The sequence below is a fragment of the Triticum aestivum genome, chromosome 3B (genome assembly GCF_018294505.1).
Source record: "Triticum aestivum cultivar Chinese Spring chromosome 3B, IWGSC CS RefSeq v2.1, whole genome shotgun sequence".
In the NCBI taxonomy this organism is placed as follows: Eukaryota; Viridiplantae; Streptophyta; class Magnoliopsida; order Poales; family Poaceae; genus Triticum; species Triticum aestivum.
The window spans coordinates 693,656,039-693,728,127 of NC_057801.1; the positions used below are offsets into that span (position 1 = coordinate 693,656,039).

The 72,089-nt window shown below is 44.9% G+C and overlaps 1 protein-coding gene and 1 pseudogene across 1 annotated transcript; both read right to left on the minus strand.

Annotated features, from left to right (window-relative positions):
- Positions 1–34,531: 34,531 nt before the first annotated feature.
- Positions 34,532–37,041, minus strand: LOC123067708 (cleavage and polyadenylation specificity factor subunit 3-I-like; annotated as a pseudogene).
- Positions 37,042–46,805: 9,764 nt separating this feature from the next.
- On the minus strand, positions 46,806–51,407 carry LOC123067710 (uncharacterized). The gene is made up of 8 exons (XM_044490390.1): positions 50,952–51,407; positions 49,722–49,841; positions 49,572–49,630; positions 48,939–49,051; positions 48,764–48,819; positions 48,598–48,650; positions 48,228–48,243; positions 46,806–47,152 (listed from the first exon to the last, which is right to left on the minus strand). The coding sequence occupies exons 2-8, from the start codon at positions 49,765–49,767 to the stop codon at positions 47,004–47,006; spliced, it is 492 nt and encodes a 163-aa protein (XP_044346325.1). The 5' UTR covers positions 49,768–49,841; positions 50,952–51,407; the 3' UTR covers positions 46,806–47,003.
- Between the last annotated feature and the right edge of the window lie 20,682 nt (positions 51,408–72,089).

Sequence of the window (72,089 nt, forward strand, 5' to 3'; positions counted from 1 at the left end):
AGTCTCTCCGTCATTCGACTACGGCGAATGGATTTCGCAAACCGGTGGGGGCACGCTGAGTGCACCCACTGGGTGTAGTCCCCAAGACTGTGGTCGACTGCTTGCAGTCGATTACAGTCTTAAAGAATACATCTTGTTGTTTTTTTTGAGGTCGACTGGTCGATTCTGTCTTCAACAGGATTAGTGGGGGCACGCTGAGTGCACCCACTGGGTGTAGTCCCCGAGACTACGGTCGAATGCTTGTATTCGGCTGTAGTCTTAGAAACGCATGATTTTTCCTGTTCCACTCGGAAGTGAATTATCTTTGACATTTAGTCGATTGATTCTTCCCAGAGATCCTGTGACCTTGCGGCTCGCTACACTGAGCTGGAAAACAAGCACATTCAGCTCGAGCTGGATTTGAAGCTGGCTCAGGAGAATCTGACGAAGGCAAAGGAGGAGACCAAAGGTATGTTTGGTGAGACCTCGACGACTGCTTTTTCCCTTTATTTGTTTCAAAATCTGATCTTGCTGTAACTTGCAGGTAAGGTGAAGGAGGCCCAACAGAAAAAAGACCTTGAACTAGCTGAGAGGATCAAGCTTGCCGACGAGAAGTTAGCTTCAGTCACCAAGCTTGAACAAGAAAATACCAATCTGAAAGCTGCTCTTGAGAAGAAAAATGATCTGGAGGCCTTCCTGAATGGTCTTGCCAAGAAGCTGTTCCTTATGCTTGAAGGTAAACCTTTATGCTCAACAATCATTTTCAACTGTGATTTTTCCATTCGACCGTTGCCTTGACTCGGTGATCGCCCTTGCAGAATTTTGTCAAGACTTTGAAGAAGAGACTAGCCGGCTGGAACCAAACCTTGACCCCGTCAATTCTCCGGTGGACGACGAAGTTGCCATGAATGTTTTCCGACTGGAGTCCCGTGTCGCAGCTGTCGTGGACTATCTCGCAAGGCTGAAGGTCGCCACATCTCGCATCGACTCAACGCTCTGGCCCGGGGAGACACTCCAGCACGACCTCGAGTCGCTGATGGCTCGCTTGAACACAGTCCCTGGTCGAGTGCAGGAGTGGAAAAAGTCCTCGGCTCGGTGCGGTGCAGATGTTGCTCTGTGTCTGGCCCGAGTCCACTGCAAAGATGCGCGAGAAGACAAGCTGGCGGCCCTCCGGGTGGCCAACACCAAGAAACACGACTTCCAGGTCCTTTATGGAAACTTTCATTGCTGCTGCCACTCGGATCGCAGATGGAATTGATCTTGATGAGTTTGTTGCACCTTCCAGCCCTCCACAGGAGGGGTAAAAAACTTCTTTTAAGCTCGACGCTTTAAATTTGCCTCGGTATGCCGAGTGGAGTTGTAACCGATAAACCTTAATAGGCTTAGCGCCTGAGCACTTTCGGTTCCTTTAGGTATCGTTCCAAACTTGAATTCGATGTTTGAATATGATTGCTTTTGGCTTGAAATGTCTTTTGTAGGTTCAAAGCAAGACGCTCACTGCAGTCGACTTATTCCATAATCCACTTAGGCGAGCACTGGGCTGCAGCTAAGCCCCCGAGTGAGAGGTTTGCTCTTCACTCGGTAGGATTTTTATATCTTAGGCGAGCACTGGGCTGCAGCTAAGCCCCGAGTGAGAGGTTTGCTCTCCACTCGGTAGGATTTTTATATCTTAGGCGAGCACTGGGCTGCAGCTAAGCCCCCGAGTGAGAGGTTTGCTCTTCACTCGGTAGGATTTTTATATCTTAGGCGAGCACTAGGCTGCAGCTAAGCCCCCGAGTGAGAGGTTTGCTCTTCACTCGGTAGGATTTTTATATCTTAGGCGAGCACTTGGACTGCAGCTAAGCCCCCGAGTGAGAGGTTTGCTCTTCACTCGGTAGGATTTTTATATCTTAGGCGAGCACTTGGACTGCAGCTAAGCCCCCGAGTGAGAGGTTTGCTCTCCACTCGGTAGGATTTTTATATCTTAGGCGAGCACTGGGCTGCAGCTAAGCCCCCGAGTGAGAGGTTTGCTCTTCACTCGGTAGGATTTTTATATCTTAGGCGAGCACTGGGATGCTGCTAAGCCCCCGAGTGAGAGGTTTGCTCTTCACTCGGTAGGATTTTTATATCTTAGGCGAGCACTGGGCTGCAGCTAAGCCTCCGAGTGAGAGGTTTGCTCATCACTCGGTAGGATTTTGATAACTCAGGCGAGTACTTAGACTGCAGCTAAGCCTCCGAGTGGAAGTCTGGCTTACCACTCGGTAGGATTTTTATAACTTAGGCGAGTACTTGGACTGCGGCTAAGCCTCTGAGTGGAAGTCTGGCTTACCACTCGGTAGGATTTTGATAACTTAGGCGAGTACTTGGACTGCAGCTAAGCCTCCGAGTGGAAGTCTGGCTTACCACTCGGTAGGATTTTGATAACTTAGGCGAGTACTTGGACTGCAGCTAAGCCTCCGAGTGGAAGTCTAGCTTACCACTCGGTAGGATTTTTATAACTTAGGCGAGCACTGGGCTGCAGCTAAGCCCCCGAGTGAGAGGTTTGCTCTTCACTCGGTAGGATTTTTATAACTTAGGCGAGTACTTGGACTGCAGCTAAGCCTCCGAGTGGAAGTCTGGCTTACCACTCGGTAGGATTTTTATAACTTAGGCGAGCACTGGGCTGCAGCTAAGCCCCCGAGTGAGAGGTTTGCTCTTCACTCGGTAGGATTTTTATATCTTAGGCGAAACGGATTCGCAGCTAAGCCTCCGAGTGGGAGTCTGGCTCACCACTCGGTAAGGATTTTTACAAACTTAGGCGAAACGGATTCGCGGCTAAGTCACCCACTGAGGGGAAAATTTTATTGGACAAAAATAAAAAGTGACAAAAATTATGGAGGAACTATGACACTATTATTTTGAAATCCATGAACTACAGGAGTACTTTATTGCAACTCATCCGAGTGATAAACTTAAGTGTAAAATGGGCGGAGTAGTTCCGCGTTCCAAGCTCGGGGCTCGTCGATATTATGTTCGACGTTGTAAAGACGGTACGCCCCGTTGTGGAGAACTTTGGTGACGATGAAGGGTCCTTCCCAAGAAGGAGCAAGCTTGTGTGGTTTCTTCTGATCCACTCGGAGGACTAAATCTCCTTCTTGGAAGGCTCGACCCCTCACATTTCTGGCGTGGAAACGACGCAAATCTTGTTGGTAGATGGTCGATCGGATCAGAGCCATCTCCCTTTCTTCCTCTAAAAGGTCGACTGCGTCCTGCCGCGCTTGTTCAGCTTCTGCTTCGTTGTAGATCTCAACTCGAGGAGCATTGTGGAGAAGATCACTCGGCAAGACTGCTTCAGCTCCGTAGACCAAGAAGAATGGAGTTCTTCCGGTCGATCGATTAGGTGTGGTCCGCAGTCCCCAAAGCACCGAGGGAAGTTCGTCGACCCACGCTCCAGCTGCATGCTTGAGATCACGCATCAGTCGGGGTTTCAATCCCTTGAGAATCAGGCCATTGGCTCGCTCTGCTTGTCCATTCGTCTGCGGATGGGCGACTGAAGCGTAGTCGACTCGTGTGCCTTGAGAGTTGCAGAAATCCCTGAATTCCTCCGAGTCAAAGTTCGACCCATTATCCGTAATGATGCTGTGCGGGACTCCATATCTGAATATCAGTTCCCTGATGAAGCTAACAACAGTACCGGCGTCAAGGTTCTTGATTGGTTTAGCCTCAATCCACTTGGTGAACTTGTCGACTGCCACCAGTACATGCGTGAAGCCACTTCGACCTGTTCTCAAAGGACCAACCATGTCCAACCCCCATACTGCGAAAGGCCAGACGAGTGGAATGGTCTTCAGAGCTGATGCAGGCTTGTGCGACATATTCGAGTAGAACTGACATCCCTCGCACTTATCCACTATTTCCTTTGCCATCTCATTCGCCTTTGGCCAGTAAAATCCGGCTCGGTATGCTTTGGCCACGATGGTCCGAGAGGACGCATGATGACCACAGGTCCCCGAGTGGATATCATTAAGGATGATTCGACCTTCTTCTGGTGTTATGCACTTCTGACCAACTCCAGTCGCGCTTTCTCTATATAACTGTCCTTTGATTACGGTGAAGGCTTTAGATCGACGGACGATCTGTCGAGCCTCTTCCTCATCTTCCGGAAGCTCTTTTCTCAGGATATACGCGATATACGGAACTGTCCAGTCGGGAATGACCACCAAGACCTCCATGACCAAGTCGACCACTGCTGGGACTTCAACCTCAGTCGGATCTGTGGCACTCTTGGGCTGTGGAGCTTCTTCGGTGAAAGGATCTTCTTTGACTGACGGAGTGTGTATATGCTCCAAGAACACACCACTCGGAATGGCTCCTCTCTTGGAACCTATCTTTGCTAGATCATCAGCTGCTTGGTTTTTCAGTCGGGGTATATGATGGAGCTCCAACCCCTCGAACTTCTTTTCCAGCTTCCTCACTGCACTGCAGTATCCAGTCATGGCTGGGCTTCTCACGTCCCACTCCTTCATCACTTGGTTGACCACTAAATCTGAATCGCCATAGACCATCAGGCGACGGACGCCGAGTGAAATGGCCATGCGCAATCCGTATAAGAGGGCCTCATACTCTGCCTCATTGTTGGAGGAATCAAAGTGAATCTGGAGCACATATCTGAGCTTATCTCCTCTGGGGGAAACCAGGACAACCCCAGCACCGGAACCATTCAACATCTTAGAGCCATCAAAAAACATGGTCCAATGCTCCGAGTGAACCTCAGTCGGCTGCTGCTGTTCAATCCACTCGGCGAGGAAATCTGCTATTGCCTGGGACTTAATGGCTTTCTTTGCCTCAAACCTGATATCAAGGGGAAGAAGTTCAATCGCCCATTTCGCCACTCGACCAGTTGCATCTCTGTTGTGCAAAATCTCTGATAGTGGAGCGTCGCTGACGACTGTGATGGAATGATCAGAGAAATAATGAGCAACCTTCTTTGTGGTCATGTATATTCCATACACAAGCTTCTGATAATGAGGATATCTCTGCTTGGATGGAGTCAAGACTTCAGACAAATAATACACTGGGCGCTGAACTTTGAAAGCTTTTCCTTCCTCTTCCCGCTCGACCGTAAGCACTGTACTGACGACTTGTCCTGTGGCTGCGATATAAAGCAACAGAGGCTCTTTGCTGATTGGAGCAGCAAGCACCGGCTGGGTGGAGAGCAGAGCTTTTAGCTCGGCAAACGCTGCATCAGCTTCTGGAGTCCACTCGAACTTGTCTGCCTTCTTCATCAGTCGGTAAAGAGGCAATGCCTTTTCACCGAGTCGTGAGATGAATCGACTTAATGCGGCCAAGCATCCAGTAAGCTTCTGGACATCGTGCACTCGCACAGGGCGTTTCATTCGGAGAATAGTGCCGATCTTTTCTGGATTAGCGTCGATCCCTCGCTCGGAAACGAGAAAACCGAGTAACTTGCCACCAGGAACTCCGAATGTGCACTTTGATGGATTGAGCTTGATATCATACCTTCTGAGGTTGGCAAATGTTTCGGCGAGGTCGGCGAGCAGGTCGGAACCTTTTCGTGACTTGACGACGATATCATCCATATACGCTTCCACATTCCGACTGATTTGAGTGAGTAGACACTTCTGAATCATTCGCATAAATGTGGCTCCGGCATTCTTGAGGCCGAATGGCATGGTGATATAGCAGAAGCACCCGAATGGAGTGATGAAAGCTGTTTTTACCTCGTCGGGTCCGTACAGACGGATCTGGTGGTACCCGGAGTAGGCGTCTAGAAAAGACAATCTCTCGCATCCCGCGGTCGAGTCAACAATTTGATCTATGCGAGGGAGAGGAAAATGATCTTTCGGGCAGGCCCGGTTGATGTGCTTGAAATCAATGCACATTCGGAGCGATTTGTCCTTCTTAGGAACCATGACGACATTAGCGAGCCACTCGGAGTGGTATATCTCTCGGATAAATCCTGCCGCCAACAGTCGAGCCACTTCCTCACCAATGGCTTTTCTCTTCTGGACGGCGGACCGCCGAAGATGCTCTTTGACTGGTTTTGCTGATGAGTCGACTCTTAGGCGATGCTCAGCCAGTCCCCTGGGAACACCTGGCATGTCAGCGGGCTTCCATGCAAAAATGTCCCAGTTCTCACGGAGGAACTGGATGAGCGCTTCTTCCTATTTCGGGTCGAGTGTTGTGGAGATGTGGGTCGGAGCTGCATCGGGGTCGGTCGGGTGAATGTGAACAGGCTTCGTCTCACCGGACGACTGAAATGCAGATTCTGTGGCGGGTTTCTTGGATCGCAGCAAATCACTCGGATCTGCGTTTTGCTTGTATTCTTCAAACTCGACCGCTGTCACCTGGGAATCAGCAATCTTTGAGCCCTTCTGAAAGCACTCTTCTGCCTTTTTCCGATCACCGGTGACAGTGATCACTCCTTTGGGGCCGGGCATCTTCAATTTGAGGTACACGTAACATGGTCGAGCCATGAACCGTGCATAAGCTGGTCTCCCCAAAATGGCGTGATATGCACTCTGAAAATCCACGACCTCAAACGTCAACTTCTCTTTGCGAAAATGTTTCGAATCACCAAACACCACGTCCAGAGCTATTTGGCCGAGTGACTCGGCTTTCTTCCCTGGTATAACTCCATGAAAGCTCATGTTACTGGCGCTCAGTCGGGACATCGGAATGCCCATTCCTTTCAGTGTGTCTGCATACAGCAAATTCAGCCCGCTACCACCGTCCATCAGCACTTTTGTCAGTCGAGTGCCTTCGACAACTGGATCGACCACCAAAGCTTGCCTCCCAGGGGTGGCAATATGAGTCGGGTGATCAGATTGGTCGAATGTGATGGGTGTTTGGGACCATTTCAGATAATTTGCTTTTGCTGGGGTAACCATGTTCACCTCGCGGTTAATGACTTTCAATCGACTCTTGCTTTCCACATCTGCAAAGATCATCAGAGTGGAGTTGACATGCGGATATCCTTCCTCACTGTCCTCCTTGTCTTCGGCCTTGTCCGACTCCTTTTCCTTGTCTTTAGACTGTTTTCCTTGAAACTGCTGGATCAGGAGTCGACATTGGCGAGTGGTATGCTTTGGGTAAATGATATTCCCCTCTTCGTCTTTCTTCGTGTGGATGTGACACGGCATATCCATCACGTCGTTCCCTTCTTTATCCTTTACCTTCTTAGGGTTCCAGGATCCTTTTGGTTTCCCCTTAAACTTTCCATGAGCCACGGCCAGAGCCTCTCCAGGAGCTGCCGGTTCAGCCTTCCGCTTCTGTTTCCGACTGGTGTTTCCCTTCTCCGACTGGCTCGGCTTGTGCTTGCCGCTTCGGAGTCGGTCTTCTTCTTCACCGTTGGCGTACTTGGTAGCAATTTCCATCATCCGACTCAAGGTCATGTCACCGGTTCGACCAAATTTCAAACTCAATTCTCTGTTCTTGACACCATCCTTGAAGGCGCAGACTGCCTGATGATCAGACACATTCTCCACAGTATGGTGCAAAGTGATCCATCTCTGAATATACTCCCTGAGAGTCTCATTGGTCTTCTGCACGCAGACTTGCAGCTCCGTCAATCCAGCCGGTCGCTTACAAGTTCCTTCAAACGTTCTGACGAACACTCGGGACAGATCTTCCCAAGTGTAAATGCTGCTAGGAGGTAACTGATTCAACCACGCTCTGGCAGAACCTTCCAACATGAGGGGCAAATGCTTCATGGCCACCTCGTCATTCCCACCACCAATCTGAACTGCCACTCGGTAGTCCTCAAGCCAAGTTTCAGGCTTAGACTCACCGGTGAACTTGCTGACTCCTGTTGCCAACCTGAAATTGGGAGGAATCACTGCGGCTCTGATAGCTCTGCTGAAACATTCCGGACCAGAAACGTGCACTCGACTGCTCGTAGGCGCATCTCTGTCGAGTCCACCTCGATGGGCTCTGTTCCGGTCGACCAAGCCTTGCACGATAATGGATCGCGCGTCGAAGCCTGGTTCTCTGGGGTCGACTGGAACTCTTCGCCCCGCACTGAGCTGACGTCTGTCATCTTGCTGCCGAGGAGCGTAAGACCCACCCCTCGGAGGGGAATTGGGCACTCGACGCCTATCATCTCGGTCGTGTCGGTCTCCATATTGGTCTCGCCGATTCTCGCGCCCTTCACGCCGCGGAGGCGATCTGGGGCTGTGAGCCGACTGAACCGTATTCGCAGCGACGGATCGACTGTGAATTCTGTTGCGCGACTGCGACACGGCTGAATTCTGATCTCCTGCTGCCCGGAGCAGATCCCTGATCTGCATCAAGCCTCTGCCAGCTTCCGACTGAGAGGGCTGAATGGACTCTGCTATACGGGTCGCAGCTGCTAAATTCTGGATTGGGGTTCGATATACCTGAGTCGGCGGGAAGAGTTGACGTCGATTGGCGTCGGGAACTCGTTGCCGCGCGCGCTCGTCGAGTGCTCGCTGAAGATTCTCCAGGCGAGCGCGTTCGGCCAAATTGGCCAAACGTGCCTCCTCCAAGGCGCGAGCCTCGGGGGTTTCTCCTGCGATGGGAGTATGCAGGGCATCCATGTTCCTGCGGCGAAGTTCTTCTCTTTGCAGAGAGTCGAGTGGCTCGGGCTGGTACTCTTCGTGGTCTCGTGCAGGGTCGCCTCCGTCGCCTGCCCCACCATCACGGGCGAAGCCAGGGGGGCTGCGAGGCCCGTCGACCATCAGGATTTCCGCCGCTGGATCACTGCTATCGCATTCGGATGCAGTCTCTACGGAGCCAGTCGACAGATCGAACAGGCCGTAGAGAGATTCGTCGGGCTCGATTGCCGCAACTTGGGTGGTGGCCGTCTGGCGAGCCACCGCGTGTCTCACCCACCGCTGAAGCCTCGACCGACCCGAGCGCTTGCGCTGGCGGGAGACCGGGAGGGCGGTCGATAGGGGAGTCGACCGATATGGGGTCGACGGCTGCCGCAGCAGAACGCCGCGGACACATGCGCGAAAATGCGTCGCACCGCGGACGGGGAGCGCATCGACGTCGAGTGGAGCCTCCTGGAGCCAGGCGGAGTCGTCGGCGACGAAGGTGAGAGCACCGAGACGAATCTCTCGACCCTCGACCAAAACTCCAGCAGCTACCATGATGAAAGTACTCGGAAGAACCGCAACTTCTCCACAAAATCGCTAAAACACCTGCCCCACGGTGGGCGCCAACTGTCGTGGATCTAAGTCTGACAGTAGAGTGGGGGGTAGGTATGGAGAGGCAAGGTTCTAGCTATGCAGAGGTTGTAAACACAAGAGATGTACGAGTTCAGGCCCTTCTCGGAGGAAGTAAAAGCCCTACGTCTCGGAGCCCGGAGGCGGTCGAGTGGATTATGTGTATATGGATTACAGGGTGCCGAACCCTTCTGCCTGTGGAGGGGGTGGCTTATATAGAGTGCGCCAGGACCCCAGCCAGCCAACGTAATGAAGGGTTTAAGGTACATTAAGTCCGGGGCGTTACTGGTAACGCCCCACATAAAGTGTCTTTACTATCATAAAGTCTACTTAATTACAGACCGTTGCAGTGCAGAGTGCCTCTTGTCCTTCTGGTGGTCGAGTGAGTCTTCGTGGTCGAGTCCTTCAAGTCAGTCGAGTGAGTCCCTCGTAGGTCGACTAGAAGGTGATTTCTTCTAAGGGTGTCCTTGGGCAGGGTACTTAGATCAGGTCTGTGACCCTACCCTAGGTACATGACTCCATCAGCGGGTGGAGCATTTTCAAATAGGTCGTATCGTGTCTGCCAATCCTCCTGAGGGGGAGCGATACTACCTTCGTGTGTTGTTGAACCATGTTACGGGGAAAACATCATTTGAAGACTTGCTCACCGTCAACGGCGTGGTATGTGGGAGCTTTAGAGAGGCCGGTGAAAGGTTGGGACTCATCGAGGCAGACAACACGCTCGACGACTGTCTTACTAAGGCGGAGCAGTGGGCTATGCCATGTTCTCTTAGGAGGCTCTTTGCAACAATATTGGTGCACTGCGAGCCAGGCGACGTGCGCTTTATGGGATAGACACCTCGAGCCTATGTCCGATGACTACCGTCGGACACGCACGTCCCCGAACGAGGTGGAGCAGATGGTGTTTCTTGACATTAGGGGTATGTTGCAGTCTATGGGTAAAGACATTATTGATTTCGCTCTTCCAACGACCGATGATGCGTTTGACCCAACCGAGGGCGAGGCCAGAGAGATCATCGAGGAATCAACTATTGAGTTTGACGAAAGTGACACTAAATTGTCATCTTCACTGAATTTTGAGCAAAGGGCTGCATACGACGAAATACTAGCGTCTGTTGAACGTGGTGATGGGGGTATATTCTTTGTTGATGGTCTTGGAGGTACGGGGAAGACCTTCCTCTACAGGGCGATGCTCGCCAAGGTGAAGCACGAGGGCAAGATTGCTACCGCTACCGCGACGTCGGGTGTCGCTGCTTCTATCATGCCTGGCGGCAGGACTGCCCACTCAAGGTTCAAAATCCCATTGAGTTGCGATGATGGAGCATCGTGCAACTTCACCAAGGCAGAGTGGGGCCGCCAAGCTGCTAAGGGTGGCCTCATTGATACTATGGGACGAGGCCAGCATGACTAAGCAACAAGCGGTTGAGGCATTAGACAATAGCATGCGCGACATCATGGGAATACGCGGCCGACCCTTTGGAGGAAAGACTGTTGTTTTTGGCGGGGACTTTAGGCAGGTGCTTCCGGTCGTCAGAAGGGGGTCACGGGGCTAGATAATTGATGCAAGCCTCCGAAGTTCTCATCTATGGAAGAGTATGCGGCAGCTTCGGCTCATCACCAACATGAGGGCTGGTAATGACACTTGGTTTGCAGATTACTTGCTCAGGGTCGGTAATGGCACTGAGGAAGCCGACGACCAAGGCAACATAATACTCCCTGATGATATTTGTCTGCCATCAACAGGTGAGGTTGACGACCTGGAGAAGCTGATTGACCACGTGTTTCCAAGTCTAGATGACAACATGGCAGATTCGAGTTACATGACATCTCGCGCAATCCTTTCCACGGCAAATGACAACGTCGACAAGATAAACATCCGCTTGATAGAACGTTTCCAAGGAGATGAAGTAATCTACCATAGCTTTGATAGTGCGGAGGACGACCCATATGGCTACTACGCTCCTGAGTTTCTAAATGGATTGACTCCCAATGGTCTTCCTCCACATGCACTCAAACTAAAGCTGTACTGCCCTGTGATACCTCTAAGGAACATTGATCCAGCTAATGGTCTGTGTAACGAGACTAGGCTTGTTGTTAGAGGTTTTGAGAGGAACACCATTGATGCAGAAATCATGATTGGACAACACGCTGGTAGGAGGGTCTTCCTTCCTCGAATACCTCTATGCCCATCTGACAATGACATGTTTCCTTTCAAGTTTAAGAGGAAGCAATTTCCTATAAGTCTTAGCTTTGCTATGACGATTAACAAGGCTCAAGGGCAGACCATCCCCATTGTTGGTGTGTATCTACCTAATCCAGTGTTCTCTCATGGTCAACTCTATGTTGCTTTGTCTCGAGCCACCGTGAAGAGAAACATTAAAATACTTATTCAGAAGGAGAAGCCAAAGGATAAGGCCAACAAGCAACATAACAACCCGAAGAAGCGTAAAAGACCGACCGTTTCCTTGCTGACTTCAATGAAGAACATCGTCTACAAGGAAGTACTTATAGGATGAAGTTAGGTCTTATAAGACCTGGTGGATTTTAATATGCAATTTACTCTTTCGATGGTCAAGAATTGATGTAATTCGGTTGTATGACATATTTATTCATTTGGTATCTCGGTTGTTAGAGTTATACACCAATAAGTTCAAGTAATAAATCCATTTCAATAAATTTATATTATGTTATGTGTAATCTGATTTTGTACATGTCACACAGCGTACTGTGTTATGTGTAAGACTAGAATCAGAAATAATGATTGGCTTCATGAAGATCTGCATCATGTTTAATTAATATTTAACCTTTATCACTGTTATTTGCTTTCCACTATCGCAATTTTTCTGGCAATGTATATGTCGCACAGCGTACCGTGCTATTTGTAATTTGAAATTCCGAAAGAATGTTTGGCTTCATATAGAGCCGCTACCTGTTACATTTACTTTGTACAGTTTGATTAAAACCTGTAGCATGCATGTGATGTCATCATTTAGCATGCAGATTATATTTGATACATTGAATTTCAGTTTGTGTCATAAATTTATTTACATACTCATTAAATGGCTAAAATCTTACATGTTGGCCTACTGCCTTTAGCTTTATGACTGTGTATGACTGTGTAATATATCCTTTATTCAACCCAGTTTTATTTGGTGTACATTTTTCATGTACAGCTATAGCTATGAAGGTCTCTTTTTATTTAGTTCCCTAATTCTTGTTTATTTTTTGATGTTCTCATCCCTCTTTGAACAAGGAAATGTAAGTAAATATTGCAGCTGGCCCAAACTTGAATGAAGTGTTAATGCATTCAACGTAGACTTGTAAATGTTACAGCTGGCACAAACATGATTCAACGTAGTTCTAATAAAATCCCGTGTATAAGGAAATTTTAAAAGTGTTTATGAAAAATGTACAATATGTGCATGTTAACTATTTTAATTGCTTCGTTTTAAAAACATTCCTAATCGGTTTATCACACATTAAATGTACGATGCGTCGCTTTGTTAAGGGTAATACACCAAAGCCAAAAATATTTAGGATGCATAATCACGTCGAGCCTATTAACCTGCCTATTAGTAGTACATATCTCGTTACGAAAGACGATTGGAAAGAATGTTTGGGGGATGGTTGGGGTTCTAGAAACGATCTAATTTTGCAGGCAACCAAGGAAACATGTCGCTGATTAAAACTCTCATAAAGAAGATCAATCAGTTGGAACATAGGCTTGTGAAGCACATGTAAGCATGCGACAAGAAGACGGAAATGCCTTGAAAGGAGCATTCATGAGTAGTTATACAATATTCTTTATAGCTTTTTATGTTTTATGTTTCAACGCTACTTAAGAGCAGTTTGCTTTGTAATCGATTTGGAGTCAAACTATGATAGTGTGAATAAAGAACAGATATTGTTTAATGCTTCCCTTTGAGCTTTGTCGCCTAACATGCTATAATTTTTTTTCTTATATGAATACATGGTACAAATGCTGCAGTCCGTACTTTCCTCAAAATTTTCTTTTTATTACAAATGGCATTGACTGCGTTTGTGCTATATTAACTAACTTACGTCATAAAATGCACAGGCTTCTCAATTAAGCATGTGTTGGGGAACGTTGCAGAAAATTAAAATTTTTCCTACGGTTTCACCAAGATCCATCTATGAGTTCATCTAAGCAATGAGTCGAGGGAGTGAGTTTGCATCTACATACCACTTGTAGATCGCGTGCGGAATCTTGCAAGGTGATGATGGAGTCGTACTTGACCTGATTCGAATCACCGATGACCAAGTGCTGAACGGACAGCACCTCCGCGTTCAACACACGTACGGGACGGGAGACGCCTCCTCCTTCTTGATCCAGCAAGGGGGAAGGAGAGGTTGAGGAAGACAGCTCCACCGGCAGCACGACGGCGTGGTGATGGTGGAGAAGCAGTACTCCGACAGGGCTTCGCCAAGCACACAACGAAGGAGGAGAGGTGTTGGGGAGGGGAGGGTTGCGCCTTGGAGGGTGGTACGGCTGCCCTCCCCTCACCCCTCTATTTATAGGGGGAAGGGAGAAGGGGGCCGGCCCCTCTAGAACCCATCTAGGGGGGGGCGGCGGCCAAGGGGAGAGGGGGAGAGGGTGGCTTGCCCCCCAAGCCAAGGGGGCGCCCCCTCTAGGGTTCCCCCCTCAACCCTAGGCGCAAGGGCCCAAGGGAGGGGGTGCGCCCAGCCCACCAGGGGCTGGCTCCCTGCCCCACGCAGCCCATGTGGTCCCCCGGGAGGGGTGGCCCCTCCCGGTGGACCCCCGGAACCCTTCCGATGGCCCCGGTACAATACCGGTATGACCCCGAAACTTCCCGGTGTCCGTTTGACAACTTCCCATATATAAATCTTTACCTCCGGACCCTTCCGGAGCTCCTCGTGACGTCCGGGATCCCATCCGGGACTCCGAACAACATTCGGTAGTCACATACTAGTCTTCCTAATAACCCTAGCGTCACCGAACCTTAAGTGTGTAGACCCTACGGGTTCGGGAGACATGCAGACATGACCGAGACGCTCTCAGGTCAATAACCAACAGCGGGATCTGGATACCCATGATGGCTCCCACATGCTCCTCGATGTTGTCATCGGATGAACCACGATGTCGAGGATTCGATCAAACCCTGTATGCAATTCCCTTTGTCAATCGGTACGTTACTTGCCCGAGACTCGATCGTCGGTATCCCAATACCTTGTTCAGTCTCGTTACCGGCAAGTCACTTTACTCGTACCGTAATGCATGATCCCGTGTCCAACACCTTGGTCACATTGAGCTCATTATGATGATGCATTACCGAGTGGGCCCAGAGATACCTCTCCGTCATACGGAGTGACAAATCCCAGTCTCGATCCGTGTCAACCCAACAGATACTTTCGGAGATACCTGTAATGCACCTTTATAGTCACCCAGTTACGTTGTGACGTTTGATACACCCAAGGCACTCTTACGGTATCCGGGAGTTACACGATCTCATGGTCGAAGGAAGAGATACTTGACATTGGCAAAGCTCTAGCAAAACGAACTACACGATCTTTTATGCTATGCTTAGGATTGGGTCTTGTCCATCACATCATTCTCCTAATGATGTGATCCCGTTATCAACGACATCCAATGTCCATAGTCAGGAAACCATGACTATCTGTTGATCACAACGAGCTAGTCAACTAGAGGCTCACCAGGGACATATTGTGGTCTAAGTATTCACACGTGTATTACGATTTCCGGATAATACAGTTATAGCATGAATAAAAGACATTTATCATGAACATTGAAATATAATAATACTTTTATTATTGCCTCTAGGGCATATTTCCAACAGTCTCCCACTTGCACTAGAGTCACCAATCTAGTTACATTGTGATGAATCGAACACCCATAGAGTTCTGGTGTTGATCATGTTTTGCACGCGAGAGAGGTTTAGTCAGCGGATCTGCGACATTCAGATCCGTGTGCACTTTGCAAATCTCTATGTCTCCATCTTGAACATTTTCACGGATGGAGTTGAAACGACGCTTGATGTGCCTGGTCTTCTTGTGAAACCTGGGCTCCTTGGCGAGGGCAATAGCTCCAGTGTTGTCACAGAAGAGTTTGATCGGCCCCGACGCATTGGGTATGACTCCTAGGTCGGTGATGAACTCCTTCACCCAAATCGCTTCATGCGCTGCCTCCGAGGCTGCCATGTACTCCGCTTCACACGTAGATCCCGCCACGACGCTCTGCTTGCAGCTGCACCAGCTTACTGCTCCACCATTCAACATATACACGTATCCGGTTTGTGACTTAGAGTCATCCAGATCTGAGTCGAAGCTAGCGTCGACGTAACCCTTTACGACGAGCTCTTCGTCTCCTCCATAAACGAGAAACATGTCCTTCGTCCTTTTCAGGTACTTCAGGATATTCTTGACCGCTGTCCAGTGTTCCTTGCCGGGATTACTTTGGTATCTTGCTACCAAACTTACGGCAAGGTTTACATCGGGTCTGGTACACAGCATGGCATACATAATAGATCCTATGGCTGAAGCATAGGGGATGACACTCATCTCTTCTTTATCTTTTGCCGTGGTCGGTGACTGAGCCGAGCTCAGTCTCACACCTTGTAACATAGGCAAGAACCCCTTCTTGGACTGATCCATTTTGAACCTCTTCAAAATCTTATCAAGGTATGTGCTTTGTGAAAGACCTATGAGGCGTCTCGATCTATCTCTATAGATCTTGATGCCTAATATGTAAGCAGCTTCTCCAAGGTCCTTCATTGAAAAACACTTATTCAAGTAGGCCTTAATGCTGTCCAGAAATTCTATATTATTTCCCATCAAGAGTATGTCATCTACATATAATATGAGAAATGCTACAGAGCTCCCACTCACTTTCTTGTAAACGCAGGCTTCTCCATAAGTCTGCATAAACCCAAACGCTTTGATCATCTCATCAAAGCGAATGTTCCAACTCCGAGATGCTTGCACCAGTCCATAAATGGATCGCTGGAGCTTGCATACTTTGTTAGCGTTCCGAGGATCGACAAAACCTTCCGGCTGCATCATATACAGCTCTTCCTTAAGATGTCCGTTAAGGAATGCCGTTTTGACGTCCATCTGCCATATCTCATAATCATAGTATGCGGCAATTGCTAACATGATTCGGACGGACTTCAGCTTCGCTACGGGAGAGAAAGTCTCGTCGTAGTCAATCCCTTGAACTTGTCGATAACCCTTAGCGACAAGTCGAGCCTTATAGATGGTAACATTACCATCCGCGTCCGTCTTCTTCTTAAAAATCCATTTGTTTTCTATCGCTCGCCGATCATCGGGCAAGTCTGTCAAAGTCCATACTTTGTTTTCATACATGGATTCTATCTCGGATTTCATGGCTTCAAGCCATTTGTTGGAATCCGGGCCCGCCATCGCTTCTTCATAGTTCGAAGGTTCATTGTTGTCTAACAACATGATTTCCAGGACAGGGTTGCCGTACCACTCTGGTGCGGAACGTGTCCTTGTGGACCTACGAAGTTCAGTAGTAACTTGATCCGAAGTACCTTGATCATCATCATTGTTTTCCTCTTCAGTTGGTGTGGGCATCACAGGAACATTTTCCTGAGCTGCACCACTTTCCCGTTCGAGAGGTAGTACTTCATCGAGTTCTACTTTCCTCCCACTTACTTCTTTCGAGAGAAACTCTTTTTCCAGAAAGCATCCGTTCTTGGCAACAAAGATCTTGCCTTCGGATCTTAAGTAGAAGGTATACCCGACAGTTTCCTTAGGGTATCCTATGAATACGCATTTTTCCGACTTGGGTTCGAGCTTTTCAGGTTGAAGTTTCTTGACATAAGCATCGCATCCCCAAACTTTTAGAAACGACAGCTTAGGTTTCTTTCCAAACCATAATTCATACGGTGTCGTCTCAACGGATTTAGACGGTGCCCTATTTAAAGTGAATGTAGCTGTCTCTAGAGCGTATCCCCAAAATGATAGCGGTAAATCGGTAAGAGACATCATAGACCGCACCATATCCAATAGAGTGCGATTACGACGTTCGGACACACCGTTTCGCTGAGGTGTTCCAGGCGGCGTGAGTTGTGAAACGATTCCACATTTCCTTAAGTGTGTACCAAATTCGTGACTTAAGTATTCTCCTCCACGATCTGATCGTAAGAATTTTATCTTTCGGTCACGTTGATTCTCTACCTCATTCTGAAATTCCTTGAACTTTTCAAAGGTCTCAGACTTGTGTTTCATTAAGTAGACATACCCATATCTACTCAAGTCATCAGTGAGAGTGAGAACATAACGATATCCTCCGCGAGCCTCAACGCTCATTGGACCGCACACATCGGTATGTATGATTTCCAACAAGTTGGTTGCTCGCTCCATTGTTCCGGAGAACGGAGTCTTGGTCATTTTGCCCAAGAGGCATGGTTCGCACGTGTCAAACGATTCATAATCAAGAGACTCTAAAAGTCCATCGGCATGGAGCTTCTTCATGCGCTTGACACCAATGTGACCAAGGCGGCAGTGCCACAAGTATGTGGGACTATCGTTATCAACTTTACATCTTTTGGCATCTACACTATGAACATGTGTAATATTACGCTCGAGATTCATTAAGAATAAACCATTGACCATCGGAGCATGACCATAAAACATATCTCTCATATAAATCGAACAACCATTATTCTCAGACTTAAATGAGTAGCCATCTCGTATTAAACGAGATCCAGATACAATGTTCATGCTCAAACTTGGCACTAAATAACAATTATTAAGGTTCAAAACTAATCCCGTAGGTAAATGTAGAGGCAGCGTGCCGACGGCGATCACATCGACTCTGGAACCATTCCCGACGCGCATCGTCACCTCGTCCTTCGCCAGTCTCCGTTTATTCCGCAGCTCCTGCTGTGAGTTACAAATATGAGCAACGGCACCGGTATCAAATACCCAGGAGTTACTACGAGTACTGGTAAGGTACACATCAATTACATGTATATCAAATATACCTTTGGTGTTGCCGGCCTTCTTATCCGCTAAGTATTTGGGGCAGTTCCGCTTCCAGTGACCCTTCCCCTTGCAATAAAAGCACTCAGTCTCAGGCTTGGGTCCATTCTTTGACTTCTTCCCGGTAACTGGCTTACCAGGCGCGGCAACCTCCTTGCCGTCCTTCTTGAAGTTCTTCTTACCCTTGCCCTTCTTGAACTTAGTGGTCTTATTGACCATCAACACTTGATGTTCTTTCTTGATTTCAGCCTCTGCTGACTTCAGCATCGAGAACACTTCAGGAATGGTCTTTTCCATCCCCTGCATGTTGTAGTTCATCACAAAGCTCTTGTAGCTTGGTGGGAGCGACTGGAGGATTCTGTCAATGACCGCCTCATCTGGGAGGTTAATGTTCAGCTGGGTCATACGGTTGTGCAACCCAGACATCTTCAGGATGTGCTCACTGACAGAACTGTTTTCCTCCATCTTACAACTGTAGAACTTGTCGGAGACATCATATCTCTCGACCCGGGCATGAGCTTGGAAAACTAGTTTCAGCTCTTCGAACATCTCATATGCTCCGTGATGCTCAAAACGCTTTTGGAGCCCCGGTTCTAAGCTGTAAAGCATGCCGCACTGAACGAGGGAGTAATCATCAGCGCGAGTTTGCCAAGCATTCATAATGTCTTGGTTCTCTGGGACGGGAGCGTCACCTAGCGGTCCTTCTAGGACATATTGTTTCCTGGCAGCTATGAGGATGATCCTCAGGTTCCGGACCCAGTCCGTATAGTTGCTGCCATCATCTTTCAGCTTGGTTTTCTCTAGGAACGCGTTGAAGTTCATGTTGACATTAGCGTTGGCCATTGATCTACAAGACATATTTGCAAAGGTTTTAGACTAAGTTCATGATAATAAAGTTCTAATCAAATTATGAACTCCCACTCAGATTAGACATCCCTTTAGTCATCTAAGTGTTACACGATCCGAGTCGACTAGGCCGTGTCCGATCATCACGTGAGACGGACTAGTCATCGTCGGTGAACATTCTCATGTTGATCGTATCTTCCATACGACTCGTGTTCGACCTTTCGGTCTCCGTGTTCCGAGGCCATGTCTGCACATGCTAGGCTCGTCAAGTTAACCCTAAGTGTTTTCGCTGTGTAAAACTGTCTTACACCCGTTGTATGTGAACGTAAGAATCCATCACACCCGATCATCACGTGGTGCTTAGAAGCGACGAACTGTAGCAACGGTGCACAGTTAGGGGAGAACACTTCTTGAAATTTTTGTAAGGGATCATCTTATTTACTACCGTCGTCCTAAGTAAACAAGATGCATAAACATAATAAACATCACATGCAATTATATAGTTGTGACATGATATGGCCAATATCATATAGCTCCATTGATCTTCATCTTCGGGGCTCCATGATCATCTTGTCACCGGCTTGACACCATGATCTCCATCATCATGATCTCCATCATCGTGTCTTCATGAAGTTGTCACGCCAACGACTACTTCTACTTCTATGGCTAACGCGTTTAGCAATAAAGTAAAGTGAGTTACATGGCGTTCTTCAATGACACGCAGGTCATACAAAAAATAAAGACAACTCCTATGGCTCCTGCCGGTTGTCATACTCATCGACATGCAAGTCGTGAATCCTATTACAAAGAACATGATCTCATACATCACAATTCATCATTCATCACAACTTCTGGCCATATCACATCACATGATCAATCGCTGCAAAAACAAGTTAGACGTCCTCTAATTGTTGTTGCATCTTTTACGTGGCTGCAATTGGGTTCTAGCAAGAACGTTTTCTTACCTACGAATAACCACAACGTGATTTTGTCAACTTCTATTTACCCTTCATAAGGGCCCTTTTCATCGAATCCGCTCCAACTAAAGTGGGAGAGACAGACACCCGCCAGCCACCTTATGCAACTAGTGCATGTCAGTCGGTGGAACCGGTCTCACGTAAGCGTACGTGTAAGGTTGGTCCGGGCCGCTTCATCCCACAATACCGCCGAAGCAAGAAAAGACTAGTAGAGGCAAGTAAGATGACAAAATCCACGCCCACAACAAAATTGTGTTCTACTCGTGCAAAGAGAACTACGCATAGACCTAGCTCATGATGCCACTGTTGGGGAACGTTGCAGAAAATTAAAATTTTTCCTACGGTTTCACCAAGATCCATCTATGAGTTCATCTAAGCAACGAGTCGAGGGAGTGAGTTTGCATCTACATACCACTTGTAGATCGCGTGCGGAAGCTTGCAAGGTGATGATGGAGTCGTACTCGACGTGATTCGAATCACCGATGACCAAGTGCTGAACGGACAGCACCTCCGCGTTCAACACACGTACGGGACGGGAGACGTCTCCTCCTTCTTGATCCAGCAAGGGGGAAGGAGAGGTTGAGGAAGACAGCTCCACCGGCAGCACGACGGCGTGGTGATGGTGGAGAAGCAGTACTCCGACAGGGCTTCGCCAAGCACACAACGGAGGAGGAGAGGTGTTGGGGAGGGGAGGGCTGCGCCTTGGAGGGTGGTGCGGCTGCCCTCCCCTCACCCCTCTATTTATAGGGGGAAGGGAGAAGGGGGCCGGCCCCTCTAGAACCCATCTAGGGGGGGGGCGGCGGCCAAGGGGAGAGGGGGAGAGGGTGGCTTGCCCCCAAGCCAAGGGGGCGCCCCCTCTAGGGTTCCCCCCTCAACCCTAGGCGCAAGGGCCCAAGGGAGGGGGTGCGCCCAGCCCACCAGGGGCTGGCTCCCTGCCCCACGCAGCCCATGTGGTCCCCCGGGAGGGGTGGCCCCTCCCGGTGGACCCCCGGAACCCTTCCGGTGGCCCCGGTACAATACCGGTATGACCCCGAAACTTCCCGGTGTCCGTTTGACAACTTCCCATATATAAATCTTTACCTCCGGACCCTTCCGGAGCTCCTCGTGACGTCCGGGATCCCATCCGGGACTCCGAACAACATTCGGTAGTCACATACTAGTCTTCCTAATAACCCTAGCGTCACCGAACCTTAAGTGTGTAGACCCTACGGGTTCGGGAGACATGCAGACATGACCGAGACGCTCTCAGGTCAATAACCAACAGCGGGATCTGGATACCCATGATGGCTCCCACATGCTCCTCGATGTTGTCATCGGATGAACCACGATGTCGAGGATTCGATCAAACCCTGTATGCAATTCCCTTTGTCAATCGGTACGTTACTTGCCCGAGACTCGATCGTCGGTATCCCAATACCTTGTTCAGTCTCGTTACCGGCAAGTCACTTTACTCGTACCGTAATGCATGATCCCGTGTCCAACACCTTGGTCACATTGAGCTCATTATGATGATGCATTACCGAGTGGGCCCAGAGATACCTCTCCGTCATACGGAGTGACAAATCCCAATCTCGATCCGTGTCAACCCAACAGATACTTTCGGAGATACCTGTAATGCACCTTTATAGTCACCCAGTTACGTTGTGACGTTTGATACACCCAAGGCACTCTTACGGTATCCGGGAGTTACACGATCTCATGGTCGAAGGAAGAGATACTTGACATTGGCAAAGCTCTAGCAAAACGAACTACACGATCTTTTATGCTATGCTTAGGATTGGGTCTTGTCCATCACATCATTCTCCTAATGATGTGATCCCGTTATCAACGACATCCAATGTCCATAGTCAGGAAACCATGACTATCTGTTGATCACAACGAGCTAGTCAACTAGAGGCTCACCAGGGACATATTGTGGTCTAAGTATTCACACGTGTATTACGATTTTCGGATAATACAGTTATAGCATGAATAAAAGACATTTATCATGAACATTGAAATATAATAATACTTTTATTATTGCCTCTAGGGCATATTTCCAACAGCATGCTGGTTTTGAAAGTGCGGCTGTTACAGTGTGCATATAGAATCAAATTAAAAAAGACACGCCAATTAAAAAACAGAACGAAGCAAGCCATCAAAGACCGACTAAACTAATTATTACTATTCCTACTAACTTCGATTTAATTTTTTGTTACTATTTAAAATGCTCGTAACATAGTCGTTGCAAAGTAACAAAACGACGTCTCATCACATGTAATAAAATCAAATAAGTTGTGATTTTATAAAATAACATATATAGTATAATAAAATCTGAGTAATTAAATGATTTTTAAAATTGCAGCATGTTGGTAATTAACGGTAAAATATTTATTCGACGATATATTGGCGAATCCATGGTAATATATTAATTGCATGACTACACTTACCTTAACGCACTATCACCTTAATTATGTTGATATATCCTATTATTGCGTTCCTAAATAAAAATCTGAAGTCATCGTTATATTCCCGCAGTTTGTTATATTGAATATAGCGTATTCAGAGGCGAAAAGGAAACACTGATACTGGTGAGATAATTGACATGATTTCGATCAGATTAAGAATCTAAAATTTCTATAAATAAATAATTGATTCAAAATGTTTTAGCAATAAATTATTTCTTGCCAAAGAACTCTTAGAACATACTATTTATAATAGTTTCTATAGTAGAGGTTTTTTGACATAACCGGCCACATTCAAATGTTGAAAGAATTTTGATTATCCCGCCTGTTGGCCCCTTGGACTATATATATAAATGCCAGCACCTGTTCCCGTGCGCCCCTCTATCTTTCTTTAACACTTCATCCAATATCTCCCTGACCATGGTGATATCTTACTGCTCGAGGCCCTCGAGGAGGGTGATGGCGAATCCACCGGATACCATCATGCCTTTGCCTACCATCCCTCCGATGAACAGGCAAGTGCACAGATCTTCATGCTCGCTTATCTGACATCACCGTTTGTTGATCCCATCATTTTGGGTTATTTTATGTAGGTTCCTGAATTTTCAAAGTGTACAGATGGAACATATCTATCAAAGATGTTGGATCATCCGAGCACGGGTGATTTGGAAGTCCCATATCAGGGTGCATGCAATGGGAAACCCATACTTTTGTTGCATACTTCTGGACCAGGAAATTAGTGATCACTAAATATAGCAACCTTTTCTAATGTATATACACAGTCTTGTTATCTGATTTTTTAAAAATTTCCAGGGAACAAAGATTGAAGCAATTGCCTTCAGCAACCAAGCTTATCGATTGAACACCATTCTGCAGACCGGGCTAACTTATGACTTTAGTAGCGTCGGGATAAACCCCACGGAAATGCTAGATGGTCACTTCTGGTATCTATGCAAGGAGTTTGTCGTTGAACTAAATGATATAACCATGGTTAGGACATCGGTGCACAGTATTGCATCGACAATTTGTCCACCTTTTTTCCCACAACTTGGTGCCATATCCTTGCTACGGGACAAACAAATTACCGGTACAACATATTTTATTTTGTTTTTGCATATTTATCGATTTAACATTTTGTCTCACCCGGACTTAATTTTTTCCAGATGTTCTTGGTATTCTTGTCTATGCTGGTAGGATACAACATAGGTGGGATTCAGTATATAGACGGGAGGTCCATTTTGTTGAGATAGGCATCATGAATTTTCGGTAAACTCCAATCAGTACTTGAGGTTTTATATGATTATTAATATTTGATAGTTGCCTACCATCAACATATCTTTATCATTGCAGACGGGAGATACTTTTTATATGCCTAAGCCAAGAGCATGCTGGTCGTCACTTGTACCACTGGCAGCACCCTGATAATTTTTTCGAGAAAATTGCAGTTACGTACATACAGGTTAACCGGAGGGATAAGTGCATGGAGACTATGAGGGAGAGCACATTCTTGTTCTCCCCCGACATTAATGATGATGTTCATCATCTTCAAGGTGAGTTCTATAAACTATTTCGATTTTTATGGCTTTTTTGTTCTTTTCTGTATTACGATGTTATCAGTTCTAACAAATTGTTTTTTCGTAGATATCCACGAAGCCTGCTTAATGACACTTGACGAAACAGTATCATATGTCAATGCTGCAGTTGTAGCCTAGAAAAATGGACAGTAGATGAATTCGGTCCTTTTATCTACATTTGTAATAATAATGTATTCACACAGAACAATCATTTTTTTAAAGTGTGTTTTCTTTTTGCTTGACAACTCTAAGTGTAGCCATTATGGCAGTATGTATTTTTTGTACGCGTACTTACTTCGGGATATCTGGTTTTATAAAAAGGTTGTTTTTTCTGATTCGTTGAGATTGAACTGGAAGAAAATATTCAACTATAAAAAAAAGGAGAAAGATCTGATACACCCCCGTCATGTTTTTTATAATTAGAAAGAATCATCTACGTCTTAAGTATGACTGGACATATTTGGCAGGCAATAAAAGGCATTACTAATATATTCTTTTATATATATGCTGCTTCGACATCCTAATTGGCAGCGCGCAAGATATGATCCATCCAAAAGCTGAAATTATTTTATACTAGGAAATGAATAATATAGACATGCACGGATGGAATGATATGGGCACTTTCCATCGGCCTTATGTAACATCCGATGCTGAAAATCAGGCGTAACTAAAACTTTGCTTATTATTTGGCTTTCAACAATGGAAGTTTCCGTATTATTTGGACATCCTATAAGTCTATATGATGCAGCTGCCAAACAGGAACTGATCCCTTCATATAACCTCCGATGAGCTCCTGTTTGAACACCCACCCCAGTCTTCACCAATTTTCGATCACTCACGACTCTCATCAATGGAGGCTGTGCACGAGCCAGTTGATGTTCAGCTCGCACCACTAGAGGCTTTTCCCGCACCTCAGGAGGCTGCGGGCAACGTTAATGTCGTAGAAGATGCCGTTGAATACATATTTTAATTTATCATTGTTGTCCAGGACGATGAGGCACTAAAGTAAGTTGTATTGCTCTTCATATTACTCTCGTACACATCACGCTAGATATCAGTTGGGCAACACAGCAGGCTAGACATAATTAACCATAATAAATAACTATATTATGTTTGGTTGTCTAGGTGTTATTTATTTTAGTGTATATATTTTTTGCACTGTTACACCGCTTTTAAATATTTTATGTGTGACTCTGTATCCCATGTTATTTTTATTCATCTATAACATTAATAAAGACAAAATAGCTAACAGGCAAAAGAGCTAGCGTGTTTTAAATTAAGTAATTTTTTTCACTGCTTTATATTATACAAAATAGTTAGTCTAAATGTGATACAGTGAAGGATAAATGTTATTTGGTAAAGATTGGTCTGCATTTTTTGGGCAGCACAATCTGGATTAGAAGCGAACGACCATATCATATTGAAATCAGCCTATGGATGCTCCAGGAAACAATTAGCCTTTTTGGAATAATTCATCCTGAATGCTTCAATCTAGCAGTTCGTAAGCTTGCTAGCGCTGAAGTGGAGAGCACTGCAGGTACAAGAATGCTTGGAAACAAACATTTTTTTGACTTGCGGTTTCATTCTCTGGCACGGGCCCTCAGACACTCTTCGATGGAGCAAGAAACACGCACCACGGTGCTGATTGACAATGCCATTGTTCGGCCGTTTCCTAAATATGATGTGTTCAACTCTAACATTGTAAGATACTTATTCTTTAAATTGTTTTTGCTTATTCTATTTTGTACTAACATGTGTCTATTGACGACAGTATCTACTACCATTTGTTTCCGTGGATTCTCCGTACGGACTACTTGTAGTCGACATGGAAACTAGGAGGGTTCTCCCAATCGATCCATCAATCAACGTCTATGGTGGACCATACAACTTTCATAACACTGAGACGAGGAAGGAAATCACAATGTTGAAAGAAGAGTTCAACAATGTGTTGCAGATGAGGATCCCTGGTTGGAATTCCAATCTCGATGACTGGTCAACACACGACATCGCTTCAAACGGCAGGCGGTAATATAGTAAATCGATCACACGCGTTATAAGCAGACCGTTATAGTTATAATATAGATATTTTTTTGTAACAGCAAAGACTCCGCTTTACTTGTCCTACAGGAGATGGCTCACCAGAATGGTACTACTGATTCTGGTAGGAAGACCACTCGCGTAAGTACACAATAACGAGGTTTGTCGTGCGATTTATTTTCGAGCAATTTATAAATTACTATTTTTCCATCTTCTCTAGGATTCAATACAGCTCAGAAAGAACCTGCTGGTCCATATGCTGACGATAAAAAACAATGAAGCAGCTGGAAACATACCAGATGAAATTAAAGCGGCATTGAGGGTTTTATACGACTGAATATGGTCCATTGCATTTTTGTATGTCGCAAATAAATGGCTACTACATCTTTGTTAGGGATCGTACTGAGAATTATCTATTTGGCAATACTTTTTTTGTTTTGGATATTAAACATTTGTTTTGCGACACACCCTATAACTCCTGTGGGTTAACGTCAATTATAACAGTAAAGTCATGAACTACATAATTGGCAATACAAACTATATATAACTAACATGTCAATGCCTAATTATCAACATCAGCACTAAAAGAAAATCACTTGTCGTAAATCACGACGCTTAAAGGCGATAAATGTCAACTGTCCCCACACAGAAACCTTGAATGATTTGACACACCAGCCGATGCAGCTAAGGCCAAAACCTCTTGCAGAAGGGAATAAAATACCCATCAGGGCCAAGAGGCTGCCTTCGGGGTGGCAGAGTTAATGACCTTCCAGATCTTCATCAGACAAAGGAATCATTAAGGCCTCATTCTCGGTGTTTGAGATCATGTTACAATTGTCCCATAGAAACGGAGAGATAGAGAGACGACCCTACTGCTTAGCCCCCAAAAGAGAAGAGAAGAATTCCATAATGTGGGATATGATGAGGGATTGATCCGAAGCCCTAACTCCATTGATGATGAGGCTATCTAAAGCAACTTATTCCGGCGAGGTGTCTAGCTTCTCAAGCTAGCTTCACATTCCGGTTCCCGATCAGTGTTGCAATCGAAATAGGATGAGGGAGAGAGGCGCCATGATGCATCAAGGATAGAGGACGAGGGGGAGAGGTGGCATCAGTAGACTATGCACATACCGATCTTTAGTAGGGGAACCACAATATGTCCCTGTGTTTAAGTGGGCCAGGGCAGACCATCTGGGCTATTTCCTCACACTAAAGAAATAAAGCCTAACGCTTGTGACGTAGATATCTAAATATATGGTGGCCAAATGCATGATTAGCGCGTAGCGCTTTCCTGATAATTTTTCCCGAGGCGGCTGGGTTATGACAGGAGTGCAAGCTCAGTCAGATTGACTCAACTAGGTCGGGCTGTTAACACCAGTGACCTTGACCTCACTGCCAATGGAGTGCTGTTCAAATAAATAATATTCTTTGCTAGATTAAACTTTACCCAAGTGGTATTTTCGTTTTGCCCCAGGATCTATAATAAAGTAATGGATGCGTTAGCCCCAGTAATGTGGCAGGATCAAGCACCTGAGTTTGTGGACGCTCTTGTAGCTAGCGACTCTGCTGAGCTGTCTGGTTAATGGTAAGCTTGATTCCCGCCACAAAAAAATGCTGGGAAAATATTTATTAGAGGAAAGGCACCGGTCCCCGCAGTTGAAATCAGGGGGGTGCAGATTTGATAGGGAAATAAATCAGGGCCCCACCATTCAAATCATGGGGTCGGAGATTTATTTAGAGGGGGACAAACACTGGGCCCCATAAAACACGCAACCATCAACGCTTTCCGGGTGGGGATAGAGTGTTGCACTCCCTCACGACAGGGTAAGTCCGGTTTCTTTTATTTTTTTCATTTGGGAAAGTTATGGGGTAAGGGAGACATAATTTAGGCAACATTTAATCTGTTACTGGTTTTATGCATAGTGTAATCAAAACAAATATCTTGCCGATTTTGTTGATAGTATTATTTTATGGAAACATGCAAATAAGGAAGGACAGGGTGCACCTTCCTAACTGTTGTCGCACAATTCCTCACGGTCTCATATCTACTCAATAAAATCCTACGGGCTCCTTCCTCTCTCGCTTTACCAGTTGTACGACCGACTTTTTGCCCCGTCAATGGAAGCAATGGTGAATTTTGGGGGAGTGCGACACGCAGTCGACTACGTGTACGATTTCATAGCACTTTCCTCAGACGAAGAACTACTAGAGTAAGTTCTCACGGCCCGATAGATCTAATATTTTTTGCTCTTCATCGTCTAAGTCCACTGCCATGTACATGTATACTTTGCATTTAGAAGTTATACCCCCATAAAAAAATCTTCCTGCCCTGTACATATATACTTTACGTTTAGATTAGAAGATATACCCTGGTCAGGATCACGTGGTCTTTGTCTAAGTTCAGATTTCTGTTACAAAGGCTGAATGTGTAGTTATTTTTCTTATACAAGTATATAAATACATATTCAATGGTTGTTACCAGATATTATATTTGTATTGGTAAATTGTGTCTAAAACCAGTGTTTTGCGGCGTCTAACATAAATAGCTGATAAGTATGAAACAAAATACGTATGAAACTGTTGTCCAAAACTATGGGGTCTAACACCTTTTACAACAATGTTGAACAACCTATAAACTACATGTTGAATTTTTCATCCAAAATCTACAACAATTTTTATGCAGGTCCATGTACTACTACGAAAACAGTTCAATCTGTTAGTTTATTGCCCGTACATAATATTAAAAATACTTAACTTGGTAGAGATTACAATATCTTTTAGGTCATTTAATGTGATATATACTACTGTTTAATTATTCATATCTTATAGACAGCAACACAGTTTTATCGTTTGAGTTTAGGATTACTTGAAGTCATATAATTGGTATGAACCTTGATCTTCATTTTTTACAGCACAATCTGGATTAGGAGCCCGCGCCCATTCCCTATCGAGATTAGCCTACGGATCATCCGAGACACCATCCTAGGAGATGGACTTGTCCATCCGTTATGTTTCAATTTAGCTGTGCGTAAGATTACTACCGATGCAGCAGAGAGGAGCGCAGGCACCAGCTCTGTTGGAAAGACACATTTTTTCAATTTGGGATTCCATGTGCAAGCACGGGCGCTAAGGCAGACTTGGTTAAGCCAAGAACAGTGCACCAATGCATTGATTAACAATGTCGTGCTTGAGCCTTTTCCAAGATAATGTGTGTTTCACACCCCTACAATTGTAAGTGTTCTCTTTCTTACAAATTAGTTGGTTACTTTGTTTGACATTTACCTTTTTCTACCAAATGCAGTATCTTCTACCACTGTCACTCGTGGATTCGTCCTACGGTCTTTTAGCAGTGAACATGGAAATGGAGAGGACTATCGTTATTGATTATTCGAACCAGGATGTGTTTCATTTTGAGGAGGACCCCCATGGCACTGAACTTCAGAGGGAAGCCCTTTTAGTGAAGCAAGAACTTAGCTCTGTATTGCAACAGGAGGCCCCTGATAGGAACAGCCAACTTGTGGAATGGCCCGAACAAGATAACATTCATGTTTCACCTCGGCGGTACTATTCTAAATTTGGCTTGCATATTAGTGTGTGCTCTAATATAGCTAATACAATATGTTTTGTTTGGTGACAGTATGGACTCCGGATTCAAAGTTCTACAGGAGATGGCCCATCTGTATGAAACCATCGGTAATGACATGGTTCATAACATGCCTAGGACTGACGTAAGTGATTTTGTAATGAGGTTACATATTGCATATATTTGCTAAATATATCTTCTGACTTTGTTTATGCATAATTTGTAGGATCCACAAAGTCTCAGGAAGCGACTAATGGTCCAGCTGTTGATGGTTAGGGATAACCAAGCAAAGGATAACATTCCAGAGCAAGTTAGAGCAGCGTTGAGATTTATTGGTGGCTAAGGATGACTTCTCCATCGATAAATACCTTATAATAAAATGATGTTTAGTTGCTTTCTAGGAAATATCTGTTTCAATGCCCGTGCTGATGATCAGTTGACATTTTCTCTTATATTTATGTTGGTTGGTATCCACTAGCTATAGATTGATGTTGGCATCCCCTAGCTTTGTTGGTTATATATCTATCCTTCCATCCATCTAAATATTACGAGAAGAAGGCCATATTAGTTTGGACCAGGTTTGGTGCTCCAGGTGCACCGGCAGGTGATGTTTTCAGATATTCAGTGCCTCGCAACATATACTACTACTACCTCGTATAGTATAACTCCATCCATACATGCACTGCTATACTATTCGAGGTTTTCTTCGTAGTAAAAAACACATTCCAGCTAGCGAGTAGTAAATAAAAATATGATTGTCATACGGCACGTACCTTGCATATATTATATAAGTTTCAAGTTCTCCTTTATCTGCCTCTCTCGCTGATTCCTTCAATTCCATGCTTGCAAATAAACACTGATTATCTTTTATGTGTTCCTGAATAGAAAACAAAAATTAGAGAGAGCAATGGGTTTTCTTATTGATCAGTACATATAGATAAAACCTAAAACTAAAATGGTAGGTATGTTAGAGCCATATATATATATATATATATATATATATATATATATATATATATATATATATATATATATATATATATATATATATATATGTATATCGCATCTTTGACTAAGTATATTGGACGAAAATGAATCCTATTTGTGAGCTAGATGTCTATTTATCATGTTGCTATTTACCTCTTCAAGTGTTTGCCTTATTTTTTATTGTACTGTATGGCACTCTTATGGCCCCCGCAGAAGGTTTCTTTGTATGCTTTACCCAAATTCATGTTTTTTTCCCGCCGAAGAAAAAACTACTCAACTTAGTTTTAAAATTTTGTCATGCCTATTATAAAATTGTATATATGTGTTTTAAACAAAGTAATGTTCAAAATTACTCTTACACTTGTACAAACACGTTCTTTATGTTTTTACATATTTATAGGGTGATGGAACCTATGTACCTCAGGTTCAAGTGTTACTGAATTCCAACGATCATTTCCTACATTATTTGCCTGCAGATTATAGTTTAACTTGACCCTATTAGAATGATGTAATGGACTCACTTATGAAAATTGAGTTGAGCATACTCTTACATTAGAAGGCTTCAAGGCTCCCCATGATTTTACATTCACCCAGTTTAATTGATCAAGGGACACATTTGCACTGAAAACAGACATTTGTACAGGGAAATCAAATAGCCACCACGACACCAAAGTATAAGAATTTTGATTAAAAAAAGAGACTGATATTCAACAGCGAGATACATTTGAAATTATAAATTTGATTGACGCCATTGTTATTTTTAAAAAATGTGATTATGCCATAATTGAGCTTAGCAATTGTAATATTTCAAATGAGGAAATCATCAAGCAATTTAGGTTTTAGTTCTCATTTAATTAAATTCATAGTGTTTGTTATAAATTATTTGGAAAACAATGAACTCTATGGCTCTTATTACTAAACAGACTATCCTGCTAATGTTTTATATATGGGATTTGGGTTGGCTAATTGGATCCTAGCAAACCAAGACAATGATGCATCTTGCTTTGCACGTCAATGAGATTTTAACAAAGCAAACAATCTATTTGTCTTACACAATTTGTGCATTTATCATCAAGCTTAACATGTACAAGACCACTAACAATATCGAGACCCACACATATATTATCCCAGGCCTGCATATCCGGTTCAGTGATTGTTCGACAAAAACAATACCACTCACAATACTACTACTAAGCTACTGTACTAAGTTGATACCGTTTAGTCATGTAGAGGATGTACCTGGCTGGTCAAATTTGCTGGAGTCAGCTCTGTCTCACCACAGTCTTCACCACCGTGGCCTTGTCTTGGCCGTCGGGGATACCTCTTCGCCCAGGCCCTGCCTTTGAGGCCCGGTCACGGCACCTCGATACATCATCGAGGAGGATATCAGGTCTTGGAAGCAAAAAAAGGAATAATTTTCTTCAAGTTGATACCATATAGTCGTGTAGAGGATGTACCGACCTGGGCAAAGTCGCTGGATTATGCTCTGTCACAAATGGTCTGCAACAGTTCCACGCCCCCTTGTGACCTACGGCCGCTCGTACCCAGACGATGTTTACGTTGTAACAGGTCGATGATGCATTAGATGCATCTGTGTTTTGATTGTGCATACAACAAAAAAAGAAGGTTGTTAATTGCCATCTATCAGAAACTAAACATTTTAGATTATTTTAATGTTTATTTAACTTGATTTAAACGTATGAAAAGTCGTGTTTACCTATTCAAACTGAACAATAATAAAAATAGAATCAATATTTAAATAGACAAATAAGATATTTTGTTTTTATATGGCATGCAATCAGTAAATTATCTACCATGATAAGTTCTTTATTTAATTAATACAACAATTTAATTTTTTAGTAAGTTCTGATTTCTGACATCTTTTCTAATTTATTATGAGGTGTGTTTGATGAAAAAAGGAAAGATATCTACAACATACGTAAGTATATATGGTAAAACTAGAAATATATCAGCTACTCAGCCTTCCCCTGCATGGCCTACCTATATATGTTAACCTCCTCTACCATCCCTCACCCCCCCCCCCTCCTTACTCTCCCTTCGCCCATCACAGATAGCAACAGATCATAATACCCATACTTGGAGCACCAATTCCCTAGGAGTACCTTATGTAAGCAAGGAGCACCAAGAAGGTGAGGTCCTCTAGGTATGTGAAAATTTCTGGATATTTGTATTATGTAAAAGGGCAACAGTTACTAGATTAGGATCATGCTTTGGTCAGGCATACCATCAAAATCCAAAAAAAGAACACCATTGGAGATAGTGCGAGGTTAGAAAAATATCATAGCCAATACAATTGATTTTAGATCTAATCAAGCAGTCATATTAGATGGGATGCAACTGAATACAAACAGTTATTTCAGATATTATAGGCTAACAGTCTATTCTGGACATTGCAAGTGTGGCATACACCTAACTGTTTAAGTTATGACCATGGTTTGAGCCAGAAAAACAAACAATTAACTTCTTAAGTGTTTCAACATGCCAGAAAACAAACAAATTTAATCATCTTCTGAAGATAAATATCATCAGAGTCATAATATTAAATCATTACATGTAATAGAATTTGCATGAGACATAATGGTTCGATGGAATAGTCTAAAAGTATTCATAAAGCCAAATTTATTAATGGCAGTGCTTCCTAATTTTACCCTAACAAAAACATCTTGGCTGGCAGAATTAAGAAGGATTTCTCTCTCCTTACCTATAGGGTCAATGAAAAACACAAACATCTTATCCCTCTCATACTTGCCTCCATAGCTTAGTTCTCTCTCCACCCCCCAAAGCGGCGGGTAGATACATGTAAAGATATCATGTAAATTGTACAAAGTTTTTCTAATATAAGTTTAAAACAGTAGGAGGTTCTCCTACTGTTCAAGGTTCAAAAAAATAACACTAATGTCTAATATTATAAATAGCACAGAGTGGGTTGTAACACGATGGTATTTTACTTAGCATAGAACATTTAATATATTTAATATATCCAGAGAAAAGGTAAAGCACCGCTACAGTTTTATACCAACAAAATAAACAAACATGCAGATTCAAATTATAGCCATTGCATATGAAGGCAAGACCGCATTATAAAGAACATGTATTCTGCTCCTACAAATAGCATGTAAAGAAAACCTCACTATCGTCCTGGCGCTGGCCTGAGCGCTCCAGACAACGAGGATGCCGCTCCCGGTGCCGGCATCAACAACCACCTGACAGACCCACCGAATCAATCAAGCCGGAGCCAGCAAGATATATACATTGATCAATAATCAAATGTTCATTAATATACTGCGCTGACTTCCAGCACCATCTTATTGAGAGCATATTGCCAGTTCTTCTCTACTTTATTTCAACACTGTTGTCTGCTCACATATATTATAATAGACCAGAAAAAGTAATCTACATAATTTATTATGTCCACTACCACCAAGTTGGGAGTCAAAAATGTTACATACTGTGCGGCATCTTGAAAAAGTACTAGCTGAAAGAATAAGCACCTCGTTTGAGGCCATTGTAACCTACTTTTGATGTTGTTTGCACATGACTCGACCTCTCCCTCTCTCTTCTCCTAAAGCTAATAGTAGCAGTACACGCTCACAATAGCTAGCACATACATTTGTATATCTCCCTCTACCTCTCCCTCTCTCTTCTCCTAATACTAATAGTAGCAGTACACGCTGACATAGCTAGCCACAAATTACAGCAAAACACGGACCGTAGTCCATTCGCGGGTACTGGGCAGGGGGGAGGGGCCATTTGTCTCACCTTGACGCGGAAGTGGTGGGGGTTGCCGAAGACGGCGGAGTGGTAGACGATGAAGACCACAGGCTGCACCACCGTGACTCGACCTCGTGGTGGTTCTTCTTGCCGGCGATGTGGACCACATGCTGCACCACCGTGGCCTTGTCTTCGCCCTGGCCCTCCATGTGTGGCCGTGCCACGGCGCCTCGATAGAACAGCGAGGATGAGATCAGGTTAGGGAAGCAACAAATGGAAGAAGTAGAGGAGGAACCACCATGGATCGGCGTACCGGGGCTTCTGGCGTTGCAGATCGGCGTACCTTTTCTAATATGGAATCTTATGGAGCTCTGGGTGTGTAGACCAATACTCATCCAGGATAAGCAACAATTCCTGTGCTCTACCAAGAGCATATGCCGGGATAAGAACACGCCCCCCTTGAGAAACAGTGTTGTGGATGGCATCAGTGAAGCGCTTTTCTCTGACATGGCGGGGTTGGTGTTGCTGCACGCCATAAGTTGACTCAATAATGCAAATATCAGGGGAGAACTGGGGGATCTCAGCAGCTTTCAGGTGCCGGTCTTCTTCACGGGAGTAGTCACCGGTGTAAAGAATGCGAACACCGGCAATATCCACCATGAACATGGCAGCACCAAGTACATGGCCAGCAGTATAGCACCAGAAGCGTATGCCATTAACTTCAAGTGTCTGGTGGAAGTCTATGACCTGCATCATAATTATATATTAATACAATGTCCATTCTCCCTGTGGACTTTCAATCCTCAGAAGCAGAATCAGGCCTCAGCTGTAAAGGTAAAAAATCCTGCTATTTGGAAGCAATGCCCAGATAATATAGGGTTCTTAAATCTTAATTTTACCAACAGCACAGCGACTTTTAAATGTTTTGACAATTCAGAATTAATACTCACACATAAGCGCTCAAAAGGTGGGAAGCAGGAGCTAGCTAGATGGGGGGGGACTGAATCTAAGTTCACTTTAAAATATTACCCAAGCATGTAATATATATGTAGGCAACAACTCCATCTACCTAAAGAACAGAGTTTGACTGAATTTGTAGGTAAAACTATCAAGAACTACGAAACCAAATTAATATCATTGGATACGCAACAAAAATATATTTTCTTATTATTGTAGTTGTTGATGGTTTTTCCTACAAACATGATCAAACTATGCACCATTTGACTTCGGACAACATTTATATGCCTTCTTTTTAGAGACAGGGGGAGTAGTATCTTTATTTGTTCTTCTTTTTCTCCTCTAAATATAGTGTTTCCAGTTTTCTACCGACCAGGCTTTATCAATCATCATCGTATTGGCTACAGGCATTCCATGCCAAACCAAATGGATCAAGTCGTTCACATTTACACATGCCGGAAACAACGAGATAAGCGAATATAAGGTACTGTACCTCGATCTTGTCCATGGAACGGATGATGTCCTGCTCGTCAAACAGCATGTCCTCCACCTACACGTTGCTGACCTTGACGTAATCCGAGAGCAGCAGCCTGTAGATGGCCTTGGTGGCGTGGGTCATGAACACGCGGCCCTTGAACATCATCTCCAAACAAAAACAGAGCAAATTCAGGTACCAAACAGCATAAGAACATCGACCTCCGACGCTTATTACCTACCTACCTTCTCGAGGAAGTAGGGCAGTGAGGCGGCGTGGTCCAAGTGGAAGCTGCAATTCCAATCCAAGGCCAGAAATTAGGCGTTAGGAACGCAGATATGCGCAGGTGGGGATGGAGGCGCGGTTGCTTACTGGGTGACGAGGAGGACGTCGATGGCGGAGGGGTCGATCTCGTCAAAGTAGGGCAGCACCGCCATGCCGGAGTAGGCCGGGTGGATGCCGCAGTCGAACCCGGAACCAGCGAAGAGCCAGTCAGTCGGATTCCCCCAACAAGATCCAAGTGGAAGCTGCAATTCCAATCCAAGGCCGGAAATTAGGCGTTAGGAACGCAGATATGTGCAGGTGGGGATGGAGGCGCGGTTGCTTACTGGGTGACGAGGAGGACGTCGATGGTGGAGGGGTCGATCTCGTCAGAGTAGGGCAGCGCTGCCATGCCGGAGTAGGCCGGGTGGATGTCGCAGTCGAACTGGGCACCAGCGAAGAGCCAGTCAGTCGGATTCCCCCAACAAGAACAAGGAGAGCTAAGCGGGGAGAGGGAGGAGGGGTTTGGATGCGAACCAGGACGGTGCGGCCCTTGAAGTTGCCGAAGACGGCGGAGTGGTAGACGATGAAGAGGCGGAGGAGCGCGGCCGGCAGCTCGTCAATGCGCGCGGAGGAGCGCGGCCGACAGTTCGTCGACGCGCGCGGCGATGCGGCGATGCGGCGGCGGAGGGGAAAGGGGCAGATGAAGTGAGTGGAGTGAGCAGTGAAAGGATAAGGTGAATGGGGCGGGGTAGGTGGCCACGAGTTATGCGGGAGGCGGGAGAGGTGTGCCGTCGCGCTGGGGAGGTGGGCCGTCGCGCGGGGGAGGTGTACTGTCGCGTGGGGAGGTGGGCCGTCGCCTATGATGCACTTGTGCTGGGCCTGGCCCAGCTTGTTCTGGCCCTGTGTAATACCGTGGATAAAAATCAACTGTGCATATATATATAAAAACTATACATACCTCACAAAATCAATAAAGGTGAATAATAATATACATGGTTCATACTAATGTACATTTTTTATACTTACTAAATAAACGAAGGCCATCACAAAAAAAAATAAGAGGGGGTAAATAATAGAAAACACAAATATACTTTGTTAAAGAAGGTTTGTTTGCATGTTATATTTTCTTTTGTTGGACGGATTTTCACAGCCTACATAAATAATTTAAATAATTTTCAAATGATTACTTACTTATATAGGAACATTATATTTAGTTGTTTTTCCCGAATTTTCATGTGGTAGGACATTCATTTAATTGTAATGTATTTATAATAATACCAATTAGGTTTCTTTTTTGCATACAAATAGTTGTGCCAGTTTCACTTTTACTTTTATTATATATTATATATAATTATATGTTGTACTAGGAAATATTATTTTTATTTCATCATATATATTTCATCATGGTATTGTTGTATATTAGTGCTTTCATATATTTTTCATCGAGGAATCAACTATTTTTAGTGTTGTACTAGGGGTTTGGATGCGAACCAGGACTGTCTTTCATATATTTTTTAAATTATTTTTATACCTCACAAAATAACATGTATATTTACATTATACATACCTAACAAAATGTACAAATTTTACAAAAGAGTAGGAAAAACAAATATAATTTGTTAATGTTGGTTTGTTTGTTTTAGTTTTTGTTTGACAATTTTCGCTATGCTATACAATTAATTAAAAATAATTTAAGCAATTTCAGACCCCTACTTACTTATATATAAACATTATAGTTTGTTGTTTTCCCAAAAATGTTGTGTTAGTGAAATGATTTTTAATATTTATTTTTCTAATAAAATCAAATGCCTTTTTTAGCAGATAAATCATTTGTGTTGGTTTCACATTCAGTTTTATTATATATTTTAAATAATATTATGATGCAGTGAAAATTATTAATTATATTTTACCATAGATATAAATTGATGGGTTCCGACATACACACTGATGCAACGATGACAGAACACACTGAAACACCACGAGAAGAGGTGCGTATAGCTAAACTTTCTTTGTACGTATCTTATAGATGATAATACAGAAGGTTTAATTTTGTATTTTTGTTATTTCAGATTACAGAAGTCATGGATATTGACTTTGAAGATGCACAGAAAGAATACATTGATGGTTCGGATGTGATGTCGCTGAAAGGGGACGAAAATTCACAACATAAAAATGTCGACGAGGTTATATGTCATAACAAACCCAAAAAGGATGCCAATTTACATGTTCTCCCACAAGGTTTTTTTATCATTATCAATTATTTTTTTGTGATATTTCCTTTTGTATTCAACTAATTTTGCTCATTTTGATTACTAAGTTGGCTCACTTTATTACCATTTCGACAGACTATGTTTGTACCCTTAGAGATATTACAGTCATCGAATCAATCAAGGCTGCCCCCAAGAATACGCAGTTTGTGGACATTGGAGATGCCTTGTTATCAACCGACGATTTGGAATGCCTTATGAAAGATGATATGTTCTTACATGATGGTGTAAGACCAAATGCACAAACTTTGTAATTAATAATTTGAACAAAATATAATATCATAAATTGTAAATATAATGTAAATGTTGGTTATAGGTGATAAATGCTTACATATATTGCATGCTTGCTCACGACCATCTAAAAGTCAGGGCGGGCGAAAAGGTAGAAATTGTTAGCATGTTTGTATCTGGCCAGATAAAAGAAGACAGGAAAAGAGACATAGACCCATCAAAATATTACCGTATCGTGCATCATGTCAATACTTACCTACAACAAGATATGGTTAGTTTTTGTATCGTTATCCATGCATATAATTATGGATTGTTTTTATTTAATTCAAAGTTATAATGAATTATTAATATTTATATCTAATCACGATCGTGACTTGTATGATATTTACACCAGTTATTCATTCCGATTAACATGCCGGGCTACCATTGGTATCTAGCAGTCGCCAATGCAAAAAAACGTGAGATTCAAGTATTGGACTCACTTGATTCTCGGGTCAAACGCAATGACCTTGCTACTACGGTAAGTATATTTTTTTTTACTCATCTTAACATATGTTTTGTTTGCCTTGTTCCCTAATATTTCTCATATATAAAATAGTTACTAGGACTTGAGAACCGTCTAAAATTTGTAGAGCATAGTCCGGAGTTTATCAGAGGTCATAAGTGGCCCGATCTTAATGTTACAAAATGGACGGTTGTAGAGCAGTTTCATGAGGCAATACAAACCGATGGGTAAGCACATGTTACAATGTTTTGTTTATTTGATTTATCTGTGTGGTATTGTAAAGGATTGTTTTATAATATTATAGTGTATCATGTGGACTGTTCATGTTAAATTATATGGAATACTGGACATCACATGGACTGTCAGACACGTTCACCCAGGTATTCCATTTTTATACATTATCTCGTTATTTTATCTCAAAATATTATACAAATTTATTTTATATATTTTTTGTAGGAGAATATGAAACATTTTAGGAAAAAATTGGCTGTCATTTTGCTCAATTCAGAGCTGAATAAGCTAAAAGGAGATCCCATATACCATCAACCTGACGTTGAAGAAACTTTAGCTAATTCTGATATCGAGATCCTGGAGAATCCATCAGACGTAGTCAAAGACAAATGTCCTGCCCCAATCACTATCATACCCATGGACCAACGTGAATTACTTGCCGGCCTCTGCAACTACATCATGTCTATCGATGATGCTGGGTGTTTGGAGTAAGTATCATGCATTAGTATTTAATGTGCGGAATTATAATATTATTCTTCTTATCATCCAATTTATAGGAAGGTATGGGTCCGGAGCTCGACACCCGATCAAATGGGCTTAAGTCTTAAGAAACTTCAGTGCATACTTAACATGGAGCAGACCATGGACAATGACTCAACACAGCCGTGCGTATGCTGGCATGTGACGAGGGAGTATTGTTCACATACCCTCCTGTGCACTACATGGATCTACGATTTTGTGTAAATTATCTTAACTCTTCATTCTATGTGTCATTATTATCAACATGTTGAAACAATATTTCTTTTTTTACTTAGTCCATGATGCTAGAGTCAACACGAGGTCAGAAGTTTTGCGAGAAGGAAACTATTCAGAGTTTGGCAACATTATTTGATAGCTGGCCTGAGATGGACAACGACATCTCATCGTGCAACAAGGTAAGTAAATTATTTTGTCAATTTTTATCATGGTTTATTGTTGTTTCTAATACCTGCACTTGTAGATTTATCTTCCCTATGCATCCATCGGCCGATACATTTTGTACGTCATCGATAAAGAAGCACGTCGTCTATATATTATGGATCCTATTCAAACATCACAATCGTTAGAGGAGAAAAATTTGAGGCATGCACTGAAATTAAAAAGTTTTGCAAGGGATTTCAAAGAAGCACTCGAAATTAAGCTGCCTAGTTGGAATTATGATCTATCTAAATGGCAACGTTTATTTCCGTCCGGTGTTCCAACGAGTATAGATGGGTAATGAATTCGTAACAAAAACATTTACTTTTGTTATTACTATATTCTTTACATTGTTAATTTAATGTTTTACAGGAATTTGTCTGGCTATTTTGTTTTTCATTTTATGCTCTGGTGGAACGGTGAAGATTTGGTCAAGCAAATTTGCGCAGTGAGTATTGTCCGTTACATGTTTTAAGACCTTCGGCATGAAATTTTCATACTAACTACATGTATGCGTTTGTGCAGGATGGGTATGAATTGAGGAAACAGTTTTTGTTATACTTGCTAAAACATCGTGGGAATGAGGCTAAAGGAAACTTACCTTATATTGTGCAAGAATTTCTTAAGCGCATCATCTAGATATTAATAGCTTTGTAATAGATGTTTAGTTGGAACATCGCTCAGTTTGTTACATGGACATGTCTTTAATTTTTCTTATGTTATCAATTTACATTGCAAAAAAAAGTTCAGTTATTAAATAATTATGTTTCTGTTATATTGTTTGTACGTGTGGAATTTAACATGTAACTCCTGCGAACTTTTTCAAGAGCCCGTGGCAACGCACGGACACTCTACTAGTCTAGCTAACGTGTGTGAGCCACATTTTTCTAAGCAAAGACAAAGATTTCTACCACTCCATAAACATAGAAGAAACTAAATAGATGATTCACAATCTAATATGCTCACTATCTCATACTTCCTCCGTTCCTAAATATAAGTTTTTTTAGAGATTCCAATAAAAACTACATATAGATGTATATAAACATACTATTTTAGGGTGTAGAATCACTCATTTTACTTCGTTGTAGTCCACATTGAAATCTCTATAAAGACACCCGCAAAAAATAAGAAATCTCTATAAAGACTTATATGTAGAAACGGAGGGAGTATTTTAGATGATAAATGTTTTATTAAGCAAGGCTAAAGCTTTTCCTTTTCATTAAATGAGCAAGGAGTAAAGAGCATGTACAAGGTCGTATTCAAAAAGGAGCAAACAGACTACTCTCCAGGAAATTCACAAAAAAATAAAAACTACTCTCCAGGAATGATAGCCCCTAAATGTTTCACCCGGTGATATACCAGAACCTAGCCTCTTTCTTATTGCCAAATACAGACGTAGGCAAAGATGCAAAATTGTGAAAAACTCAAGCATTCCTCATTCAAAATATCCCATGTCACACGCTTAAGAATATAAGCCATGGCATTGTTTGGTTGCTCATTTGTCGACCGCTTTGGTCCACCAAGTGTGGCTGGAGTTGAATGATGCCAATTTCCGGGGTTGAGGTCCTTTTTTCCAACCCAATCTTTGATCATGCACCAAATTCTTTGTGTATATTGGCATTGGAATAGGATGTGTCCCGAGGTCTCCATGTGACATTGCAAAGATGGCAAAAGCTACAATTAGGCTATCCTCTTTTTTACAATTTATCATTTGCCAAGCAAAAGAATTGCACTTTGAAGGTGCCCAAGCTTTCCAAACTGTCAGCTTGATCAAAGACGGAGTCAAACCAAGAAAACAGGCATTGGATGCCGAGACAGTGGAGTAGCAAGCATTGGAGGTGAGCTTCCAAATGCGAACATATAAAACTCTCTAATGTGTTTCCGTGGTTAATCCATCAGTCAAGCGCATGCTTTACAGGTTAGCGTGCAAAGCACATACAACTTACTGTATAGATACATTGGTATTTTTTTCTAAATCTATGCTACTATCTATATCTATACTTCTATACTATACTATACTATATAGTGTACCAGTATAGATGCATATGGACCGTTGGATCTTTTGAATCCGATGGCTGATATTAAATTTACTTAGTTATGGAGCTACGTGGACATATATCAACCGTCCGATTCAGCAATCTAGCAGCCCAAAGTGCAGGGATTCGCGTTGCTGTCTGCCACTGTCCTGCTCTCCCAGCCAGGCTGTACTCTAGAAGCCTAGAGTGTTCTTTCAGAGTCTAGAGTAGGACCATTCAACTCACTGATCCGTGGGTCACAAGGACTTAGCTCACATGAGGATGTAAACGTAGGAGCCACAACTGTGCAGTTCAGCAATTAGTACACATGAACGTGAGATAAATACGAGATGATAGCCGAGGCACAATTCAGTACTTTGTTCTACAACTTTTCTTTCCTTTTCTTTTGTAGCCGAACGAATTTTTTAGCCAAAAAAATTAAACAGTCCTTTTACCAAAAAAATATGCAAACAGTTGAACACCTCAAAAGTAGTAGTAGAAATTTACATCCTTGATTTTTTTTCATGTTTTAATCATTTTTATGGTGGACCATTGTATACAAATAATCCATTTCAAGAGTCAAAATTAGATAGCCGACGAAATGACTATATGGTAGATTATTCAACGTCTCATGTATTTCATATAAATATTATTCATAATATGTTTTGAACCCAACAGAACTATTGACCGTGGACGTGCTTTGCACGTGCCAATGTACTAGTAATATATGTGCATAATGTAGATGGTGTTGCTGCCGTGGAGAACCTTCGGGCGGAACTTGCCCGAGCCAAGGAGCAAGCGAGGAAAAGTGATGTGGCTGCCGTTAAAGCGGCTGAAGAGCTAAAAGCCGAACAGGCTGCTCACTGCCATAGCAAGAAAGTAATAGCCGAGATGGCTATAAAATTGAAGGATGCTGCCGATCACTGTAAACTTCTTGAACAAGAAGATAGGGTGGCTCAGAAAGACCTTAAAAAGGTCATTGCCGAGGCCAAGGACACTCGCTCTGCAATGAGAGCTATGAAGGAGGAGCTATGTCAGGCCAGAGATATCACGGCTGGAAAGCCCTATATGCTGCGGATGGAGTTCGGGGATCCTAAGTATGCTCCGTTAGACCGGAAATGGAGTGCGGCGAACACTTATCTGGATTTGACGGCGAGTGTCGCAGACGCGACCGAACACTTCCGGGGTCGAGGTGACCATGAATTGGAAGAACTTTTTTGGTCGCAGTTCCACAATCCAAAGCGCCCACTTTCGGTATCCGACCGTTTGGCCGCTTGGGCGGAGCTGAACAGGTTATCCGGACTCGCCATGAGGTACGTCGCGAGTCGTCTGTGGCCGGAAGAGCCAGAGCCGAAGAGTTATTTTAGCTTGGTGCAGCAGTTTCTTGGTTTGGTGCCGCATGTTGATGCGATGAAGAGGTCAGCGTGCATAGAGGGCGCACAGATGGCCCTTGCCCGTGTCAAGACATACTGGGCGGATATGGAAGCCAGTGTTGTTGCATCCCGAGATTCGGACGAAAGCCGAGTACCTGCCAAGCACTATTTTGAGGAAGTCCTGCAGGGCGCTCGTGTAATAGAGTCGCAGTGCTCGAAGGATGTTGTGTTCGAATAGCATGTGCTATTGTAAAACAATATTTTGATGAAATATAAAAGCCTTTTATACTTGTGCTTTCAAGAATTAGAATGCCTCCTGTGCGGCCGTTAATGTATATATGTATATAACCTGAAAGATGGCAGTCGTTGGCTTCAGCCCCCACGCATATAATACGGGGGTGTTCGCAGAAGGCGCCTTTTCACACTTAATCCAACGTCTTGGTCCTATAAAGGAAGTGATAGCGCAGCGAACTAGGCAACCAGACTATAATGATTTATCACTTTCACTTAGCCATAGGAGTTTGACAGTGGGGCTACTGAATAGCCCTAGGGGCACCGCGCTCGCCCAAATTCGGGGCGTGTGTGTGCCTGACCGGGAAGTGGCCCTTCGTTAATGCGGAGGAATCCTAAAGATTCTGGAAGTCATCGAGTGGTTAACCAGTCTCTCGCTATATCATGACAGTCAGTTTTCGGCTTTCTCTACTAAGGTGCTCGCCTGACCGAACCGGGGCACAATCGCAGTAGTTCTCCTGGTGCCGCCTTAGCCGATAGAGCGGAACGTAAGACAGCAAAACACAGGAGCCGGGCAAACCCAACATTTGACCAAAGACATGATTCGGAGCGGATGCATATAAGGCCAAACTCGCGACGCCGAACACTCCCTAAGGTATTCGGTCTTTATGAAAACTAGTTGACCCGTTGCGCCAAATGGCGCAGAGACCTGCTGAAGACATGTTGTCGATGAAAATAGTTTCATGCTGCAAGAACCTTCAAAAAAATTTAAACATGTTTATTACATTGTTAAATAATAGTATGGGAAAAGGGAAACTTTGCATAATATGAATATGCTCAGTTTGAAAATATGGGCACTATGATGAGAGAGTAAAGTTGGCATGGTTGTATTTTTTAGCAAGTTTGGAAACATGGTTATCATGATGAGAAACCTGGCCATGCAAATTTTTCCTGCGAAAAAGGAGGGGAAAAGATAAGAAACCTAAGGAAAAAAACATGTCTTTGTTGTGTATATACAGAGATATAGGGATCAGGAGGTATTAGGATAGCCCATATGTTATTTAGCCCAACTCACGTAGAGCGATGCCTGTGGCCCGTGAGGAGCTGAATAAGAAGCGGTGGGGGGCGGAGCGAGAAAAGACTATCTATCCCCTTCCTTTCTTTCTCGGTTCGTCAGCTGGGTAACAAATAGCACAGAGACCCACTGAATCCATGTTCAGCATGAAAAGAAATTCCATGTTTTAGTTGTTTTAGTAGCGGGCAAGCATATATGATAAGAAATTTAAACCCCTTTAATAAAAAAAATAGAGACTTGTCATCTACAATGAGATATACCTACACATTTTAATTTGGTAGTACAGTCCCATTTCAAGACCATGTCATGTTGAAAAAATATGTATTTTTTAGTAATCTCTTGTTGCGCCAAATTGCGAACATACCCACACCATACATGCTTTGAAAATATTCCAGTATCGAGCAAGCACATATGGTTACTATTCTAACCACTATATAAACAAAATGAATGGGGGCTTGTATAAGGGTAACCAAAGTTCAAAAGAAAAAAGTGTTGTATGTGTTGTTTTTCCGATGATTTGGGTCTTGGAACACCTGAATAGGCAAGCACAGTATTGCAAGTAAGAAAATGTGAAACATTGCTAATAACTTGCCTCATATACATGATAGTTTTAGGTCATACAAGCAGTGGGGAAAAGAAAAGCAGTCTACATGTGATGAAGCAAGCCTAATTCAAATAGGTAATGCCCATACAACCAAGTTCATTACAATGGACGGATTTCAATCCTAAAACTGGAAAGTAAATATGCATAACAGAAGTGAATCGTAGAACGTGGTTTATACAACTTCATGAATATACTTAATATCCTGGCAGCACCATATCCATACTACTTGAGGAAGTAAATAATCAAATGGCAATCACACGGGAGTTGTCGTTTCTACTTTACAATCCGAACAAAACTATATAGCTGATCTCCAAGTAATTACATGACACGACAATGGCTTCGACAAATATCCATCTTTTATGGCATAAACACATATATATTGATTACGGTCAGTAATGAGAAGTGATGGTAGCTCACTCTATAACATCGTCCACACTAGGAAAATATGGTAAAGCAGTCAGATCCCACGACAAATATGATATGAAAATCTTGGAAAGAGAACTATCTAGAGAACAAACTTACATGTAAAGATGTGTTATGGCCTGTAAAATGGAATAGTGTTATGTCACACTATTTGGCTATTGCTATAGAAAAGCTGCTGCAACAATAAAAAGAAAAACTAAAAAATTGTGCTTATGCGCAGTATAATGCCTGGTCATCAATATTATATTAGGAACTTCTTCTAATACTCTAGTAACATAATCTAAATTAGCCGATGTGGAATCCATCAGAACTAATCGGCCGACATAAAGCCGGTGAAATCAATAACATAACAGAACAATAATTAAATGCTTGGTCATTTGATTAGTATGCCACACTACATGCCGGTAACAATCACCATATTTTATTTACATATCTAAAGCCATCGGCACCTGACATTATCAAACTATAATAATCAGTATGCCACACTACACATTTATTTAACTTGCAATAAAACTTCAACAAACATATCAACTAATGGTAACTGGTGTATGCCATGCAGAGAAAATTGCACGCTGGCAAAGCAACGACATGCTAGAAGCTGACAAAAGCATTACAGATTGACAATAAATAATAGATAGCTCCATCAGTACCCACCATTGTTGGGACTATCAAATTAAAATTCCATATCTATCAGAAAGCTGACAAAGCTTGAGGGCCTCATAAATACGAAGAAACAGCATGTGCAGAGGGGCCATACATACTGATTAAGAAAACTCACTTTTTAGCAACCAGACTCCCTTCATTCAACAAAGGAGAGGTGGGGGCATGGTCATGGGATTTGGGCTCAGGAGTAGTAGGGCTGAAAATAGAGAAACCATACACATCATAACGATGATGTACTTCGACAGCCATGCACATGACGGATAGTGTAAAGCTATCTATCGCCAGAACTACATTTAAGTAAGATCATGAAACTAAAATCTGCTATGCCATTACCTACACAGCCTTTGTATATGTTATCAGATTAACATGTATGGAGACAACAGAATATACCAGGGGATAATTAAGTAACACCAGGAAAACTATTACCAAGGTAATGGGGTTCATAACATACCTGAATGGTGCTATGGGCAAAAATCCATTGTCTACTTCTCTTGAAGCTAACATCTACCCTTTCCCAAGGAATTCTATTCAGGCTTTTGAGTGTTACTTCTGAAATAGGGGACAAATTAATTCAGTTAGAAAAAATATTGTCTTAATCATCCAGGAGAAATGGAAGTACGGAACGGTATTGGATATAATACAAAACACACTAAATAACAACAAAACTTTAGCTCCAATGCAAACATGAACCAGCGTAAAGACTTCGTCATTAGAAACTTGGCATCTATGGTTTCTGCTAGTTTATCAAGTCCTTGGACAATAAATAGCATATCATCATGGAAAGCATCTATGATCTCTATGTAAACACACTAATTTCTATGTGAACACACCAGGTTATAGAAATTAGAAAGTATAATTAAGTAAGAGCAGCATATACGATCTATAATAATGCAAATCACATTACCTCCATAGTCTAGATTTATTAGTTCAAAGTTCAATCCCGGGAAAATTCAAGTTTTTTATACACGCCAGTATTGTACTTGACTGTATATCGATCTACATCAACTCCTGGAAGGGCAAAATCTCAGATTATAAAGGAATCATACTTGTTCTAAAGGCAACATTCGAGGACTGATGCCTCCCTTAAGTTCCATTTGAGAAATAGTGCACGCAATTCTTAGTTCCCTTATCATCGCATCCAAGAAAATGCAAGTCAAACAAGAAACTGGAAAATGTTGGTGAATGGCAAATTTAAGATTATCACTTCAGAGTCTTCCTGCCAAGATTTGCTGCAAGAAAAACGCCATCAGGCTTCAACGCCAACCTACACTGCCAATTACCATAGTTCAGATTTTTAGCACTTGATAACCTAATCTTTCAGTGTTTAAAATAAAAGACTTACATGTATCATTGCTCGAGGTAGATCATTTGTCCAATGAAGGCCAAGACAGCTCATTATTAAATCCTGGGAGCTTCAGAAACCAAGGGGAATAACACAGGACGGGGCTCATCCACCTGAGCTGAAATCACAAAACCGGTAAGGCACAGAGATTACAGAAATACTATACGCCCGCAAGTCTATTGATGTAATAAGATTGAAAGTAAGCACACATTTTTAGCAGAGCAAAAGAAACAGGGGCGGCATGTAGTATAGCTCACAAATTGCAATAGGAAACACCATTACCCGATAGAGTGATCATCTGCACTTTCAAAAGTTTGGGCAGAAGTCATGGCTAAAAGGCGTATTAATTAAGTTGAATATGCCAATAAATAGGGCAACACATTCAGTTCTCAACCATTCTAGGTATCTCGGATGCACACACAAAATCTATAGCACACATCCTTCCCACACGTAAACACGAAATATAAGCAGCACGAGGCAAATCAAAACACGACAAGCGGCTAATTCCGAAACAATAAAACGAGCAGTGAACCAACCACCATGACAATAAGTAGGAAAGAGCAAACCTTGAGCAGGAGAACAAAGAAACAACATCGCTGCAGGATCTTCTGTCCCCATCTCATCTCCAACTCACTTCCTCTTAGATCATTACCTTGGGAAGCTCGTGTTGACGGCGTATTGAAGATGTCTTCCAGCCAACAACGACTGAATTTTTACTCAAGGCCATAAAAAAGTGCTTTAAATTCTGAATTGGTAAATAGATAGCCAATATGTTTATATTGATCTGCTAAGTACAAATATTCATGGCACAAGGATACAATCGCCACAAACATTTGAGTAAGCAACATAGCGCTTGAAAGAACGAAGAGCTGATCTGCACGTAGAAACAAAGTATAAGATGCTCTGTTTGACACTATTTGATAGTGATAATAGCCGGAATTTGAGCGTGGTGACATCATGTACTTTCATATATCACACGAGCGAAAGCAATACCTTGAGTTAAGGCAATAATTTTTCACACACACGCATACACACTTGCATTTTCCTCTGCTCCTCTGATATCTTCTGTCAGTGCACCTTGGGTCTCCATGAACCACCAACTTCATCTATAAAAGTATTGCATAGACGTAGCCATATTAGTCGATCAGACGTGGTAAGAAATAAACAATACAATATTCTTGATACCGATTTAGCTATGCAAAGCATGACCAGAAATTGCAACGAGGTAAGTTCCTAAAGAAGATGCACATCAAAGAGATAAGAGAACTTACATGGGCAGTATGTTCTACAAAGCATACCGATTTAGCCATATTATAAGGCGAAGGTGTCGCAGCTATGCGAGATTCTATCTGTTTGTTCGTGTTTAAAAAATAGTTTTTTTATCTGTCTCACTTCATGAACTGATAATTGGATATTCACTCTAACTGCAATACTTTTTGTTTGTGTGAATGACATAGTTAATATTCATTCATCGTCATGTACAGTTTTGTTGCAACTGAAATATTTGTATTTCTAACTATCGGAATGCTTAGACTTTCCTGTCTACATATATATCACAAGATAACAAGTTAGATGCTTGCAGAAAACACATACATTACCAGATATCTTTAACGCAGTATAGAATACCTTGCGGTTCCAGACAATACTGACCCTCTTCTTAATAGCCCCAAGCTCCTGAAAGAAACCTGCAAAATAATCCAAACCAACAAAGATGATATTAGGACCAGACCCCTTGCATCACCTCCACTTCTCCAAGCTCTAATGACAGAGACATACCTTGCATCTGGTCCTTGTAGAATCCGTGGGGGATATGGCCGTACATAGGACAGGGGTCGTGTTCTCCGGCTCCCCCGGTTGCTTCGCCTCTCGGATCCTCTGCTCTTTCCCCTCCGGCAGCTACACCAATTACAACACAACATCAGGGCCATGGAAAAAAATGCATGTGTGTGTGTGTGTGTGTGTGTGTTTCTGTTGGGTTCGATTTGGTTCGAAGGCAAGCACGCACACAACAGGAAGTCCTTCCCCTCACGGTCTTGCAACTGGCCGAGTGCCGCAAGAGAATCAAATAAGAGGAGGGCTTCCCAGATTTGGCCCAAATCGAGGCCCGAATAATGCCATCCTCTTATTTGATTTTCTACAAAGTCTTATTTAAACCAGAAAGTTGGTCTAACATTACATCATCATGCAAATATATGCATTGGAGGGTGGGTACCCAATAAAAGGACACCCTGAAAATGGAAATGCAATATGGTTAGCATTGAAACCCTCATTGCAAAAGAACCACCCGAAGGCCTCAACTTTCTGGACAAAACTGGGTACTCCATTCCACTTGGAATGTACTGGCAGTATGGCTTGAATACACAAAAATGAGTTATGTAAGACACAAAGGCAATTGTATTTTGTTGTGCAACATCATTTACCTAGCACAAAACATTTTAAAATGTGCATTCACGTCTTTCCATCAACACTCATTTACCGAATAGGAATGTAAAAGCTATATTTAAAATGGCAGGGTCTTAATAAAATACAATTAGATAGAGCAGCTCAGATGAATCAATAACATCCCTGCTTTTACGAATCCAATTCTTAGAACTCTTGGTATATTTCTATCTCTTTCCAGTCTAAATTTACGCTCTCAACATCATCTTGCTAAGTAAAAAAAATGATTGGTCCTAGGTGCATAACATGATCTATGAAAACAATTTTATACAAAGCATATGAACCAACTTGAACTATTCAACCACCCGTTGTCATTTTCTGAACTTAATCAAGAAAAGTGGCAGCATAGAGCTAAAATCCCAAAATAATCACATGGTCAGGTCAAAGAAAAACTATGAGGCTGCAGAAGAGCATCGTCTCCTCATGCCTCGGTGCTTGAGAAGAAGATAAAAGGGAAGGGTTTGCGAACACACAACCATGGCATATTGGCATACCTCATCGATGAATCAGGGGCCAAGGGGAGGAGGCCGCACAGAGAGAGTAAGAGAGAGATTGGGTGAAGCTCACCTCGGTGTTGGCGGCAGACGTGGTCGCCGTCGCTCCTCGTGTGCGCATCTCCCCAATCCGCGCCCCTAGCCTTGACCACCGCACCCGCTGCTTGCCGAGCCTGACGCACCCGCTGCCCTCCGAGCCTGCTGCACCATGTGTGGCGCTCACAGACGCTAGTCGTCGCTGTGCATCAGTCATGGCACCATCGAGACGCTCGATTTTGCCTTTTCCTCATCTAAATCCCGGCTGGAAGACCCGGCCGCTGCCATGGGGCCCAAGTGACGGAGATGGTCGGCTGTGAGGACAAAGGAGGGAGGAGGAGGGAGGGGGCCAACGATGCGGGGAGGAGAGGAGGCAGCCGATGAGAGACAGGAGAAGAGGAGCGACGACATGGGAAAGGATGGAGCGAGCGGGGAGGAGAACCAGGCAGAGTGGGCGCAGGGCTGGCGGCTAGGGTTTTGACGCGCGGGCGGAGGGCATTGGCAAATCCCTCGGGGACACGAACAAGGTTCACCCAGCCAACGAGCGTGTGAGATGAGCCCACCCGTCACTGGCCAACGAAAACAACCGTAGGGTGAAAATCGAGTTTGACTGTTGTGAAGATCCAACGGCTTAGACGTGTTCGAAAGCCAGATCCGACGACCAACGAAGGCCGAATCGAGGGAGCATCCTGGGAGTGAGTTGGCTAGCCTCATTATTGTTTTAAATGGGCCGAAAAAAGGCCCTTGGTAAAAGCCCCTGGTGCCCAGGAACGCGCAAAATTCTGGCGTGGCCACATGCCAAGACGCCAGCCTCCTCCTTGGTTATAGCAAAAATCGGGGGATGTTGTCAACAAGAGACAGTAAAAAAGGTTTACGCAGGGTCTTAATCTGAAAAGAATCCTTGAAACGGGTCCCTACTGCACGTCTGCGCCTGTGTCTCTGTTGTGCCGTATCCTGGACGGGTGTAGCATGGTGTTTGTCTGCGAAAGAGAGGAACTTAGTGGAAAATAAACGTGCGAGAAATCTATGTTAAAATAAACAAAATATAATACAGAAACATGAGTAGAATTGAGCTGTATTGTCTCCTGGTGTAAACACGCGGAGCCCCTTGTACAGGGTTATGCAGCTATTAAGCCTTTGTATGTTTACGCCGGACTCGTCGAGCCATGTCCGGGGTAGTAAAGCTGGATTAGTGTGCGGCTGTCAAAGCAGCCGCACCATTATCCGCACTTCGGGGAACACTTGATATTTTCCTTTAATGAGATGATGCCTCGTGGACCGGGCATTTTGAGTGTGAGGGATGCGTAATGCGGTATTGCGTTAAAGCGGGCGAAAGCTTCACGTCCCAGTAGCGCTTGATAGCGACTTATGAATGGGGCGATGTGGAAGGTTAGCTTTTTGCTTCGGAAGTTGTCGGGGGAGCCGAACATGACTTCTAACGAAAGGGAACGCATACTCTGGGTATCTGGGCCTGGCGTGACTCCTTGAAAGGAAGTGTTGCCATGGCGAATTATTGCTGGGTTTACCCCTAGTTTGCGGATTGTGTCCTGATATAACAGGTTTAGGTCACTGCCGCCGTCCATTAGGACTTGTGTAAATTGGAGTCCGTCAATAACCGGATCTAAGACCAAGGCAGTCCAGCCTGCATTCCGGATACCTCTAGAGTAATCCTGATGATCAAAGGTGATTGGCTGTAACAACCAGTGGCGGGGCTCCTCTGGGGCAGGCCGTATGGCGCGTATCTTTATAGGCGCCACTCTATTTTTCCCTTTTGTCACCTAAAGTGAATTTACTGTTTTGACTTCTTGTGGGAACTTCTTTTGTTCTCTGGTGTTCTGCTTGTGGGGTGCGTCGTCATCCTTGCTTGGTGTGTCGAGCCCCTTGTGTTCGGCGTTGAGTTTGCCGGATTGCTTGAAGACCCAACTATCTCTGTGGGTGAGGTTTGCAGGTCTCCCGGGAGTACTGTGGATTTGACATATTTTGTCCAAGATTTTGTTGAGGTTAGATGGCTCGTCCCTGTCATCTTTGGGTGCGGCTTTTTTTGATTTTGCCGAGAGCTTTTGAATCCGGCGTTGACTGCCGTGCTCATCGGGCTGTTATCCTTGATCCGGCGCTGTTCTTTGTTACGGCGCGGTTTCCCGTTTCCATCTCTGAGTTCGGATGTACTTGGGTCGCTGGTGCTGCTTCTTGCCAACCAGCTATCCTCTCCTGCGCAAAAGCGGGTCATGAGGCTTGTCAATGCGGCCATTGTTCTTGGCTTTTCTTGGTCGAGGTGTATGGCGAGCCATTCGTCTCGGATGCTATGTTTGAAAGCTGCTATGGCTTCGGCGTCCGGACAGTCGACTATCTGATTCTTTTTAGTAAGAAATCTGTTCCAGAGTTTTTGGGCTGACTCTCCGGGTTGTTGAGTTATATGACTCAGATCGTCTGCATCTGGAGGTCGGACATAGGTCCCTTGAAAATTTGCCCGGAAAGCATCCTCGAGCTCTTCCCAACTTCCTATGGTGTTTTTGGGAAGGCTTTTAAGCCAATGCCGGGCTGGCCCTTTGAGCTTAAGGGGTAAGTATTTTATGGCGTGAAGGTCATCTCCTCTAGCCATGTGTATGTGGAGGATATAATCCTCAATCCAGACTCCAGGGTCTGTTGTTCCGTCATATGCTTCTATGTTTACGGGCTTGAATCCCGCTGGAAATTCATGGTCCAGTACCTCATCGGTGAAACATAGGGGATGTGCGGCGCCCCTGTATGTAGGTGTGCCATGATGTTCGGATATTTTTTGCGTTGCATTGCTTACCGGAGCTTGCTTTCTTGGCCCGTAGATGGATCTGGTTGGACCGTTTTGTTGATGCGAATCCTTGGGCGGATCGCGTACCGGATTGAGTGCGGCGCCGTTTGTCGCTTGATGTCGATCGTGGGGTCATCTATCCGACCTGGTGGCTTCCTTGTTTTTTGACTGTGGGGGCTCTAAGGCCTCTTCATCAAATTCCGGTAGTAATTTCCGCTTCGGATAGCTCTTTGTGTGATGATTGTTGTCGTACTTGTGTGCGGTATTGAGTACTTTGCCCCATCTGATTATGAGTGCATCTTCCGCTGTTTTGAGCTTCCGCTTCTGCTTTTTCAGGCTATGCGCAGTGGCGACGAGCCTTTGGCAGAGGTTTTTCTGTTCCAGCGACTTGTCCGGCGTGAGGTCATCCGGACTATTATCTTTGCCGGGGACGGATTGTTCGGTTTGTTCGCCCTGTTTGGACTGTTGCTCGGTGGCATGTTCGTCTTCCGTTGATTCGCCCTGCTCTATGGCTGGGTCTGTGTCGAGGTGGGGCTTGGCGCGGCGCTTACGCCGCCACTTTGATTGTTTTTCGAGGGAACGATCCCTGGTTGTTGAAGGAAATATGCCCTAGAGGCAATAATAAAGTTATTATTTATTTCCTTATTTCATGATAAATGTTTATTATTCATACTAGAATTGTATTAACCGGAAACATAATACATGTGTGAATACATAGACAAACATAGTGTCACTAGTATGCCTCTACTTGACTAGCTCGTGAATCAAAGATGGTTGAGTTTCCTAGCCATGGACAAAAGAGTTGTCATTTGATTAACGGGATCACATCATTAGGAGAATGATGTGATTGACTTGACCCATTCCGTTAGCTTAGCACACGATCGTTTAGTATGTTGCTACTGCTTTCTTCATGACTTATACATGTTCCTGTAACTATGAGATTGTGCAACTCCCGTTTATCGGAGGAACACTTTGTGTGCTACCAAATGTCACAACGTAACTGGGTGATTATAAAGGTGCTCTACAGGTGTTTCCGAAGGTACATGTTGAGTTGGCATAATTCGAGATTAGGTTTTGTCACTCCGATTGTCGGAGAGGTATCTCTGGGCCCTCTCGGTAATGCACATCACTATAAAGCCTTGCAAGCAATGTGACCAATGAGTTGGTTACGGGATGATGCATTACGTAACGAGTAAAGAGACTTGCCGGTAACGAGATTGAACTAGGTATGGGATACCGACGATCGAATCTCGGGCAAGTAACATACCGATGACAAAGGGAACAACGTATGTTGTTATGCGGTTTGACCGATAAAGATCTTCGTAGAATATGTGGGAGCCAATATGAGCATCCAGGTTCCGCTATTGGTTATTGACCGAGAATAGTTCTAGGTCATGTCTACATTGTTCTCGAACCCGTAGGGTCCGCACGCTTAAGGTTTCGATGATAGTTATATTATGAGTTTATGAGTTTTGATGTACCGAAGGAGTTCGGAGTCCTGGATGAGATCAGGGACATGACGAGGAGTCTCAAAATGGTCGAGACGTAAAGATCGATATATTGGATGACTATATTCGGAGTTCGGAAAGGTTCCGAGTGATTCGGGTATTTTTCGGAGTACCGGAGAGTTACGGGAATTCGCCGGGGAGTATATGGGCCTTATTGGGCCATACGGGAATAGAGGAGAGAGGCCGAAAGGAAGGAGGCGCGCAGCCCCCCTCTGGTCCGAATTGGACAAGGGGTGCGGCCCCCTTTTCCTTCCTCCTCTCCCCCTCTTTCCCCCTTCTCCTACTCCAACAAGGAAGGAGGGAGTCCTACTCCCGGTGGGAGTAGGACTCCCCTTGGCGCGCCCCTACTAGGCCGGCCGCCCCCTCTCCCCTTGCTCCTTTATATACGGGGGCAGGGGGGCACCTCTAGGCACAACAACAATTGATCCCTTGGATCTCTTAGCCGTGTGCGGTGCCCCCCTCCACCATAATCCACCTCGATAATATCGTAGCGGTGCTTAGGCGAAGCCCTGCGTCGGTAGTACATCAAGATCATTACCACACCGTCGTGCTGACGGAACTCTCCCTTGACACTCGGCTGGATCGGAGTTCGAGGGACGTCATCGAGCTGAACATGTGCTGAACTCGGAGGTCCCTTACGTTCGGTGCTTGGATCGGTCGGATCGTGAAGACGTACGACTACATCAACCGCGTTGTCATAACGCTTCCGCTTACGGTCTACGAGGGTACGTGGAGGAACACTCTCCCCTCTCGTTGCTATGCCATCACCATGATTTTGTGTGTGCGTAGGAATTTTTTTTGAAATTACTACGTTCTCCAACAGTTGTGCCCTTTTGATCCTCGTCGTTTCTTCTTTTAGGTGTGTCCACCATGCATACATCGTGTGATGAGGTGATTGTCCGGTGCTCTATAGGCACTGGTTCTTGATTGTCTCCTTCATCGGCGTCCATATCGTCGATGTCTTCGGAGTCGAAGTCGAGCATGTCGGTTAGATCGTCGACAGTGGCTACGAAGTGGGTGGTGGGTGGGTTTCGAATTTCTTCGTCGTCCGCATCCCAACCTCACTGACCATAGTACGGCCAGGGCTCTCCTGACAAGGAGAGAGACTTTAGTGAATTCAGGATGTCGCCAAAGGGCGAGTGCTGAAAGACGTCCACGGCGTTTAACTCCATGATCGGAGCCTAATTGGGTCCTATCGGAAGGGGTGCGGAAGATCTGGAGTCCGGGAAGGAGTACGGCACCTTGGAGTCACTTGCCTTACAAAGGACTAGGCTGGTACTTGGCTCTATCGCCATAGAGATTGCGGCTCCTGGGGCGGTGTCCAACCGTCCGTCCCCGACTGGCGCAGTCGGCTCCGAGCTAATGGTCGGAGCGGACGCCTGAGCGGCGCTCCGGGCGCTGTCCGTCGGCAGAGCTAGATCATGCCCCTCGTGACAGTGCGGCGCGCTCGGCCGTGGCTCGAATCCGTCGAAGATCAAGTCCCCGCGGATGTCAGCCGTGTAGTTTAAGCTTCCGAATCTGACCTGATGGCCAGGGGCGTAGCTTTCGATCTGCTCCAGATGTCCAAGCGAATTGGCCCGTAGTGTGAAGCCGCCGAATATGAAGATCTGTCCGGGGAGAAAAGTCTCACCCTGGACCGCGTTGTGGTTGATGAACGAAGGAGCCATCAGGCCTAAAGGTGACGACACAGAGGAACTCTCAATGAAAGCACCAATGTCGCTGTCAAAACCGGCGGATCTCGGGTAGGGGGTCCCGAACTGTGCGTCTAGGCGGATGGTAACAGGAGACAAGGCACACGATGTTTTTACCCAGGTTCGGGCCCTCTCGATGGAGGTAAAACCCTACTCCTGCTTGATTAATATTGATGATATGGGTAGTACAAGAGTTGATCTACCACGAGATCAGAGAGGCTAAACCCTAGAAGCTAGCCTATGGTATGATTGTTGTTCGACCCACGGACTAAAACTCTTTGGTTTATATAGACACCGGAGAGGGCTAGGGTTACACAGAGTCGATTACAATGGGAGGAGATCTTCATATCGAATCGCCAAGCTTGCCTTCCACGCCAAGGAAAGTTATATCCGGACACGGGACGAAGTCTTCAATCTTGTATCTTCATAGTCCGGGAGTCCGGCCAAAGGTCATAGTCCGGCCATCCGGACACCCCCTAATCCAGGACTCCCTCACCGACCAAAGGGAGATTCACTCTCCACCGGTCACCCATGAGATAGAGGTAGTGGAAGAGCATCATCCTAATTCTCCCTCTACTTTGAGGACGAACTACGTACGGATTTCCGAGCTCTCCGTGTCGGACACCCGCTCACGGGAGGACATGACCCAGGCCCCGGACTCAGAATCGGGTGGCGGGCCGAATAGATCGGGCAATGTTCCAGAACTCGAGCTGTTAAGCTCGGAAGCCTCTTTGCCCCTGGGTCCCAGATTGGGTCGGGATTCGGATTCAAAGCCACCAACCCACCCAGATTTATCCAATCTTTCACATATCAGACAAGAGCCCCAAGAAACAGTACATCATTACTGGGCCAGATTCCTCCTTGTGATAAACAGGGTCAAGGACTGTCGTGAGGTAGACACAATCTTCCTCTTTTTCAAAAATTGCACGGACAAAGGAATTCTCAATGCTATAAGTCGCCGTGACATAGTACACTTCGCTGACTTAGCAGCCATAGTGCAAAAATACTGCGCGATGGAAAGCGCCTGGAAAACCCAAACAAGCTTCTGGGACAATCCGACTCTAACCAAATCCTTTGTCCGAACTAAAAGGGTAAATTCCCGTAAGTCACCCGATTCAAGTACCAAAAAAATAAAGCCCGCCGCAAGGCACAGAACCATATCGGAAGAATCGCTAAACGGGCCGTCCAAGATTCACAACACACCGGATACTACGCCAACACATAGCCTTAGAGCATGTTGGATACTCCGACAGGTAGCAAAGAGCAGCGAAGATCTCCTCATAGAACATTCAGCAGAGCAACATGCCGCCGGAGACAACAATACGGTATTTACAGTCTTTGAGACTTTCGCCTCAAATAATAGGCGCAAGCGAGCTCAGCGCAGCCTCGCAGAAGTTTGCCATGTGGCAACAATAAATCCATGGAACGACACGGCTATAACTTACAATGCCAGTGACAAACCTCAATTCCGAATAGTCCGAGCACCAGCTGCTTTGGTCCTTAGCCCAATCGTGGATGGCTTCAGGCTCACTAAAGTGCTCATGGACAGCGGAAGCGGACTAAACGTCATCTATGAGGAAACCCTTAACAAGATGGAAATTGACAAGAGCCGCATTGAGCGAAGCAGCACGACCTTCAGGGGAATCATCCCTAGTCGGGAGGCACAATGCACAGGAAAAATCACACTGGATGTGGTATTTGGCACGCCGGAGAATTACAGGTCCGAAGAAATTACATTCCAAGTGGCCCCGTTCAGCAGCGGATACCACACCCTCTTGGGGTGGGACGCATTCACGAGTTTCCAGACTATACCCCATTACGGGTACATGAAGCTCAAAATGCCCGGGCCCAATGGAACCATCACTCTAGCTAGTGATCTGGACGTCGCACTCCGCGCCAAAAATAAAACCGCCGCCCTCGCCCTGGAGGCATTATCAGAAGCCCTCGTGGCCGAAGAACTAACAATGCTGCGAGCAACAGGGGACAGAGACGATGTGATACTTGACAAACGACCTAAATCCACCTCCTTCAAACGAGCGGACGAGATAGTCAAATTCCAGGTACACCCAACGGACCCTTCGAAGACAGCTTCCATCGGGACACGGCTGAACCCCACAATAGACGCCGCACTGCGAGACTTCCTGCGTGAGAATTGGGATATCTTTGTCTGGCATCCTTCAGACATGCCAGGCATCCCACGCAGGCTGGCCGAACACAGCCTCAATATACTGAAAGGATACAAGCCAGTCAAGTAAACTCTTAGGCGCTTCTCAGAGCCTAAGAGGCAAGCCATGGGAGAAGAGCTAGCCAAGCTACTCCAGGCCGGATTCATCAGAGACATCAAACATCCGGATTAGCTAGCAAACTTGGTAATGGTACCAAAAAAGGACAAATCCTGGTGCTTGTGTGTCGATTTCAAGGACCTCAATAAACCTTGCCCCAAGGATCCCTTCCCCCTCCCTCGCATTGATCAAATAATCGATGCCACCGCAGGACATGACTCATTGTGTTTCCTCGACGCATACTCCAGATACCATCAAATAAAGATGGCGGAGTCCGACCAGACCACAACAACCTTCATCACTCCGTACGGCCCCTTCTGTTTCAACACCATGCCCTTCGGGCTCTTAAACGCCGGCGCAACCTATCAACGCATGATTCAGACATGCCTGGAAAAACAAATCGGCAAGACAGTAGAGGCTACGTAGATGACGTGGTCATCAAAACAAGAAACGGCGAAACCTTAATAGACGACTTGAGGCTTACGTTCGATAATCTCCAAACATACGACATCAAGCTCAACCCAGAGAAGTGTGTCTTCAGAGTACCCTCCGGAAAATTACTCGGCTTCATCGTTTCCAATAGAGGAATTGAAGCCAATCTGGAAAAAATCCGAGCTCTATCACAGTTGGCTATCCCAACAGACCTCAAGCAGATCCAGAGAACTAACTGGATGCGTGGCTGCCTTAAGCCGCTTCATCTCCCGCTTAGGAGAAAAGGCACTACCTCTGTATCGCCTTCTTCGACACACCGAACACTTCGAGTGGACGGATGCGGCCACGGCCGGACTGGAAGAAATAAAGGAACTATTGGCCACAAACCCAGTCCTAACCGCGCCAAACATAGGCGAACCCATGCTATTGTACATAGTCGCAACAAACCAAGTTGTGAGTGCAGTGCTCGTCGTCGAACGAGAGGCAGACGGACACAAGTTCCCTCTCCAAAAGCCGGTATATTACGTGTCGACTGTCCTCACTCCATGCAAATCTCGGTACCCACACTATCAAAAGATATCGTACGCGGTCTTCATGGCATTCCGGAAACTACGACACTACTTTCAAGAGTGTTCGATCACGATGGCCTCTGAAGTACCACTCAATGACATAATAAATAACCGCGACACAACATGCCGAATTGCTAAATGGGCTATTGAGCTCCTTCCATTCGACATAACATACAAACCACGGCGGGCCATTAAGTCGCAAGCACTGGCTGACTTCGTCGCCGAATGGACAGAAGCCGAACTCCCTAAAGAGTACGGCGTGTACTCAAATTGGATCATGCATTTCGACGGCTCTAAAATGCAGTCCGGATTGGGAGCGGGTATTGTCCTGACATCCCTCACCGGAGACACGGTGCAGTACGTCCTCCAAATATTATACACAGACTCCAACAATGTAGCCGAATACGAGGCTCTGTTGCATGGTCTTCGGATGGCAGTTTCCATGGGCATTCAACGCCTCGAAGTGCGCGGGGACTCGAACCTCGCAATATCTCAGGTAAATGGAGACTTTGACGCCAAGGACCCGAAAATGGTGGCCTACCGCAATGTCGTCCTCAAAATGTCAGCTCGGTTCGAAGGGCTCGAATTCCACCATGTGGTCAGAGAAAATAACCAAGCGGCCGATATCCTCGCCCGCATTGGCGCTAAACGCGACCCCGTCCCACATAATATCTTCCTAGAAAGGCTGTTCAAGCCGTCCGTGGCATGAGAAGGGGAGTCCGGCAGTATCGGTCCGGCTCCGAACACAACCCCAAATTCTGAACCTTCTAACGTAATCGGAGGCTCTTCCACCGAAATAACACCTTCGGCCCATGAAGTGATGGCTGTCATCGCCCCGTGGATCGAGCCCTTCTTGGCCTACCTAAATAGGCAAGAGCTCCTAGAGGATCAAAATGAGGCACGTTGTATTGTGCGGCGCTTTAAGGCCTACAAAGTCCATGAAGGAGAGCTCTACAAGAAGAGTGCCATCGGAGTGCTCCAACGATGCATCTCCGAAGAGGAAGGGTGGCAGCTCTTAGCCGAGATGCATTCCGGACTAGGCGGGCACCAAACGGTAGCCCGAGCTCTCGTAAGCAAGGCCTTTCGGACAGAATTTTACTGGCCGACAGCCTGGGCGAACGCAAAGGACCTTGTCCAACATTGCGTTGGTTGTCAACTATTTGCCAATCAGAGCCATATGCCCCCTACCGCTCTCCAAACAATCCCGATAACTTGGCCCTTTGTGGTCTGGCGGCTGGAAATGGTGGGACCCCTTAAAGGGGAAAGCCATAAGAAAAAATACTCATTAGTCATGGTGGACAAGTTCACCAAATTGATGTGACCCCTCGTAATATAAATACCGAGGTCGTCGATGTTGCACCTGAATTCATTGTTGTCCAAAAATACGCTACATATACACCGGATTATGTACGGCCAAGTTACAAACGTGCATGCACGTACGCATATGTTGGAGGGCTCGGTTTGCATGGTATTGATGCACGTCAAGAATCCATATTTGTAGGAGATGCTCAAGGGGATAAGGCAAGTGACTTTCTGTTTAATTATTTGTTAGTTGCGGCTGGAGATAAATCAAGTCCGTTTGAATACAAACAAGAGCATCCTGGAACCATGTGCTATCCGGATGGAGGAGATGGAAGTAGAACTCAAATAGAGATGTCCTTCTTCCTATTTTTACCAAAGAAAGAGAAGGTTTCTTGTCATGGCAGGAGGCTACTACGTGAGTCATTCTCGTTAAAGGACATGGGCTAGGGTCCACCTGCAGCAGTACTGCCTTCGTTAAAATATATGCCAAGATGTAAAAGGCATCTTAATTAGATAAGAGTCTAGTTTGCTTTACGTACGTGAATTTTTATCTCTTGTGGGTCAAGTTAGAAGGAGCCTGACTACTATTATAAAGTCTGGCCTCGAGTAATGTAATAGTTAGGTTATTTTGAGATGAATTAGACACCGTGTGTGTTCCGGCCATCGGTCATTATCGAGTTTTGAGAAATCTTGTCAAAAGTCTTTACTGGCGTGTGAGTTCCTACGACGCATAGCATAGGAGATTACAAGCTGAACCTATATGGTTCGTCCACGTTATTCCTTCAGATCGAGGGGTTGGTGTGTTGTTTTTGCGAGGTTTGTGAACATCTTTGTAAACCCGCTTCTAGTTCTTGTTGCGATGGAGTTTTGTGCCATGAAAGATCGGGCCAACAACGGATCGACCCTCGTCTCGAGGTTCGCTCCTCATCATCGGTGCAAATTTTTGTCTTGATTGAGGATGTACGGTGACACTGACTATTATGGATACAAGTCCCACAATGACAAGTTGAAGACACCAAAAATCACAGGGTGGTTGGATAGTGATGCTACACCGACAGAGTACAAATCATGGGAAAATAGGATGGAAGGTACGTTTGATAAGCGTGCTTCACAGGATCCTACTTTTGATGAGTTTGTTGCTTTGGATCTTGCGCTGGAGCGTGTGGATGATGAGTTGTATGAGTTGTGGCGTAAGGAGAAACGTGACAAAAAATTACATTACTTGACGACTATTTGGAAGGATTTCCGAAACTTTTTAAGGGCGGAATTTTTACCTTCTCATCGTGACAGTGTTGTGGTGCCCTATGTGACGAGCTTGGTGGCAGCTCCAGTGGACACAGGTACTCAGAAAATCAAAGTCATGGAGCACAATGCTAAAATTAATAAGGTGGTGGTGAAGGGGGTCAACAAGTCAACTGCGACGGTGATTACGCCAAATGAGAAGAAACAAACAGTACCCAGTGTTCACAATGTTTCGAAGGCGCATGTGGACATGGTGATAAACGAGGAAGCGTCATCACCAATGAGTGGGCTGAACGTACAACTCAAAAGGGCACGTGATAGCAGCAGTAATAAGGTGGATAAAGGGCAGCCCTGGAGTTTGTTTCAGACTCAGTGCAACATCAAGGGAACGACATGCAAATTAATTATTGATGGAGGTAGTTGCACCAATGGAATCAGCAAGATGTTGGTGGAGAAACTTGGCTTGTCCACATGGTGATATGATGAACCACATCATTTGGAATGGTTGAATAATTGTGGGCAGCTCAAAATTACACATAAGGTGCGTGTGCCGTTTAAAGTTGGACAGTATATTGATGAGGTGGAATGCGATGTTTTGCCATTAAAAGTTTGTGGTTTATTGCTTGGACGGCCATGGCAGTACGATCGCAATGCAACACATGCCGGGAGGATGAATACATATACATTTGTTCATGATGGGAAACAAATGACACTAAAGCCAATGGAAGAGACATCGATTTGTTCAGATGTGGTGCTGACAGTATGGAAGGAGAGAGTTTTGAAGGACAGCTCGAAACCGAGGACGGTTTCCTTTCAAGGGAGGGAGGATGATGTGGCATGTCCTACTGCAAAAATGACTAGTACACAGGTCATGTTGCGTACGTCGGTCAATGACAAGGAGTTGCGGGTGACTTCGGCAGTCGTCAACAAAGGGGTACAAACGAAGGATATTATGGATGAGGAGACGACAATGCATATGGATGAAGCGGACGTTGAAAAGAAAGTTAACCAAGACGAGGATCCGAATATTATGGAGGAGATGACACATTTTAGCAAAGGTAAAGATGGAACCTTGCGTATTCTATGTGGTCCTGGATTTACGCCAATCTTACCTAAAGAAAGAGTGCGTGTCACATGTGAGAACAATTCTAAATTAGAGGAGTTCATGCAAGTGCATGCACGCACAAAACTAGAAAATAGTTGTTTGTTTCCTAACCAACGTGCAACAGGATATCATGCACGCATTTGGAGAAATAATCGGACGTGGAAGCCATGGAGAATAAGAAGGAAAAGGCCTGCATGCAACGGATTTATTAGTTGTATTACACGGAACATACAAACTCCTGAACTGCATGTGCTAGAAAATAGGAGGAGAAGGAGTCTGCACGTATGTGGAGATATGTCGGCCAGCTATGTACGTTTGGAAAATTAAAACAAAGGTAGCAGATCAAAACGACCAGGATTTCGGTTGCACTCCAAGTCAGGCAGGAGAAAATAAATCAGGTACGTGACGTGATATGGCCTGTGTGCCTTGTTTAGGCCGAACTCATCTGAGTCGGTTTGTACCCAGACTATATATATAATTTGTGATGGAGACTTGAAGGATTAGGTTATTTTCTTTAGAGTTTAGACAGACTATGAAGCGGCCCTCTGGGCGTTCATCTTGTTTATTATTATGAGATTTTCTATCAAGAAAATTACACTTTGGCGAGAGGATTCTCGTGATCGAGAGTTTGCTAGCTATTGGCTTGAGGTCCGTCGGCGACGACGGATTGCGTGCTGGTGACGTCTACGTTGACGAGAGGTGCCTTGTTTGTCGAGGTATTGCTAGTCAGTTTTTTGTTACCATAGTTTCAGGTTGCGTGTATCGCTCGCATAATTGGAAACTCTTATCAGTGAAATTTAGTCGCGGTTGTTGCATTGTGAAAGATCGGGCCAAATTAGCGGCGCGTCCGAGGTCGTGCTTTCATCAAGTGGTATCAGAGACCGGCGTTTCTCACGGCACTTTGGAGGAGACAGCCGGCGCACCGTCATCGAGGAGCTACTGGAAGCTATCTGGCGACTTCTTGTTGGAGGAGAAAGGCTATGGCGCTGAACTTTTCCACACCTATTTGTAAAGTGGGAGAGAAAGTTTGTGCCACGACAATCGACCACGACAGTTCGATCAACGCGGTTGGCATTGACATGGTGGAGAAGCTGCAGCTACCGATGACACCGCATCCACGACCATACTCACCGAGGAGGTGCTACGACAAGCTCGACATCGCGCACCAAACTACGGTACTATTTTCAGTAGGCAAATTTTCTTGTGAAGTTTTATGCGACGTAATTTTGGTACCGATGATTTCGTGTCATATGCTACTGGGAGAGCCATGGTACAAGAAAAACAATGTTGCACACGACTATCTTGCCAAGACATACACTGTCGAGTGGGATACAAAATATGTTCTAATGGCCATGGAGAAGAAGTCGTTCAAGACTTGGAGGAAGGATCGATTGCTGAAGAAGAAAGAGCAAGAAGAAGCAAAAAAGGAGGTCAAAGCTACTGGATTGTTTTTGGCGCACGTTATACAGGCAGCTGAAGATGTAGCTGAAGAGACTAATTCGAAACCGAGGACGTTTTCGCTTCAAGGGGGAGAGGATGATGTGACCCCTCGTAATATAAATACTGAGGTCGTCGATGTTGCACCTGAATTCATTGTTGTCCAAAAATACGCCACATATACACCGGATTATGTACGGCCAAGTTACAAACGTGCATGCACGTACGCATATGTTGGAGGGCTCGGTTTGTATGGTATTGATGCACGTCAAGAATCCATATTTGTAGGAGATGCTCAAGGGGATAAGGCAAGTGAATTTCTGTTTAATTATTTGTTAGTTGCGGCTGGAGATAAATCAAGTCCGTTTGAATACAAACAAGAGCATCCTGGAACCATGTGCTATCCGGATGGAGGAGATGGAAGTAGAACTCAAATAGAGATGTCCTTCTTCCTATTTTTACCAAAGAAAGAGAAGGTTTCTTGTCATGGCAGGAGGCTACTACGTGAGTCATTCTCGTTAAAGGACATGGGCTGGGGTCCACCTGCAGCAGTACTGCCTTCGTTAAAATATATGCCGAGATGTAAAAGGCATCTTAATTAGATAAGAGTCTAGTTTGCTTTACGTACGTGAATTTTTATCTCTTGTGGGTCAAGTTAGAAGGAGCCTGACTACTATTATAAAGTCTGGCCGCGAGTAATGTAATAGTTAGGTTATTTTGAGATGAATTAGACACCGTGTGTGTTCCGGCCATCGGTCATTATCGAGTTTTCAGAAATCTTGTCAAAAGTCTTTACTGGCGTGTGAGTTCCTACGACGCATAGCGTTTTTTTGACCCAACACCGTAGAACAAAATGTTCTACGGTAAATCAATTAAAGCAAAATATAGTACAAAAAGTTACAAAATCCAAAAGAATAAAGATTATAAGCTAGCCAATGCCTGCTCTAGGAATGGAACCCATGATTACAGATTATGATCTATCCACTGTGAAAAGCGAACTGCAAACTTTTGCTTGATCTTATGTCGAAGTAGCTTAAGATCATTCTTGAGGTGGTATCTCCAAGACTGAATTGAATTACGACGCATAGCGTAGGAGATTACAAGCTGAACCTATACGGTTCGTCCACGTTATTCCTTCAGATCAAGGGGTTGGCGTGTTGTTTTTGCGAGGTTTGTGAACATCTTTGTAAACCCGCTTCTAGTTCTTGTTGCGATGGAGTTTTGTGCCATGAAAGATCGGGCCAACAACGGATCGACCCTCGTCTCGAGGTTCGCTCCTCATCACAAATGGATAGAAGCCAAGCCAGTTAAAACGGCCGAATCCGGACCAGTGATAGACTTCATATCGGAGGTTGTACACCGTTACGGTGTCCCCCACAGTATCATCACCGACAATGGCTCAAATTTTACAGCCGAGGAGGTGAAAGCCTGGTGCGGCAAAATGGGCATTAAGCTCGACTACGCCTCTATCTATCACCCCCAAACAAACAGTCAAGTCAAACGTGCAAATGGTCTTATCATGAGCGGCATTAAACCCAAACTAGTGCAATCCTTGAAGGAAACAGACACACATTGGGTTTAGGAACTCGACTCCGTACTCTGGGGGCTGCGGACCACGCCGAATCGTATCACCGGATACACACCATTTTTATGGTGTATGGCGCAGAAGCAGTGCTGCCCTACGATATAATCCATGACTCACCTCGCGTGCGCATGTATGAAGAGAAGGAAGCCGAGCTAGATCGGCAGGACAACTTAGATGCTTTGGATGAGGAACGTGATGTCACTAAGGCCCGTTCCGCATTCTATCAGCAACAGGCTCGAGGTTATCAAAGCAGAGAAGTACAGGACAAAACTTATAACATTGGCGATCTCACTCTACGCCTACCCGAGAAGAAGAAGGACAAGCTCAAACCCAAGTGGGATGGTCCCTTCATCATTGGTAAAGTTCTCACCGGAGGAGCGTACCGTCTGCGCAGTGCATCTGATAACAGACTCGAGCTGAACTCATGGAACGCAGCCAGACTCCGGAGATTCTACGCCTAGCGCCGAACCCAGTGTTCGTCTCCTTAACTCCGCCTCTTCAATTATGTTCTCTTTCGTCCTTTCTCGCTCCTTTTTTCCTTTTTTCATATACAGCCTTAAAACTGTACGGATGCCCTGAGCACTCCGGCCGCATTATGCATGCACACTATACCAGGGGGCTTCCTATTCGGAAGCTAAACATAACTACTTTAATGGCTTCTTGCTGGCCACATATGCATTTTTCTTTCCATATGTGCCTTTTCTTCACCATTATATGCATCGATATGACTTAAGTTTTGGCCATGCTGGGTTGCCTGGCTCTTGTATTTATGCCCTACGTTCCCATTAATTCGGCTAGGGCATAAGGGGAGCACCTCTGTGATTGTTACTGCCAGTTGAGCCGGATGTGGACCTCAGACTGGGTGAAGCCGAAAGCTAGCGTTCTGAAGGGAATATTCAGTCGGTGAACAAAAGATGTTCTTGTTCATAACAACGAAAATACCCAGATGTTTTGTTTCCTGCACTTCTATTCGCAGTTCGGACATGCACATCGATGCATGCGCACCTAGAGAAAGGAACCCCTAACGGAACTATTCTCTCTGGAAGATGTTTCTTACTATCCATGTAATATAACATGACTAGTTGGGTACTTGTCTGTTCAAGCACTTATGACTCCTACGCCTGGTTTCCATGCATACCCTGGTTTTTCATAACTGTGCGGGTATACGGATACACCTCGGACTGTCGGATCCGGGGGCTAAAGCGAAAAGGTCCGCCATGACAAATGATTTTCAATCCGGCTAGGGAGTACATGAGCCCATTCAAATTACATAGTCATATAGACTGGTTGTACTCTTCCTCTATACCATCCAACAGGCTGTCTAGCTTATAATCCTGTTGGGAATACTTTGCAGCTAACGCTACTTGGTCATATACCAGACTAACGGGTATCTCTTGTCCATCTGACCCAGCCGGTCCGACTTCGGCCATATGGTTCGGGTCAGCCCTTGCATATCGCGTCTTCACCATGGCCCAGGCTTCTCTCGCACCTTGCCGGCAAGCTGATATCTTCCATAATCGGAAGCGCCGCCGTGATCCTTTGAGCATCTCTACAAGTTTGCTCATGCCTCCTGGCAGGGAAGCGGGCAGCCACAAAGCCTGGGCAATACCCTGCATCACCTGTCGGGCTCGTTCGTGCAGTTGTGAAAGCTCTTGCAGCATATCGCCTGCGGAACCGGGCATCTCCTCTTTAGGGCGTCCCGTCAACATACCTGCAGACATAACTCTGTCAATACGCCTCCTCACCGAACTATACTACAGTTTGCTCATGCACTTACTATAAATGCTGCGCCGAAGCCTCCGGTTCTCCTTCATGAAGTCTGTGAGCTGAGCCCGAACATTCGTTCAATTCAACGCTTAGTCGGAGATTAGCATCTTGCAGCTTATTCTTCTCCTGAATAGACTGCGTCAGCACGCGTTCGCCCGCCTTCAGCTGACCTCACAGATGCAGCTCATTATCTCCCACAATCTTCGGATTTCCTCCAGGATTGTCTATCGAATCTTTTGTCAGATTTATAAACCATGCCGAACAAACAAACTGGTAGAAAAAAATTATTACCAGAAGAAGCCTTTTTGGATTCCTCTTGTTCGGCTGCATTGGCCTTCATTTGGGCCTTACATTCCTCCAGCTCTTGAGACAACTGGGCATTCTTCTCTACAAGAACCTATGCATTTAATGATCCTTAAATCAGTTGTGCCAACTGTTTCAAGTCTCAGGGGCTACTACTACACATACTTATTAAATTCTCTTACCCGTATATCCTTCACATACTGGTTCGTTGCTCTGGCAAGTCCATCTTGAGCAGCGCGGATATATGCGTGTCCAGAATTTAAGGCACTGAACGCCTCTTCGGAAAAAATACCACCGCGGAGTACGGCCCGTCGGCGCCAGTGATTCATGGCGCTCTCCACTTCAGAATTTGTGGCGGAAAGCATATCCGTATCCTCCGTAGGAGGACAGTCTGGCACTATCCCCGCATCAGCCTCCGCCCATGAATCCGGTCCAGGAATTCGTCTTTTGGAGGCATGGCCGGTAGGGTCCCCAGACATAGTCCGGCGTTTCCTGACACGACATAATTAAAGCCGTCACGCCTCGACAAAAAGACCAAATAAACCACGGGGCAAGTTTAATGAATACCTCTGCGCCTGCGTCTCACTCCTAACTGCCTTCCTTTTAATCCTACCTTGTCTAGGCGCCTCTTGCTGAGAGGCTCCCGCGGTTTCCGCACGGTGTCCCGACTGCCGTTTCTATAAAAGTACGACATATGAGCGTAAGGTACGGCAAAACGAAGGAATTCTTTCAGAAGGTTGGAACCCCGACATTACTTACATGCGACACGGGAAGCAGTCCGGGATAATCCGCAATGATGGCCACTAAAGAGCCGCCACTGCTTTCCTGGTAGAAAGTCCCGTCGATGAATTCCACGGATATGTCCGGATCTTCTTCAAGTCCGGGGTTGAGAGCCCGGCCGGGATCCTCTGGCTGCGGAGAGGGGCTGTTGAACTCTTTCACGGCCTTCCTTAGTTCCTGTTTTGAAACGACAAGGTAAATAATTGTGACAACGAAGGTAAGGACAGATAGAGTCAAGTAAAAGATGACAACTTACCCAGCTTCGGGGGTTATACATGGAAAATCCATCCCGCGGTTTAATGCGGAGGAACTCCTCTTATTCTCCTTTGTACAATTCGGACAGTATCCTCGCCAAAGACGTGGCGGAGTCCGGACCTTTGTGACCGCAGCGAGAGGCATCGTCTTCTCCATTGAAGTGCCACATGGGTTTTCCCCTATATTGAAGTGGATACACTCCCCTTATTATGCATATTGACATAACTTCGATTATTGTCAATCCTGATTTGGCCAGGGTTTGTATCCGGCTCATCAGATAGAAGACTTCCCTGTTATCTTCCTCCTGGGGGCTCCGAGGGTGCCAGCTTTGGCGTTTCTTTAGCGGAGTATTGGTAAACTCAGGAAGGCCCGTCCGGACTGGGTCCGGAAGGGGAACGTCATCAACATAAAACCACTCCAAGGGCCAGTCTTCGGACGCCTTCTTTGGAGTACCGGGCAGGTATCCGGTCTGGGCGATGCGCCATATTTCGTCTCCGCCCACTTGATATATGGATCCCTCCTGGTTGCAGGGGACGAGGCAAAATAACCTCTTCCATAACTCCAAATGAGCTTCACAGCCCAGGAACAGCTCGCAGAGGGCAACATAACCTGCGATGTGCAGTATGGAGGCGGGGGTAAGATTATGCAACTGGAGACCATAGAACTCTAGGAGCCCGCGGAGGAACGGGTGGATTGGAAACCCGATGCCTCTTAGAAGATATGGAACGAGGCATACTCGCTCCCTCCAAGATGTGTTAGGGAATCTCTCCGCTTGCTCCCTGCCATTATAAGTGGCTAGTCCGGATCGAACGGGGACCATGTATGCGGGCGGAAGGAACCCTTCGGTCTACAGCTCTCTTAGGCGACTGTGAGGGATGGAACACTTTTCCCAATCCCCTGGTTTCGAGCCAGGGGAGCGACCAGCAGGGCTGCGGCGACCGGTCATGATGGGATGGCCTCTTTTGGATGCGCTCTGCGGAATGCTTGCTTGGGAGAAGGTGGTGTGATTTGGATCTGAGGGTCCCCGTCTCCTCAAATAGGCGGTTTGTCTACAGGATTAGGGTGGCAAATGTAAAAATGCCCCGGCCCCTCGCCTTCGATTGACACGTGGAGGTGGCCATTATTGAAGCACAGAAGCCGAGGAGTACAACCTTACTGGGAGGCCGAATACTATTCGCTGCAACAGGTGCACCTGATTTGGAGAAGAACCCGCCTTGCAATGCCGAAGACAATATGCGCGCCGGACTCATCGTCATTGAAGCCTGGTTCGGGGGCTACTGAGGGAGTCCTGGATAAGGGGGTATCTGGACAGCCGGACTATATACTTTGGCCGGACTGTTGGAGTGTGAAGATACAAGATTAAAGACTTTGTCCCGTGTCCGGATGGGACTCTCCTTGGCGTGGAAGGCAACCTTGGCGATTCGGATGTAGATCTCCTCCTCTGTAAACCGACTCTGTGTAACCGTAGCCCCCTCCGGTGTCTATATAAACCGGAGGGTTTAGTCCGTAGGACACAACAACAATCATACCATAGGCTAGCTTCTAGGGTTTAGCCTCTCTGATCTCGTGGTAGATCAACTCTTGTAATACTCATATCATCAAGATCAATCAAGCAGGAAGTAGGGTATTACATCCATCGAGAGGGCCCGAACCTGGGTAAACATCGAGTCCCCAGCCTCCTGTTACCATTAGCCTTAGATGCATAGTTCGGGACCCCCTACCCGAGATCCGCCGGTTTTGACACCGACAGCGGGCGTAAGGCATACAATACTAGTAAGCAAGCTTCACCTCATCCTGCGAGCCACCGCGCCCGTGGGCGGGGGAGACGGTGTACTAAGCAAGCTTCTACTTGTTCTGCGAGTTGACGGGACACATCAAAAGTACTCTAGTGTATAGAGCCTTGCCTCTAAGGTAGGCCCCACATGGTTTGCCTCTTTTTTAACATAACGCATCAAGTCGCAATTTGTTTGTTCACCCGTGGTAGACGATCCTCCCTCCATCAAGTGGACAACCAGTAAACGTGTCAAATTATCACGTGGGCTGCCATTTCATACAAAAATGAGCTCCACCGTGTACCCACGCGGGTGTGGTTGGGAAAGATACGGGAGTACGTGGGCCATGCGTGCACCTCT

What these genes read in the sequence shown, in the direction of transcription:
- LOC123067710 (XM_044490390.1), bottom strand. Translation starts at nt 49,767, where the DNA reads ATGTACGGCCATATCCCCCACGGATTCTACAAGGACCAGATGCAAG. An exon ending in AATTATTGCCTTAACTCAAG is followed by an intron (nt 48,820 to 48,938) that starts GTATTGCTTTCG and finishes TTCTACGTGCAG; the next exon opens with ATCAGCTCTTCGTTCTTTCA. An exon ending in CTCAAATGTTTGTGGCGATT is followed by an intron (nt 48,651 to 48,763) that starts GTATCCTTGTGC and finishes GTAAAAATTCAG; the next exon opens with TCGTTGTTGGCTGGAAGACA.